Raw genomic sequence first — 72,089 nt, 5'->3', positions numbered from 1 at the left:
GAATCAAGCATTATCTTGAGAGCAATTTTGAGCAGGAATGCTCAAAACTGAGACTTGAGTGATTCTCAGTGAAGGTCCAGCTAAAGACAGTAAAGAAGCGCTTGCTGGGAGGCAACCCAGTCATTAGGAGGTTATATGATTAGTTCTTACAGAGGCAAGTATCAAAAATGAAGGAATTCACAGAGTTACAGAAGGATTCAGCTCAAAAAGCAGAGAAAATGAGCTTACTGGCGAAAAAACGCCAGTAAGGGGCATTTTGGGCGTTAAACGCCAGAATGGGTACCATTCTAGGCGTTTAACGCCAGGAATGGTGCCATTTTGGGCGTTAAACGCCAGAATGGGCACCATTCTGGGCGTTTAACGCCAGGTGTGCAGCATCCTGGGCGTTTTGGAAAAACGCCCAGTGATAAAGGATTTCTGGCGTTTAACGCCAGCCAGGGCACCTGGCTGGGCGTTAAACGCCCAAAAGGGGCAACAAATGGGCGTTAAACGCCAGAATGGGTGCCATTCTGGGCGTTTAACGCCAGCAAGGTGGGGGGACCACAATTTTGTTTTCAAATCAAATTTTTTCAAACTTTCCTTTTCTCACCCATACTTTTCTACAAAATCACACTTCAATCATTCATCATTCACTTTCAAATCTTCAAAAATCAAAACCATTCTTCAAATTTATTTCAAATCAATTACAAACATTGTTCAAAATTTTCACCCTTTTCTCAATTTCTTTCCAAATCTTCTCAAATCTCCTTTCAAATTTCTCTTTTTTTTTTGAAAACTCCCCTCCCCACCTTATAAATACACGTTTGGCTCCCTCTTTCCACCACACCATTCGAATTTCCTCTTCCTCCCCCTCTCTTCTCTCTTTTCTTTTGCTTGAGGACAAGCAAACCTCTAAGTTTGGTGTGCTTTTCCGTGATCACTAAGCCAAGATTCATCAAGATCATGGCTCCTAAGGAAAAACAAACCAATTTAAGAGCAAAGAAAGAGACTAATCCAAAGAATCTTTGGAATCAAGAGAAGTTCTTAACTAAAGAACATGAAGACCATTATCACAAAATAATGGGTCTGAGGTCAGTGATCCCGGAAGTAAAATTTGATCTGAAAGAAGATGAATATCCGGGGATCCAAGAGCAAATTCAAAACAGAGGATGGGAAGTTCTAACCAATCCTGAGACAAAGGTTGGAAGGAACATGGTTCAGGAATTCTACTCAAATCTGTGGCTGACAGATAAGCAGAGAATGACTGGAACCGCTTACCATACCTACAGAACCATGGTCAGAGGGAAAGTTATGTACTTCCATTTGGACAAAATAAGAGAAATCTTCAAGTTACCTCAACTGCAAGATGATCCTGACTCCTTTAATAGGAGAATGGTGAGAGTAGATAAAGGGTTGGATCAAGTTCTAGAGGACATATGCCTCCTTGGAACTAAGTGGATAACCAATTCTAAGGGTGTCCCAAACCAACTCAAGAGGGGAGACCTCAAACCAATTGCAAGAGGTTGGCTAGACTTTATTGGGTGTTCCATATTGCCCACTAGCAACCGTTCTGAGGTTACCATCAAGAGAGCAGTGATGATTCATTGCATTATGCTTGGAAAAGAAGTGGAGGTTCATCATGTGATTGCCTGTGAGATCTACACAATTGCAAATAAAAATTTCACTGAAGCCAAACTGGCTTACCCAAGCTTGATCTCCTTGCTCTGTAAAGAGGCTGCGGTGAAGATGGGAGTAGATGAATTCATACCCATTGAACATCCAATCACCAAGAAGTCAATGGAAGGACAAGTACAAGAAAACTCTATCAAAAGGAGGGCGCAGGAGTTCCTCCCTGAATTTCCTGAAATTGGCTACTGGGCCAGCCTAGAAGCATCTATCACCAAGTTGCAAGAAACTATGGAGCAACTTAAGGAAGAACAGCAGAACCAGAACTGCATGCTCTGCAAATTGCTGAAGGAGCAAGAGAAGCAGGGGCGTGAAATCCAAGAGATGAAACGCCAAAAGCTCTCCTCTCAAGCTGAGGGAGCATCCACTTCTCAAAATCAAGGTTGTTGAGTCCTAACTCTGTGAAAACCTCTATCATTAGGAGCCTATGTTTGCGTTTTTTTATATATTTATTTTTGAGTCTTTGTCTTAATTCATAATTAATAAAATTTAAAGTTTATGCCTTAAAGCTATGAATGTCCTATGAATCCATCACCTCTCTTAAATGAAAAATGCTTTAATCACAAAAGAACAAGAAGTACAGGATTTCGAAATTTATCTCTGAAACTAGTTGAATTAGTTTGATGTGGTGACAATACTCTTTGTTTTTCTGAATGAATGCTTGAACAGTGCATATGTCTTTTGAATTTGCTGTTTTAAGAATGTTAAAATTGTTGGCTCTTGAAAGAATGAGGAGAAAGAGAACTGTTATTGAGGATCTGAAAAATCATCAAATTGATTCTTGAAGCAAGAAAAAGCAGAAAAAAAATAACGAAAAAAAAAAGAAAAGAGAAGAAAAAGAAAAAGAAAGAAATAAAGTTGTGAACCAAGGCAAAAAGAGTGTGCTTAAGAACCTTGGACACCTCTAATTGGGGACTTTAGCAAAGCTGAGTCACAATCTAAAAAGGTTCACCCAATTATGTGTCTGTGGCATGTATGTATCTGGTGGTAATACTGGAAGACAGAGTGCTTTGGGCCACAGCCAAGACTCATACACTAGCTATGTTCAAGAATCATTATACTTAACTAGGAGAATCAATAACACTATTTGAGTTCTGAGTTCTCATAGATGCCAATCATTCTGAACTTCAAAAGATAGAGTGAGATGCCAAAACTGTTCGGAGGCAAAAAGCTACTAGTCCCGCTCATCTAATTGGAACTATGTTTCTTTGATATTTTGGAGTCTATAGTATATTCTCTTCTTTTTATCCTATTTTGATTTTCAGTTGCTTGGGGACAAGCAACAATTTAAGTTTGGTGTTGTGATGAGCGGATAATTTGTACGCTTTTTGGCATTGTTTTCAGTATGTTTTTAGTATAATTAGTTAAGTTTTTAGTATATTTTTATTAGTTTTTAGCTAAAATTCACTTTTCTGGACTTTACTATGAGTTTGTGTGTTTTTCTGTGATTTCAGGTATTTTCTGACTGAAATTGAAGGTTCTGAGCAAAAATCTGATTCAGAGACTGAAAAGGACTACAGATGCTGTTGGATTCTGACCTCCCTGCACTCGAAGTGGATTTTCTGGAGCTACAGAAGCCCAATTGGCGCGCTCTCAACGGCATTGGAAAGTAGACATCCTGGGCTTTCCAGCAATATATGATAGTCCATACTTTGCTTAAGATTTGATGGCCCAAACCGGCATAGCAATTCGGCCTCAGAAATTCCAGCGTTAAACGCCGGAACTGGCATAAAACTTGGAGTTAAACGCCCAAACTGGCATGAAAGCTGGCGTTTAACTCCAGAAAAGGTCTCTACACGAAAATGCTTCATTGCTCAGCCCAAGCACACACCAAGTGGGCCCGGAAGTGGATTTTTCTGTCATTTACTCATTTCTGTAAACCTTAGGATACTAGTTTACTATTAATAGGATCTTTTGACATTGTATCTGCACCTCATGACACTTTACACGTTTCTTTGTGTACCTTTCACGGCATGAGTCTCTAAACCCCATGGTTAGGGGTGAGGAGCTCTGCTGTGTCTTGATGGATTAATGCAATTACTACTGTTTCTTATTCAATCATGCTTGCTTCTATTCTAAGATATCACTTGCTCTTAACCCGGATGAATGTGATGATCCGTGACACTCATCATCATTCTCAACTATGAACATGTGCCTAACAACCACCTCTGTTCTACTTTAGATTGAGTAGATATCTCTTAGATTCCTTAACCAGAATCTTCGTGGTATAAGCTAGAACTGATGGCGGCATTCAAGAGAATCCGGAAGGTCTAAACCTTGTCTGTGGTATTCTGAGTAGGATTTAATGACTGAATGACTGTGACGTTCTTCAAACTCCTAGCAGGCGGGGCGTTAGTGACAGACGCAAAAGAATCACTGGATTCTATTCCGGCCTGACCGAGAACCGACAGCTGATTAGCCGTGCTGTGACAGAGCATAGGAACGTTTTCACTGAGAGGATGGGAGGTAGCCACTGACAACGGTGAAACCCTACATACAGCTTGCCATGGAAGGAGCCTTGCGTGTTTGATGAAGAAGACAGTAGGAAAGCAGAGATTCAGAAGATGGAGCATCTCCAAAACCTCAACCTATTCTCCATTACTGAAAAACAAGTAACCAATTCATGTTCTTTTGCTTTTCACAATCAATCCTGATAATTTCTGATATCCTGACTAAGATTTACAAGATAACCATAGCTTGCTTCAAGCCGACAATCTCCGTGGGATCGACCCTTGCTCACGCAAGGTATTACTTGGACGACCCAGTGCACTTGCTGGTTAGTTGTGCGGGATTGCAAAAGTGTGATTGCAATTTCGTGCACCAGAAGAGAGTGTGGGTAAGGAGAGATAATATAAATTCATGTCAATGCAAATGGAGTGCAAGTATCATAAAAGATTAGCATTGGCATACAATTAATATCATCCCACAGTGTAAAACAAGTTACCAAAATAAATTAAAGAAAAGAAGCAACAGTTGAATAAGAAAAATTTTTAACACCAATGGAAAGATAAAAATGTGCGCAAAATTAAAATGCAATGAATGAAAGTATGCAAATAAATAAAAATAAAATAAAAAGAAAAAGAAGAAAGAGAAGGGAAAGAAGGGAAGAGGAAGTAAATAAGAAAGGAGAAGAAAAATTAGGATTTGAAGGAGAGAAAGATAAGATATGTGGCAATTTTTAGGGTGAGCTGTGCGGCGTATGCGACGCGGCCGCGGAAGGCACGCGTTCGCGTGGGTGCGCGTCAGGTAAGACGACGTGATCGCGTCAGTCACGCGGTCACGTGGCCCGTGTTGCGCTGCTGGCGCGAGTGCAGCCCCGCTCCAGCACAACTCTCTGTTCGATTCAATTTAATTGCCAAAATTGGAGGACGCGATCGTGTGGGTCGCGCGATTGCGTGAGTGTGCGTCAGAAAATAATTGACGCGGCCGCATCGGCAACGCGGTCGCGTGACAAGGATTGTGCTTCCAGCACCACTCTCGCACAATATGGCATTGTGCACCCTTTTACGTCGAAAATGCACGGCACGCGGCCGCGTGGGGCACGCGGTCGCGTGGGAGGCCATACTTCCCATTCGACGCGGACGCGTCAGCAACGCGGTCGCGTGGGTCGATATGTGCCATTAGCACGCCTCCAGCCACGCTCCAGCGTGACTCTCTGTTCACTTTTATTTTTCTTTTCTCTCCAAGCGACGCGGACGCGTCGCAGATGCGATCGCGTCGCATAGTGAAAATTTTTTTTTTTAATAACTGAAAAATGCAGAATGCAGAATGCAATGCTTAATGTGAATGAGATGCAAAATTCTAGGTTCAATATAACAAAATAAAATAGAATTCACAAACAAATAAAACTAAATAAAAGTGAAAAAGGACGATCATACCATGGTGGGTTGTCTCCCACCTAGCACTTTTAGTTAAAGTCCTTAAGTTGGACATTTCATGAGCTTCCTGTCATGGTGGCTTATGCTTGTACTGATCCAGGAATTCCCACCAATGTTTGTATCTCCAGTAACCTCCGGGGTCCCAGACTAAGCACATAAAGCCCTTACGAAGCTTCAAATAGATTCTTAGGCTCCCGGGGTGACAAATGTCAGAACGGATTCCAGGATCCCAAACTTTACCTTTACACCCGTTTTTGTCTTGATCTGCATTTTTCCAGCCGGGTGAAAGGTGATCTGAATTCTCATTGTAGCGACCAAACAGCTTCCTAGACCCATTCAGTTGAGCTCTATACCAACCTTTGCGTTTAAACTTAAAGCTTCCAACCATAATGAACCTTGCAGGACAATTCTTACCACTGACCATCTTTCTTTTACTCTTAATGCCACAAAGAGCTCTAAGTTGACCATCCGTCTCCAGTAGCCCATATTCAAGTGGGATTAGAAAGCTATGAGATATGAATTTTACCCACTTGAATGTTGTGAAGGATGATGGCAACTTAGGGGGAGGCGTTTTTAATGAAATTGCAAGCTCCACTCCCTTGTACTCTTCTCTGATAATTACCATCTCTTTGCAAGCTTCTTCAATTTTAACCTCTTCCTCTTGGTAGCTTTCTTCCAATTCAATCATCTCTTCATTGCTTTTCAAGGGCATGGGAGGTTGTGCTTCTTCTTCTTGAATCTCCATCTCTTGATCAACCTCTTCCAAGTCTTCAACTATGATATGCTTTGGAGGTTGTACACCCTCCTCAGCATCAATTTCAACCATCTTGAAAGGAGGCTCTATGTCTTAACTTTCCCATGGAGGTTCTACATCTCCTAAGTCTTCAACCACTTCTTCTTCTTCAATAATTCCGGCTTCCTCTACTTGTTCCAGTACAAAGTCATGCTCCGTACTGTTCACTGGAGTTTCTAGTATCTCCTTCATACTACGTTCTTCATTAGATTGTCCACATGAAGCCATGGAGGTTCCTTGAGTGTCCGAATGTCGGGAGGCTAATTGACTCATTAGGAGTTGCCCCAATTGATGAAGGGTTGCCTGACATCGATCCACTGTTTCCTTGAGACGATCCTTTGCCTCTTGATGCACTCGGTTTTCATAAATAAGATCACAATGCTCTTGGATTGATGGATATGGAGATGGTGAATATTGAAGTGGTGGTTCTTGTGAGTAATTGGGTTGGAATGGGGTGGTTCTATATATGGTTCATATGGCTCATAAGGTGGTTGGTATGGTGGTTGAGGGTTAGGGTCATATGGAGGTGAATGGCAGAAAGGGGCTTGTGAGTGTGGTGGGTTGAGGTTGTGTTAAAAGGATGATCTCTGAGCATAGGGTGGGGCTTGTTGGTAGCTACAAGGTGGTCCACCATATCTATCAGCTTGGGATGCATTGTAGCCTGGTCTTTGTCCATGATATCTAGGATGGTGTTGTTGCCTAAAGGGTTGATTAGATCCTCTTGTCTCCATCCATCCTTGATTGGTCTGACCTTGATGTATATTCCTGCTGTGGTTTCTATTTCCTTCAACAAAGTTAGAACCAAACTCAAAGCGAGAGGGGTGAGAATTCATAGTAATTAATAAAAATTAAAAACAAAAATAAATAAACAAGAAAAATAAATTTTTTTTAATATTTACAATAACCAATAATAAGGCACACGTTTGCAATTCCCCGGCAACGGCGCCATTTTGACGTTAAGATTTTTGCCAGTAAAGAATTTCATAAAATTAGTCGCGTTGTAGATATAGTCTCTAAACCGACAGAAATCCCTTCGTACAAACGTTTTGGTTGTCACAAGTAACAAACCCCTTAAAAATTGATAACCGAGTATTTAAACCTCGGGTCGTCTTCTCAAGGAATTGCAGGGAGTTATGTTCTTATTATTGGTTATGAAAAAGTGTGTTTGGGGTTTTGGATCAAGGTAAAAGGTTAGTTGGGCAGTGGGCACAGGTATATTTTCAAAGCAATAAAAATAAATAAATAACTGTAAAATAAACTCTTGGCAAGATATGGGAACTGGAGGTCCTATCCTAGTTATCCTTATCAATTGTGATGAGAATTGGATTTGTCTCCCACTTTGTTAACCTCTAACTATGAAGGTAAGTTAAGTGGATGAATTAATTCCAATTTCCAATCAACAATGAGTTTGATAAATCAAGAGTTACCAATTATTTAACCAAAGCCAAAAGGGGAAAAACTAAATCTACTAGAATAATAATATCCTCAGATTGGGAATAATAAAAAGGAACAATCATAAACTGAAATGCTTCAAATATCATTAAATAAAATATTCAAATCTTAACATGGAAAAGTTTATAAGCCAATTAGGCAACATATCTAATACAAGCAATGAAGTATCTGAAAATAGGAAATAAATATAAAGTAAAAGAATATTGAACCTGGGATCCAGAGTTACTCTTAAAACAAGAAGAAATCCTAAATCCTAAATCCTAATCCTAAAGAGAGAGAGGAGAGAACCCCTCTCAAAACTAATCTAAATCATGAGGAGTGAATTACGAGTGCATGATTATGAATGGATGCATTCCCCCACTTTATAGCCTCTAATCTGTGTTCTCTGGGCCGAAAACTGGGTTAAAAACAGCTCAGAAATCACTTCCAGCACTTTCTGGTCCGTACAGGTCACGGAAAAGTGACGCGGCCGCGTCGTCCATGCGACCGCACAGATTGGGTGTTGGCCAGGTCACGCGTCTGCGTGACCCACGCGTTCGCGTCACCTGGCGTCGGGGCAACTATGGCAAATTATATATCAAATCGAAGCCTCGGACGTTAGCTTTCCAACGCAACTGGAACCACATCGTTTGGACCTCTGTAGCTAAAGTTATAGCCGTTTGAGTGCGAAGAGGTCAGGCTGGACAGCTTAGCAGTTTCTCCAACTTTTTGCATTCCTTCCATTTTTGCATGCTTCCTTTCCATCCTCTGAGCCATTCCTGCCTTGTAATCTCTGAAAACACTTAACACACATATCAAGGCATCTAATGGTATAAAAGGAGAATTAATATTAAACAAATATAAGTCCAAAGAAGCATGTTTTCAATCAAAGCACATAATTAGGAAGGGAAATGTAAAACATGCAAATAGTATGAATAAGTGGGTAAAGAGTTGATAAAATCCACTCAATTGAGCACAAGATAAACCATAAAATAGTGGTTTATCAATCATCCTCTTTCACTCTTATCTGATGGTAACCAGATCTCAAATCTATTTTGGAAAACACCCCAGCTCCTTGCAATTGATCCATCAAGTCATCTATCCTTGGCAGCGGGTACTTGTTCTTCACTGTCACTTTATTTAATTGTCAGTAATCCATGCACGAACGCATTCATCCATCTTTCTTCTTCACCAATAAAACTAGCGCTCCCCACGGTGATACACTCGGTCGAATGAACCTCTTGTTCAGAAGCTCTTCCAACTGAGTCTTTAATTCTGCCAGCTCTATCGGAGCCATTCGATACGGCACAATCGACACTGGTCCGGCTCCCGACACCAATTCAATCGTAAATTCAATTTCCCTTTGAGGTGGGAACTCTGGGATATCTTCTGGAAACACTTATGGAAAATCTCTAACCACCGGAATCTGATCTAAGTTCTGGGCATCACCCAACACATTAGCAGCCAATAGAATATAACCCTGACACTCCTCCCCACTACAATGCAGCATTACAGAGTTCAGGTAATACCCCATAGCTACCACTGCTCCCTTCTCTCCTTCCGGCATAAACCAAATAGTTTGTTGGTGCACAAAATTGCAATCACACTTTGCAATTCCGCACAACTAACCAGCAAGTGCACTGGGTCGTCCAAGTAATACCTTACGTGAGTAAGGGTCGATCCCACGGAGATTGTCGGCTTGAAGCAAGCTATGGTTATCTTGTAACTCTTAGTCAGGATATCAATAATTATCAGGTTTAATTATGAAAAGTAAAAGAACATGAAATAAGTACTTGTTTTGCAGTAATGGAGACCAGGTTGAGGTTTTGGAGATGCTCTATCTTCTGAATCTCTGCTTTCCTACTGTCTTCTTCTTCATGCACGCAAGACTCCTTCCATGGCAAGCTGTATGTAGGGTTTCACCGTTGTCAATGGCTACCTCCCATCCTCTCAGTGAAAATGTTCAACGCGCTCTATCACAGCACGGCTATTCATTTGTCGGTTCTCAATCAGGTCGGAATAGAATCCAGTGATTCTTTTGCGTCTGTCACTAACGCCCAGCCTTCAGGAGTTTGAAACTCGTCACAGTCATTCAATCCTTGAATCCTACTCAGAATACCACAGAGAAGGTTTAGACCTTCCGGATTCTCTTGAATGCCACCATCAATTCTAGCTTATACCACGAAGATTCTGATTAAGGAATTCAAGAGATATCTACTCAATCTAAGGTAGAACGGAGGTGGTTGTCAGGCACACGTTCATAGGTGAGAATGATTATGAGTGTCACGGATCATCACTTTCATCAGGTTTAGGAACAAGTGATATCTTAGAATAGACGCAAGCATGATTGAATGAAAAACAGTAGTAATTGCATTAATCCATCAAGACACAGCAGAGCTCCTCACCCCCAACCATGGGGTTTAGAGACTCATGCCGTAGAAGATACAATAAGAAACGTATAAAGTGTCATGATGTCCAGATACAATATCAAAAGGTCCTATTAATAGTGAACTAGTAACCTAAGGTATACAGAAATGAGTAAATAACGTAAAAATCCACTTCCGGGGTCCACTTGGTGTGTGCTTGGGCTGAGCATTGAAGCTTTCATGTGTATAGACTTTTTCTGGAGTTAAACGCCAGCTTTTGTGCCAGTTTGGGCGTTTAACTCCAATTTTTGTGCCAGTTTCGGCGTTAAACGCCGGGAATTCTGAAGCTGATTTGCAACGCCGGTTTGGGCCATCAAATCTCGGGCAAAGTATGGACTATTATACATTGCTGGAAAACCCAGGATGTCTACTTTCCAACGCAATTGAGAGCGCGCCAATTGGGCTTTTGTAGCTCCAGAAAATCCACTTCGAGTGCAGGGAGGTCAGAATCCAACAGCATCTGCAGTCCTTTTCAGCCTCTGAATCAGATTTTTGCTCAGGTCCCTCAATTTCAGCCAGAAAATACCTGAAATAACAAAAAAACACACAAACTCATAGTAAAGCCCAGAAAAGTGAATTTTAACTAAAAACTAATAAAAACATGCTAAAAACTAACTAAAATGTACTAAAAACATACTAAAAACAATGCCAAAAAGCGTATAAATTATCCGCTCATCATTTGTTCAAAGCAATCCAGCAAAACCCGATTCTTCGACAACTAATCAAACCCCAAAATCATTTCTAGCCCCACCATTGGTAAACAGATCAAGTCATGCACAAAGTCTCTACCCTCAAGCTTGAAACATACTTGTCTACAACCTGACCTAGTCGTAACTATTTTATGCGGGGTATGTACATGCAAATCAAAATGTAACTCTGACACTTTCAAGCCTAATGCCTCAACTTTAGCAAATAAAATAAATGAATGCAAATCTCCAGTATCATATAATGCAACTAAGGATTTATCACCAATTAGACATATACCTCTCATCAACAGATCCGTAGAAGCATCCTTGGCATTCACAACAAAGACTCAACCTTGATGCTGACTTTGGCCCGCATTCTGATTCCTCCCACGAGGGCAATCCCTCGCAATGTGGCCAGGCAACCCACAATTGAAGCAACTACCTAAACCAATTTTGCATGAGTCATAAGGATGGAAATGCCCACAACGATCACAAACTAAATCCAAAGAATTCTTACTCTGATTTCCTCTTCCCTTAGCATACTAAAATTGATTCTGATTCTTCTTTCTGAAGCCCCCCAGCCTTGAGGTGCATATCCTCCTCTCTTGAAGCTTTGTCCTCTCGGATGAAAATACTTGCCACATCCCCGACTAGAGCTCCCTCCATGAGTGTCCTTGGATGCCGCCACAGTCTTGGCATACTCTTCCACTACTCTAGCCTTGTTCACAACGTCAGAAAAAGTATGAATCTCCAATGCAGCCACAAGAGTCAGGATGTTGTCCTTCAACCCTCTCTGATACTTAATGCACTTCCAGCTCTCGTAAGTCTCTGGGGCACCTTGACACACCCTAGAAAACCTACAGAGCCCCTCAAACTTGTTGGTGTAGTCCGCCATAGATAGGGAACCTTGCTTCAGCTACATTAGTTCCATTTCCTTTGCTTCCCTTGTAGACTCAGGGAAGTATTTCTTGTAGAAAGCCGTCTGGAACACCTCCCATGGAATGTCGGTGTTCTGAAGTTGTAGCAAATGACACTCAGCTTGCCACCAAGGCTGGGCCTCTCCCGCTAGCTGATAAGCGGCAAATTCGACGTATTGATTGAGGGGAACATGCTGCGCTTGTAAAGCATGCTCCAAAGCTTGGAACCAGTGGTCAGCTTTAGTAGGATTTGTGGATCCGCGAAAAGTTGGCGGATTAACCTTGAGAAACGTCGCCAAGGTCATCAGAACTCCTCCCGTGTTATTGCCGTTACCCTCAACATTATCATTGGCATTCCCTTCGCCATTCCTGTTGCTATTTCCAGTCCCGGCCGGTTGGCCCGATCTCTGCACAGCTTACAGAGTCGCAACAGCAATAGCTTCCATGGTATTAGCGAGATTCACCATTGCCGCCATGAATTCGGCATGATTGTCAGCTGGTTGCTCATTTCTACTTCCTCGTGTTCGTGTTTGACCCCGTCCGCGAGTGGCCATTAGGGTTCCTGTCCACACCAAATAGCCGATATCAAGGTGATCAGTCTCAATATCAAGAGGCTAGTGCTTCAATTTTCCCAAACAGGCACTCACAAACAAGCATGCTATTCAATATCAAACAGATAACCTAATAGCATCAAAGAAAAGACACACAGAGTATGCAATGAAGCACAATCGGTCTATCCCTCAGGCTTACGAGGACGAACCACTCTGATACAACTAAATGTAACACCCTAATTAGCCTAAGCTTTACCTCGCGTCGTAAAGCAAAGGTTAACCAGAGATTACGACAGTTCTAAGCTCGTACATATAATATATAGAATGAATAGTATAATTCTAGATGCCTGATGAAGGATATAACTCAAAAACAGGATTTGAAAAACGCAAAGCGTACTAACGAAGCTACTAACTTAAGGCACAAGAAACAGTTAAGATATAACAAAAGATAAGTATATAGTATCATAAGAAACCAGTCACGACTCGCAGTGTTTAAGCCGGATAGCCATATACAGGTATACATGACCATACAGTGAAAACAGCTTATACAAGTTTTGTTCTCTCATATACATGCCTCTAGGCAAAACAAAGTGCAAAAGGAGAGATGTATAAACAAAATAAACCAAAAAGACTCCAAAAGAATCCAAGATCCTCCGCTTCTGTCACCATTCAAAGCAACTCACCGAGGTGGGTTGCGACCTGCATCTGAAAAACACAACAGAGATATGGTATGAGAACCGGAGGTTCTCAGTATGGTAACAGTGCCCAGTGATGTAGGATATAAGACTCCGGGATGCCAAAGGCAAGCCTAATCTCCATATCCAATCACAAGATTCAAACTTAAAGCATTCTAAAACAAATAAACATAAATTTGCCAATATTAACTTAAATAAACCAGGTCATCTATCTTAGGGGACTTCTACTCTAACCAAACACGCTGTCCCACAGCCTTCACCAACCGATCCTCCATGCGATCCCATTGCCACTGCCTTCCGAACTTCCTCAATCCCAGCAGAAAACAAAGGTAATATACAATGCAAGTAAAGCACAAGTAGAAGCATATAAGGCAAATAATTCAGATAGCAAGTAAGCATGTTATTCAATTTGGCAAGCCATTACAAGTAAACAAAGCATACAAACAGATAGAAAATGCATATGATGAATGCCTGCCCTACTGGCTGTAATATCACATTGATGGTTCAACTGCCAACTCGACACATCTCCATGGAGACGTCGCCCTTCGGATTGCACATATGGGAACCCCCGAGATATAGTGCCAGGATCACTGTCCAAGTACCAGCGCCTGCACGCCCTATAGATCTGAAGGGATGCGAGCGGGATACTCTTGCCTCAGACCTCACATCTCAACATAAGCAGGATTAACCACCGTCCTTACGCTACCGCCACTACCTCGACAGGCGGGATTAAACACCGTCCCTGTCGGGCGTGATAAACCACTATTTTATGATTCATATTGTATTTAATTGTGTGGTTTTATCAAGTCTTCACCCACTTATTCATATGATTTGCATGTATTTACAATTCCTTCCTAAATATATTCTATGATTGAAAACTTGCTTCCTAAAGACCTTTTAGTTGTATGTTTTTATTTTCCTTCGTACCATTCGATGCCGTGATCTGTGTGCTAAGTGTTTCAGGCTTCATAAGGCAGGAATGACGTAAAGAATGAAGACGAAGCGTGCAAAAGTGGAAGGAACACAAGGAATTAAGGAGATGACCAGCGAGAAGTCACGCGGTCGCATGGCTCACGCGACCGCGCGACATGGAAGAAATCACAGTGACGCGCTTGCGTGCCTGACGCGACCGCGCAGATTGGAAGCTGCACGAACGACGCGAATGCGTGGATGACGCACACGCGTGGTACGAAAAATGCTGAGTGACGCGAACGCGTGGATGGTGCATGAAATTGCAATCACACTTTTGCAACTCCGCACAACTAACCAGTAAGTGCACTGGGTCGTCCAAGTAATACCTTACGTGAGTAAGGGTCGATCCCACGGAGATTGTCGGCTTGAAGCAAGCTATGGTTATCTTGTAACTCTTAGTCAGGATATCAATAATTATCAGGTTTAATTGTGAAAAGTAAAAGAACATAAAATAAGTACTTGTTTTGCAGTAATGGAGAACAGGTTGACGTTTTGGAGATGCTCTATCTTCTGAATCTCTGCTTTCCTACTATCTTCTTCTTCATGCACACAAGGCTCCTTCCATGGCAAGCTGTATGTAGGGTTTCACCGTTGTCAATGGCTACCTCCCATCCTCTCAGTGAAAATGTTCAACGCGCTCTGTCACAGCACGGCTAATCATCTGTTGGTTCTCAATCAGGTTGGAATAGAATCCAGTGATTCTTTTGCGTCTATCACTAACGCCCAGCCTTCAGGAGTTTGAAGCTCGTCACAGTCATTCAATCATTGAATCCTACTCAGAATACCACAGACAAGGTTTAGACCTTCCAAATTCTCTTGAATGCTGCCATCAATTCTAGCTTATACCACGAAGATTCTGATTAAAGAATCCAAGAGATATCTACTCAATCTAAGGTAGAACGGAGGTGGTTGTCAGGAACACATTCATAGGTGAGAATGATGATGAGTGTCACGGATCATCACATTCATCAAGTTTAGGAGCAAGTGATATCTTAGAATAGAAGCAAGCGTGATTGAATGAAAAACAGTAGTAATTGCATTAATCCATCAAGACACAGCAGAGCTCCTCACCCCCAACCATGGGGTTTAGAGACTCTTGCCGTAGAAGATACAATGAGAAATGTGTAAAGTTTCATGAGGTAGAGATACAATATCAAAAGGTCCTATTAATAGTGAACTAGTAACCTAGGGTATACAGAAATGAGTAAATGACGTAAAAATCCACTTCCGAGGTCCACTTGGTGTGTGCTTGGGCTGAGCATTAAAGCTTTCATGTGTAGAGACTTTTTCTGGAGTTAAACACCAGCTTTTGTGCCAGTTTGGGCGTTTAACTCCAATTTTTGTGCCAGTTCCGGCGTTAAACGCCGGGAATTCTGAAGCTGATTTGCAACGCCGGTTTGGGCCATCAAATCTCGGGCAAAGTATAGACTATTAGATACTGCTGGAAATCCCAGTATGTCTACTTTTCAACTCAATTGAGAGCGCGCCAATTGGGCTTCTGTAGCTCCAGAAAATCCACTTCGAGTGCAGGGAGGTCAGAATCCAACAACATCTGCAGTCCTTTTCAGCCTCTGAATCAGATTTTTGCTCAGGTCCCTCAATTTCAGCCAAAAAATACCTGAAATCACAGAAAAAACACAAAAACTCATAGTAAAGCCCAGAAAAGTGAATTTTAACTAAAAATTAATAAAAACATGCTAAAAACTAACTAAAATGTACTGAAAACATACTAAAAACAATGCCAAAAAGCGTATAAATTATCCGCTCATCACAACACCAAACTTAAATTGTTGCTTGTCCCCAAGCAACTGAAAATCAAAATAGAATAAAAAGAAGAGAATATACTATAGACTCCAAAATATCAAAGAAACTTAGCTCCAATTAGATGAGCTGGACTAGTAGCTTTTTGCTTCTGAATAGTTTTGGCATCTCACTTTATCCTTTGAAGTTTAGAATGATTGGCATCTATAGGAACTCAGAACTCAGATGGTGTTATTGATTCTCCTAGTTAAGTATGATGATTCTTGAACATAGCTACTTTATGAGTCTTGGCTGTGGCCCAAAGCACTCTGTCTTCTAGTATTACCACCGGATACATACATGCCACAGACACATGACTGGGTGAACCTTTTTAGATTGTGACTCAGCTTTGCTATTGTCCCCAATCAGAGGTGTCCAGGGTTCTTAAGCACACTCTTTTTGCCTTGGATCACTTTAAATATATATATATATATTACTGCTTTTTCTTGCTTCAAGAATCAATTTGATGATTTTTCAGATCCTCAATAACATTTCTCCTTTTCCATCATTCTTTTAAGAGCCAACAAGTTTAACATTCTTTAATCAACAAATTCAAAAGACATATGCACTGTTCAAGCATTCATTCAGAAAATAAAATTATTGTCACCACATCAAACTAATTCAACTAGTTTCAGAGATGAATTCGAAATCCTGTACTTCTTGTTCTTTTGTGATTAAAGCATTTTTCATTTAAGAGAGGTGATGGATTCATAGGACATTTATAGCTTTAAGACATGAACCTTAAATTTTATTAATCATGAATTAAGAACAAGACTCAAAAATAGATATAAGATAAGACTAATAGTAATAGAAAACAAAATTTTTAAATGACTCTAAAATAGACTCCTAATGATAGAGATTATCACAGAGTTAGGACTCAACAACCTTGATCTTGAGAAGTGGATGCTCCCTCAACTTGTGGGGTATTTGACCCTTCAAGGGAGAGCTTCTGGCGCTTCAGCTCCTGTAGCTCACGCCCCTGCTTCTCTTGTTCCTTCAGCAATTTGCAGAGCATGCAGTTTTGATTCTGCTGTTCTTCCTTAATTTGTTCTATAGCTTCTTGCAGCTTGGCAACAGATGCTTCTAGGTGAGTCCAGTAGTCAATTTCAGGAAGTTCAGGGAGGAACTCCTGCGCCCTCCTTTTGATAGAGTTATCTTGCATTTGTCCTTCCATTGACTTCTTGGTGATTGGGTGCTCAATTGGGATGAATTCATCTACTCCCATCCTCACCCCAGCATCTTTACATAGCAAAGAGATTAAGGTTGGGTAAGCCAGTTTGGCTTCAGTGGAGTTCTTGTTTGCAATTGTGTAAATCTCACAAACAATCAGATGATGAATCTCCACTTCTTTTCCCAGCATAATGCAATGAATCATCACTGCTCTCTTGATAGTAACCTCAGAACGGTTACTAGTGGGCAAGATAGAACGCCCTATAAAGTCCAACCAGCCTCTTGCAACTGGTTTGAGATCTCCCCTCTTGAGTTGGTTTGGGACACCTTTTGAATTGGTCATCCACTTGGTTCCAGGGAGGCATATGTCCTCTAGAACTTGATCCAACCCCTTATCTACTCTCACCATTCTCATATTAAAGGATTCAGGATCATCTTGTAGTTAAGGCAATTTGAAGACCTCTCTTATTTTGTCCAGATGGAAGTAAATAATTCTCCCTCTGACCATGGTTCTATAGGTATGAAAAGCAGTTCCAGTCATTCTCTGCTTATCTGTCAGCCACAGATTTGAGTAGAATTCCTGAACAATGTTTCTTCCAACCTTTGTCTCAGGGTTGGTTAGAACTTCCCATCCTCAGTTTCGAATTTGCTCTTGGATCTCCGGATATTCATCTTCTTTCAAATCAAATTTAACTTCCGGGATCACTGACCTTAGACCCATTATTTTGTGGTAATGGTCTGCATATTCTTTGGTTAAGAACCTCTCTTGAATCCAAAGATCCTTTGGAGCATTCTCTTTCTTGCCTCTTGAATTGGTTTGTTTTCCTTTGGGAGCCATGATCTTGATGAGTCTTAGCTTAGTGATCACGGAAAAACACACCAAACTTAGAGGTTTGCTTGTCCTCAAGCAAAAGAAAGGAAAGAGGAGAGAGAGGAGGAGAGCAAATTCGAATGGTGGGGAAAGGGGGATGGCCGAACGTATATTTATAAGGGAGGGGGGAGAGATTTCAAAAATTTTGAAGGAGATTTGAGAAGATATGGAAAGAATTTGAGAGATATTTGAGTTTTTTTTTTTGAAGAAGAAGATTGGGAAAGGATTTGAGAGAGATTTGAATAATGATTTTAATTTTGAAAATTTGAAGGTGAATGATGAAAGTTTGAAATGTGTTTATGTAGAAAATTATCGATCAAAATAGGAAAGTTTGAAAAAATTTAAAGTGGAAAGCAAAATCTCTGTCCCCCACCTATCTGGCATTTAACGCCCAAATGTTGGCCATTATGGGCGTTTAACGCCCAGCCAGGTACCCTGGCTGGCGTTAAATGCCAGAAACCCCTTCATCACTGGGCGTTTTGCTAAACGCCCAGGATGCTGCACACCTAGCATTAAACGCCCAGAATGGTGCCCATTCTGGGGTTTAATGCCCAAAATGGTACCTTTACCGGCGTTAAACGCCAGAATGGTGCCCATTCTGGCGTTTAACGCCCAGAGTACCCCTTACTGGCATCTTTTCGCCAGCAAGCTCCTTTTCTCTGCTTTTTGCACTGAATCCTTCTGTAACTCCGTGAATTCCTTCAATTTTGATGATCGCCCTTTGAGAATATGTATCAAACTTTTATTAAACAAAACAGATGACCTGCTAATGACTGGGTTGCCTCCCAGCAAGTGCTTCTTTACTGTCTTTTGCTGGACCTTTTACTGAGATTCATTCAAGCCTCAGTTTTGAGCATTCTTGCTCAAAATTGCTTTCAAGATAATGTTTGATCCTCTGTCCATTAACAATGAACTTTTTGTCAGAATCAATATCCTGAAGCTCAATATATTCATATGGTGACACTCCTGTAATCACATACGGACCCCTCCACCGGGATTTAAGTTTTCCTGGGAATAGTTTGAGCCTAGAGTTGAAGAGCAGAACTTTTTGTCCTGGCTCAAAGACTCTGGATGACAACTTCTTGTCATGCCACTTCTTTGCCTTTTCCTTATAAATTTTTGCATTTTCAAAGGCACTGAGTCTAAATTCATCTAGCTCATTTAGCTGGAGTAAGCTTTTTTCACCAGCTAACTTAGCATCCAGGTTTAGGAATCTGGTTGCCCAGTAGGCTTTATGTTCCAGTTCCACGGGCAGATGACAGGCCTTGCCATACACAAGTTGGTATGGAGAGGTTCCTATAGGAGTCTTGAATGCTGTTCTGTATGCCCACAGAGCATCATCCAAGCTCTTTGCCCAATCCTTTCTACGGGCAATTACAGTCTGTTCTAGGATTCTTTTTAGCTCTCTGTTAGAGACTTCAGCTTGCCCATTTGTCTGTGGATGATATGGGGTTGCCACTTTGTGGCTAATTCCATATCGGACCATAGCAGAGTACAGCTGTTTATTGCAGAAATGAGTGCCCCCATCACTGATTAGTACTCTGGGAACACCAAACCTGCTGAAGATGTGTTTCTGGAGGAATTTCAGCACGGTCTTAGTATCATTAGTGGGTGTAGCAATTGCTTCTACCCATTTAGATACGTAGTCCACTGCCACCAGAATGTAAGTGTTTGAGTATGATGGTGGGAACGGACCCATGAAGTCAATACCCTATACATCAAACAATTCAATCTCTAGGATCCCTTGTTGAGGCATGGCGTATCTATGAGGCAAGTTACCAGCTCTTTGGCAACTATCACAGTTACGCACAAACTCTCGGGCATCTCTATAAAGAGTAGGTCAGTAGAAGCCACATTGGAGGACCTTAGTGGCTGTTCACTCACTTCCGAAATGTCCCCCGTACTGTGATCCATGGCAATGCCACAGGATCCTTTGTGCTTCCTTTCTAGGTACACATCTGCGGATCATTCCGTCTGCACATCTCTTAAAGAGATATGGCTCATCCCATAGGTAGTACTTGGCATCTGAAATTAATTTCTTTCTTTGCACCCTGCTGTACTCCTGGGGTATGAACCTCACAGCTTTATAATTTGCAATATCTGCAAACCATGGAGCTTCCTGAATGGCAAAGAGTTGCTCATCTGGGAAAGTCTCAGAGATCTCAGTAGAAGGGAGGGACGCCCCAGCTACTGGTTCTATTCGGGACAGATGATCAGCTACTTGGTTCTCTGTCCCTTTTCTGTCTCTTATTTCTATATCAAACTCTTGCAGAAGCAGCACCCACCTTATGAGCCTGGGTTTTGAATCCTGCTTTGTGAGTAAGTATTTAAGAGCAGCATGATCAGTGTACACAATCACTTTTAACCCTACCAAATAGGATCTAAACTTGTCAATGGCATAAACCACTGCAAGTAACTCTTTTTCTGTGGTTGTGTAATTCTTCTGTGCGTCATTTAGAACACGGCTAGCATAATAAATGACGTGCAGAAGTTTGTTATGCCTCTGTCCCAACACTGCACCAATGGCATGGTCTCTGGCATCACACATTAGTTCGAATGGCAATGTCCAGTCTGGTGCAGAGATGACTGGTGCTGTGACCAGCTTGGCTTTCAGGGTCTCAAATGCCTGCAGACACTGTGTGTCAAACACAAATGGTGTGTCAGCAGCTAGCAGGTTGCTTAGAGGTTTTGTAATTTTTGAAAAATCCTTTATAAACCTTCTGTAGAATCCTGCATGCCCCAAAAAGCTTCTGATTGCCTTAACATTAGCAGGTGGTGGTAATTTTTCAATTACCTCTACCTTTGCTTTATCCACCTCTATTCCCTTGCTTGAAATTTTGTGCCCAAGGACAATTCCTTTAGTCACCATAAAGTGACTTTTTTCCTAGTTTAAGACCAGGTTAGTCTCTTGGCACCTTTTCAGGACAAGTGCTAGGTGGTTAAGACAGGAGCTGAATGAGTCTCCATTTACTGAGAAGTCATCCATGAAGACTTCCAGGAACTTCTCCACCATATCAGAGAAGATGGATAGCATGCATCTCTGAAAAGTTGCAGGTGCATTACACAGACTAAAAGGTATTCTTCTGTAGGCAAACACGCCAGAAGGGCAAGTGAATGCTGTTTTCTCTTGGTCCTGAGGATCTACTGCAATTTGGTTGTAACCTGAATAGCCATCCAAAAAGCAGTAATAATCATGACCAGCTAGTCTTTCTAGCATTTGGTCTATGAATGGTAAAGAAAAATGATCCTTTCTGGTGGCTGTATTGAGCCTTCTGTAGTCAATACACATACACCACCCTGTAACTGTTCTTGTAGGAACCAGTTCATTCTTTTCATTATGAACCACTGTCATGCCTCCCTTTTTGGGGACAACTTGGACATGGCTCACCCAGAGGCTATCAGAAATAGGATAAATAATCCCAGCCTCTAGTAATTTAGTGACCTCTTTCTGCACCACCTCCTTCATGGCTGGATTTAGCCGCCTTTGTGGTTGAACCACTGGTTTGGCATTATCCTCCAATAGGATCTTGTGCATGCATCTTGCTTGGCTAATACCCTTAAGATCACTTATGGACCATCCAAGAGCTGTCTTGTGTGTCCTTAGCACTTGAATTAGTGCTTCCTCTTCCTGTGAATTTAAAGCAGAGCTTATGATCACTGGAAAAGTGTCACCCTCTCCCAGAAATACATACTTCAGAGATGGTGGTAGTGGTTTGAGATCAGGTTTGGGAGGCTTATCCTCTTCCTGAGGAATTTTCAAAAATTCTTTTATTTCCTCTGGTTCCTCCTGATCAGGCTGAACATCTTTAAAGATGTCCTCTAACTCTGATGCTAGACTTTCAGTCATATTGATCTCTTCCACCAAAGAGTCAATAATGTCAGCGCTCATGCAGTCATTTGATGTGTCTGAATGGCCCAAACTTGACAATCATGTCCTCAATTATGCCTGATGGATATTTAATGGAGCCATCAGCAAGTTGGAGACATATCCAGGTTGGTTTGACTTCTTCAGTCAACCCAAGCTTTCTGATAGTGGATGTAGGTATTAGATTGATACTTGCTCCAAGGTCACACAGGGCTGTCTTGGTGCAAGCACCTTCTAATGTGCATGGTATCATAAAGCTTCCTGAATCTTGAAGCTTTTCTGGTAAGCTTTTCAGAATGACTGCACTGCATTCTTCAGTGAGAAACACTTTTTCAGTTTCTCTCCAATCCTTCTTATGACTTAAGTTCTCTTTCATGAACTTAGCATAAGAAGGTATTTTGCTCAAGTGCCTCTGCAAACGGAATCTTTATTTCAAGAGTCCTTAGATAGTCTACAAAGCGGGCAAATTGCTTATCTTGTTCCGCTTGGCGGAGTTTCTGAGGATAAGGCATCTTGGCTTTATATTCTTCAACCTTAGTTGCTGCAGGTTTATTCCTTACAAAGGTGGTTGGAGAAGCCTTTTTAGAGGGGTTACTATCAGCACTCTCAGGTGTCTGATTTCTCATTGGCGCTTGAACGCCAGGATTGGGTGAGGAATGCGCGTTTAACGCCAACTTTTCCCCCTTTTCTGGCGTTTGAATGCCAGAACTGGGCAAGGAATGGGCGTTTAACGCCAGCTTTTCCCCTTTTTCTGGCGTTTGAACGCCAGGAGTATTCCTCTCTGGACTCTTACTGTCCTCAGAGGGATTTTGGGCAGTGGTTTGGTTATCCTCTGTCAATTGTTCCTTTCTTGGCTTTTTGCTACTTTGAGCAGTATTATTCAATGTCTTCCCACTCCTCAGTTGAACTGCTTGGCATCCTTCTGTTATCTGTTTAGATAACTGATGTTTTGTCTGATTCAACTGTGATTCTATGTTCTTGTTGGCAATTTTAGTTTCTTGGAGCATCTTTTTAAATTCTGCCAACTGTTTTGTCATCAGGAGTAATTGCTGATTAAGCTCAACAATCTGTTCTTGAGGATTAGGATCAGTAGCTACTGCCATAGCTTCTTCTTTTGTAGAGGGCTCACTGCTAGAGTACAAATGTTGATTTCTAGCAACAGTATCTATGAGTTCTTGAGCCTCTTCAATCGTCTTCCTCATATGTATAGATCCACCAGCTGAGTGGTCTAGAGACATCTGAGCTTTTTCTGTAAGCCCATAGTAGAAGATGTCTAACTGTACCCACTCTGAAAACATTTCAGAGGGGCATTTTCTTAGCATACCTCTATACCTCTCCCAGGCATTATAAAGGGATTCATTATCCTCTTGTTTAAAGCCTTGGATGTCCAGCCTTAGCTGTGTCATCCTTTTTGGAGGGTAAAATTGATTCAGGAATTTGTCTGATAACTGTCTCCATGTCTTTATGCTTGCTGTAGGTTGGTTACTCAACCACCTCTTAGCTTGATCTTTTACAGCAAATGGAAACAGTAATAGTCTGTAGACATCCTGATCCACCTCTTTATCACGTACTGTGTCAGTAATTTGTAAGAATTGTGCCAGAAACTCAGTAGGTTCTTCCTGTGAAAGACTGGAATACTGGCAATTTTGCTGCACCATGATAATGAGTTGAGGATTTAGCTCAAAGCTGCTTGCTTTGATGGGAGGTATACAGATGCTACTCCCATATGCAGCTGTAATGGGGTTAGCATATGAACCCAGAGTCCTTCTGGACTGCTCAATTCCACTTAGGTCCATGATGGAGAAAGGGAATATGATAATGATTCACAAGTAAAGTATAAATTTTTTTTATTTGACCGAAAATAATAAAATAAAACAAATGGGAAATAAAAGCAAATTTCGAAAACTAAAAGAAAATAAGATCAAAGCAAATTGAAAACTAAATCAATTAATTAATAAAAAAGATTTTGGAGTTAGCAATTGAAAAGATATGATTGAAAATTATTTTGAAAAAGATTTGATTTTTGAAATGAGGAAAGAGAAAAACAACAAAATGACACCAAACTTAAAATTCTTAGAAAATCAAACACAAATTTTCGAAAATTTTAAAGGAAAACATAAAGAAGACACCAAACTTAGAATTTTTAAAGATTAAGAAAGGGCTAAGAACATGCAAATTCGAAAAATTAAAAGAAAACAAAGGCATGCAATTGACACCAAACTTAAAATATGAAACTAAACTCAAATAAAAGACTCTAAACCAACAAAAATAAAACAGTCCTAATCTAAGCAACAAGATAAACCGTCAGTTATCCAAACTCGAACAATCCCCAGCAACGGCGCCAAAAACTTGGTGCACAAAATTGCAATCACACTTTTGCAACTCCGCACAACAAACCAGCAAGTGCACTAGGTCGTCCAAGTAATACCTTACGTGAGTAAAGGTCGATCCCACGGAGATTGTCGGCTTGAAGCAAGCTATGGTTATCTTGTAACTCTTAGTCAGGATATCAATAATTATCAAGTTTAATTGTGAAAAGTAAAAGAACATAAAATAAGTACTTGTTTTGCAGTAATGGAGAACAGGTTGAGGTTTTGGAGATGCTCTATCTTCTGAATCTCTGCTTTCCTACTGTCTTCTTCTTCATGCACGCAAGGCTCCTTCCATGGCAAGCTGTATGTAGGGTTTCACCATTGTCAATGGCTACCTCCCATCCTCTCAGTGAAAATGTTCAACGCGCTTTGTCACAGCACGGCTAATCATCTGTCGGTTCTCAATCAGGTTGGAATAGAATCCAGTGATTCTTTTTGCGTCTGTCACTAACGCCCAGCCTTCAGAAGTTTGAAGCTCGTCACAGTCATTCAATCATTGAATCCTACTCAGAATACCACAGACAAGGTTTAGACCTTCCGGATTCTCTTGAATGCCGCCATCAATTCTAGCTTATACCACGAAGATTCTGATTAAAGAATCCAAGAGATATCTACTCAATCTAAGATAGAACGGAGGTGGTTGTCAGGCACACGTTCATAGGTGAGAATGATGATGAGTGTCACGGATCATCACATTCATCAAGTTTAGGAGCAAGTGATATCTTAGAATAGAAGCAAGCGTGATTGAATGAAAAACAGTAGTAATTGCATTAATCCATCAAGACACAGTAGAGCTCCTCACCCCTAACCATGGGGTTTAGAGACTCATGCCGTAGAAGATACAATGAGAAACGTGTAAAGTGTCATGAGGTAGAGATACAATATCAAAAGGTCCTATTAATAGTGAACTAGTAACCTAGGGTATACAGAAATGAGTAAATGACGTAAAAATCCACTTCCGGGGTCCACTTGGTGTGTGCTTGGGCTGAGCATTGAAGCTTTCATGTGTAGATACTTTTTTTGGAGTTAAACGCCAGCTTTTGTGCCAGTTTGGGCGTTTAACTACAATTTTTGTGCCAGTTCCGGCATTAAACGCCGGGAATTCTGAAGCTGATTTGCAACGCCGGTTTGGGCCATCAAATCTCGAGCAAAGTATGGACTATTATACATTGCTGGAAAGCCCAGGATGTCTACTTTCAAACGCAATTAAGAGCGCACCAATTGGGTTTCTGTAGCTCCAAAAAATTTACTTCGAGTGCAGGGAGGTCAGAATCCAACAGCATCTGCAGTCCTTTTCAGCCTCTGAATCAGATTTTTGCTCAGGTCCCTCAATTTCAGCCAGAAAATACCTGAAATCACAGAAAAACACACAAACTCATAGTAAAGCCCAGAAAAGTAAATTTTAACTAAAAATTAATAAAAACATGCTAAAAACTAACTAAAATGTACTGAAAACATACTAAAAACAATGCCAAAAAGCGTATAAATTATCCGCTCATCGTGGACGACGCGGCCGCGTGACGTGCGCGATCTGCAAAATTATAGAAGTCACTGGCACAGATTCTGGGCCTCTTTCAACCCAGTTCTCGGTCCAGAAAACATAGATTAGAGGCTAGGAGTGGAGCAGAATCAGACATTCAATCATTACTCACAATTTTATGTTTTAGATGTAGTTTTTAGAGAGAGGTTCTCTCCTCTCTCTTAGGATTTAGGATTAGGATTCCTCTTAAAGGATTTAGGATTTTGACTCTTCATCAGGTTCAATATTTCTTTTACTTTATATTTCTCTTTTACTTTCAGATGCTTTAATGCTTGTATTACTTATGTTGCCTATTTGGCTTATGAACTTTTCCATGTTGGGATTGATTTTCTTAATTAATATAATTTGAAGTATTTCAGACTCATGATTGTTTTTCCTTATTATTTACTATTGGCTTTAGTTGATTAATTAGTAACTCTTGAGTTATCAAACTCGTCGTGATTGATAATTATTATTCTTGCTGATTAATTTAGATTCCTATAACTCTAGTCTTTCCTTAAGGAGTTGATTAGGACTTTAGGTATTAAATTAATTTGTCTACTTAACTGACCTTCATAGTTAGAGGTTGACTTAGTGGGAGCAACAGTATAATTCTCATCACCATTGATAAGGATAACTAGGATAGGACTTCCAGTTTTCATACCTTGCCAAGAGATTTCTTCATTATTAATTTATTAATTTCTGCAATCCATCTCTCTTGTTCAAAACCTTTTTAAACCCCAAAAACACTATTTTTCATAACCAATAATAAGAACACCTCCCTGCAATTCCTTGAGAAGACGACCTGAGGTTTGAATACTTCGGTTATCAATTTATTTAGGGGTTTGTTACTTGTGACAACCAAAACGTTTGTAAGAAAGGTTGATTGCTTGGTTTAGAAACTATACTTGCAACGAGAATTTATTATAACTTCTAAACCATCAATCTTCCATTCTTCAAAATGGCGCCGTTGCCGGAGAATTGCAAACGTGTGCCTTATTATTGGTTATTGTAAATATTTTTCTTTTACTTGTTTTTTTGTTTTTGTTCTCCCTTCTTATTTCTGATAACTACTATGAATTCTCACCCCTCTCACTTTGAGTTTGGTTCTACTTTTGTTGAAAGGAATGGAAGCTATCACAGGACTATGCATCACGGTCAAAGCAATCAAAGATGGATAGAGCCAAGAGGATCTGATCAACCCTTTAGGCAACAATACCCTTCTATATATCATGGACAAAGACCATTCTACAATGCATACCAAGCTGATAGATATGGTGGACCCCCTTGTAGCTACCAACAAGCCCCACCCTATGCTCAGAGACCATCCTCTCAACATAACTTCGAACCACCACATTCACAAGCTTCTTTTCACCATTCGCCACCATATGCAAGTTTATCTACCCCAACGCCAATCCAATTACTCCCAAGAAACACCACTCCTCTATGCACCATGTCCATATCCATCAAGCCAGGAATCACAGGTTCACTTCGAAGAATTAGTAGACCAATTTTATGCAACCCTTCATCAACTGGAGCAAGCAATAAATCAATTATCTTCCAGACGTTCAGACACTCAACAAACTCCCATGGCTTTATGTGGAGAATTTAATGAAGAACGTAGCATGAAGGAGACACTAGAAACTCCAGTGGACAGTATAGAGCATAACCCCGTACTAGAACAAGTAGAGGAAGCTGTCATTATAGAAAAAGAAGAGTTGGTTGAAGATTTAGGAGATGTAAACCTCCGCCAAAATCCAGAGTTGTGGAGAATTCCATCGAAGACGTTACAATTGATGCTACGGAGGATAGTGCACAACCCCCAAAGCAGGCATCCTATGAGGAATTGGACGGAATAACCCAAGACGCAAGTTTTCTTGAGAATGAAAATCCCAAGTCAAGTCCTCTTAGTAATGAACTTGCATCCGCAAGTGAATTCTTTGGGATACAAGAATCTTCCCCAAGTGAATACGAAGATGATGCAGAGGTAAACTTTTCTCAACCTCCCAATTATGACTCAAGTGATGAGGAAGATATCGATGACTTTGATCAAGACATGGTTAAAATGGAAGAAATTTGCAAAGAAGTGGAGGAACTCACAGATGACCACAAGGGAGTAGCGCTTGCAGAACCACTGGAAACACCTATCCCAAGGCCATTACCACCCAACACAAACTTCAAGTGGGTAAAATCCTTGACCTTTATCTTCAATTTTCCACTTGAATATGGTTTGCTTGAAATAGATGACCATCTTAGAGCTCTTTGCGGCTTTAAGAGAAAAAGGGGAATGACTCGCACTTAGCGCTGGTATGCAAGATTCAATGAGGTTTCACACTTCAATTTGAGGTGCAAGAATTGGTGTCAAGTTCAATTGAATGGATCTCAGAAGCTGTTTGGTCACTGCAGTGAGAATTCAGATTACTTACCACCCGGCTGGAAAAATGTAGATCAAAACAAAGACGGGTGTAGAAGAAAAGTTTGGGATCCTGGAGTCTGTTCTGACATTCAACACCCCGGGAGCCTTGAAGCCTGTTTGAACTCACCTAAGGGCTTTACATGCCTCGTTTGGGACCCCGGAGGCTGTTGGAATTCCAAACATTGGTGGAGATTCCTGGATCAGTACAAGCATAAGCCACCATGACAAGGAGCTCATCAAATGTCCAACTTAAGGACTTTAACTAAAAGTGTTAGGTGGGAGACAACCCACCATGGTATGATCGTCCCTTTTTCATTTTAGTCTGTTTTTGAATTTTGTTTGAACCTGAAATTTCTGCATAACATTCATTACATTTTGTATTATGCATACTGCATAAAAAATAAAATAAAATAAAATAAAAACAAAAAAAATTTTCGCACGCGACGCGCCAGCGTCGCAGACGCGTCCGCGTCATAGGTGCGTTGGGAAGAAAACAAAATTGAACAGAGAGTCACGCAAAAGCGCGGCTGGAGGTGTGCTTTTGGCACAAATTGGTCCACGTGACCGCGTCGATGACGCGTCCGCGTCATGTGGGAAAAACACCTCCCACGCGTCCGCGTCACCCACGCGAATGCGTGCCTCAAAATCGACGTAAAAAGGGTGTATGGCCGAAAGTTGAGCTAGAATTGGGCTAGACTCGTGCTAGAAGCACAAGCCCTGCCACGCGTACGCGTGCCCCACGTGTCCCCGCCGTTTTCAAATTTAGGCCATCCACGCGATCGCGTCAACCACGTGACCGCGTCACCCAAAGATTTGGCAATATGAGTTTCAAACAGAGAGTTGCGCGACTGCGAGGTTGTCCTCGCGCTAATAGCACAAATCAATCCACGTGACCGCGTGGATGACGCGTCCGTGTCATTTCATAGAAGCGCTATCCGCGCGAACGCGTCACTCACGCGTCCGCATCACCAGCGCCGCATAGCCTATCCAAATCAGCCAAATATCTTATCTTTTCTTCCTCAAATCTAAATCTTTTCTTTCCCTTCTTATTTCTTTCTTCCTTCCTTTCTTTTTCTTTCTTTTTCTTTTATTTGGTGTTGGAAGTTTATTTGGGTAATTATTTTCCATATTTTGCTTGTGAATTATTAAGGAATTGTTTGACAAATATATATTGCTTTTTATAGGGTTGCTTGCATGTTCAATTTAACACTTTATTTACCATGCATGCTAAGTGTTTGTGAAAAAGCCCGTATGGCATTATGCATTATTCATTATTCTATCCTTCTACTCTAATGCCTATTTTTCACAAAACCCTTTCCACTATTTTATTAATAGAATATCATTGTCAATACAAACATTATTGTTAGTTTCTTACGACTAATAATACATTATGGCTTTTAATGCTTGATGTATGCTATTCATGCCTTTGCCAGCATGCCAATAAACATCTTGCATCTAATTGCATCAATTTATCATGCCTTGTTTCCATTGTTGTCCTAATTTCATGGAGTCGCGACCATGTGTTAACGACATTCTTCTTTACTTTGGCATGATTATCACTCATATTGCCCTCCTCTCTGCTCTATCCCTTTGACTTCATGTCCCTTTCTCTTCTCCCTTTTCAGGATGGCCACCAGGAAGGGTAAAGAGAAAGACTCTACTAAGAGCACCAGCTGAGGAACCACAACCCCCGCCCACCTGTACAGCTTTGCATGCACCGAGGACGGTGCACTCTTTAAGTGTGGGAAGGTCGATACCGATCTCCGTGGGTTAGTACCTTCCTGTCTCAACACCAACGTTTAAATTAGTTGTTGCATTTGCATGTTTGTTTGATTTTGTGCATATATTACCATTACTTGGTTGAAGTAATATTTTCTTTTTCAAGAAACTTTTTATAGTATTTCACTAATTTAAATTAAAAACTTTTTGACAAACTTGTTTGAAGAAATATTATTTTGGAACATGATTTAGAGCTCGAACACACAAAACCAGTGAGATTTTGAGCCTACTTGATTGGTTGCATTTTACCAACCAATATTTTATTTTTGGTGTGTGTTTTTCTCTCTAAAATTGTGATCTTTGTCTTGCTTAATTCTATATTTCCATTATTTGATGTATGCATGCACTTATATGATTGAGGCCTTGTTTCACTGAGCTTACATACCCATATGGCCTTACCTTTTATTATCCTTTGCAAACCAATGTTGAGCCTATTTTACCCCTTGTTCTTTACTTTAGCTAATCACTAACTCTAAGCGGAAAACAAAATGTCCTTAATCTGAATCCTTGATTAGCTTAGACTAGTGAGAGTGCTCATGAATTATGTGTGGGAAAAGTGGGTTTGGAAACGTTTGGTTTGATTTGTTCAGTGCTTAATTCTATGTTCCCTGCTTTCATGAGCTATCTTCTTCTTGCAAGTTATTTGTACTTCATTTTTATGATTTGAATTGGTGAAATCCAGTTCATGGCTGTTCTTGAAAGATTTATTTACCTTGACCAAGTAGGTAGAAATATTTTGCATTTAGTTACATTCGTATAGATAGGTTGCATTTCATACATCCTACCATTCTGTCTTCACTCCTTTATAGCTTCTCTTGAGCTTAGCATGAGGACATGTGACGAATGGATTTTTGACGGTTTAGAATTTCACAAATGAATTCTCGTTGCAAGTATAGTCTCTAAACCAATCGCTAATCCTTTCGTGCAAAAATTTGTTTGTCACAAGTACAAACCCCTAAAATCTATAAACCGAAGTATTTAAACCTCGGGTCGTTCTCCCTAGGATTTACAATAAAGTGTCTTGTTATTGGTTGTGAGTTATTTTGGGGTTTTAGATGAGAAACATGAATAGTAAATGGTAAGAAAACTTTATTAACAAAATGGTCTTGGCAAGATTTGGTTGTCAAGGGTCTTCATCATTATCACTAGCCACAAGTATGGTAGTTGCAAGGATTAATCCCACTTAGTCATCCTTAAATCAATTAACAAAGGAAAGTCAAGTGAGTTATATCAATCCTAGTCCATAAGTCTTAGCTTTTCACTAATTGGATTAATGAAGGCTAGAGTTAATGGCTATCAACTAGCAATCAATTGGACACTAGTGACTCAAGAAATCCTAAGTTACCTTCTCAAGCCAAGAACATAAAATCCTACTCTAACATCCTCTCAAGCATTTCATCAAACACTTGGAGGGTAATGAAAGAAAGCATTTTTATTTGTAAGACTAGAAGGAATCAACAACTAACAATTGCAAAGAATTAACAAAACAACGATCAACAACATCACAATCACATGAATTATCTCAAATTGCATTATTGAAAGAAAATAAAAGAATAACACTAGATCCACAACAAAAATGAAGAATTGCAAGAATTAAAGTACATAACTAGAGAGAGAGAGAAGAGAAGAGTAAGAATTAACAAGGGAAAAGTAAATCTAAGCATGAATTAAACCTAGATCTAAGAAGAGAGATTAACCTAAACCTAATCCTAATTCTAGAGAGAAGTGAGAGCTTCTCTCTCTAGAAAACTAAACTAAAACTAATCCTAGTGTGGGTGTGAACATTATGATGTCAATCCCCTTCAATCCTTGGCTTTTATGTGCATTTTGGCGCCAAAATTGGTTGCTGAAAACCTTCCAAAATCGCCAGGCACGTGATACATAAATGAAGTCATGTGCCCTCATCGGCGCGCGCGCGCATGGTACGCGTGCGCGTCCTTGACCTATTTCGCAATGTGCGCGCGAGCGCCTTGTGCGCGTACGCGTGTATGGCCTGGATCAACTCTTTGGCTTTTTGTGCCTTTCTCCACTTGCATGCTTCCTTCCTTGCTTCCTTTGATCCATGCCTAGCCTATTTCAATCCTGGAATTACTAGCAAACACATCAAGGCATCTTATGGAATCAAAGAGAAATTAGAATTCATCAAGATAAGGCTTAAAAAGCATGTTTTTACACTTAAGTACAAATATGGGAGAGATAACAAAACCATGCTAATTTATAGGCTAAATGTGACAAAAGGTTATCAAAATACTCTAAATTCAATACAAGATAAACCCTCAAATTGGGGTTTGTCAACCTCCCCACACTTAAACCTTAGCATGTCCTCATGCTAAAATAAGAAGGAACTAAGGGTTATGACATTGAATGCAACTAAACTACATGAATCCTATCTAAATGCAACTACCTAAAGCAAATGCAAATGCTTAACTCAAACATATCAAATTGCCAAGAGAGCATGTGTAAGCACAGGGGCTAAGCAATAGGAATTAATTCCAAACCACAATTGTATTGAATTATCAAAAAGAATTTAAACTTGCAAGAATATAGATAATATGGGTGAACACATGTAATTGAACTTTTGAACCCTCACCGGATGTGTATCCGCTCTATTCACTCAAGTGTTTAAGGGTTAATTCACTCAATTCTCTTCTAATTATGCTTTCCAAAATTTGATTTCCTTCTAACAATCAACATTTATTCAATGCATGCATACATTCATCATGAGGTCTTTCATTTAGGTTGTAATGGGGTTAGGGTCAAGGTAGGATCATTTATGGTTAAGTGTACTAGAGTTTGAATCTTTGATTAGCATAGACTTCCCCACCTAACTATATAATGACCTATACAAATTCAAACTATTCTAACTACCCATTCTTCACTTTCTCTTACATATTCATGCATTCTTATTTGATTCATGACACCTATGCATTGATTCCTTTTTATTGACTTCACTTTGGGGCAATTTGTCCCCTTCTTTATTATTTTTTTTCTTTTGTCTTTCTTCTTTTTTTCCTTTTGTTTTTTTTTTTTCATTTTCACTTTTATTTCTTTTTTTTTTTTTTCGTCAACTATATACAAGAACATCAATGCACAAGGTCTATTCATTTAATCAATACATGAGTATGTACCCAATTCCTAAACATAAAGGTGTGCTACCCCTTTTTTTCCCCAATGTTCCCAAGCCTCACCAACTTTAGATAATGAACACTCTCACTAGCCTAGGCTAATCAAAGATCCAAACAAGGACTTTTCTTGGTTTTTCGCCTTGGGCTTGTAATGTGCTAAATTGAGAATAAGTTGGTTAAGCATAGGCTCAAAATTGGCTAACAAGGGAGAGTAAAAGGTTGGCCATTTGGGTAAGTAAGCTAATGAAGTAATGGCCTCAATCATATAAATGCATAAATACAAGAAATAAATGGACATATAGAATCAAGCAAATCAAGGATTACAATCATAGAAAGAGAATAAATTCACACAAGAATGGAAAATAAGCGGTTATAAAATGCAACCACATCAATAGGCTCAAGTCTCACAAGCTTGTGTTCTCAATTCAATACATGCTTCACAAAGTATGAAATTCAAGCAAGTTCACCAAAATTTTCCTTCAATCAATTGGGTAAATGCCCTATATTTAAGCTTCTTGGAAACTTTCAATGTTCAACTAAGCATTGTTGTGATTGAAAAATTCAAAAATTTCCTTAGTTCACCCTTTCCTTTTTCACTCAAAATTGACTTTTCATGCAACAAGGGTACTAAACAATTCAAGCATAATTTCTAATCACAACCGCAAACTAAAACAAAGATAAGCAAAATGCATAAAGAAAAAAAAATAAAGATCCAAAAAAAATAAAGATCCAACTAAAGATAAGAAATCTATCATCCAAAATATCTAAAATATCCAAAAGCATCAAAATGACTGAAATCCAAAATGAGCAATAAAAGTAATAAAAGTATCCAAAACAAACTAGAAGTGTATCAAAATATATACAGAATGTGCAAAATAAGATAACTAGGCTGAAAAGTTCACCGGTTCCCAAATAACGCTATCGGTGCCCTCCCCACACTTAAAACCAAGCATCGTCCTCGATGCTAAACCGGAGGATCGGTGGGAGGTACAGCGATAGGCTCAGGCTCGGACTGTGGGACCGGCTCCTCCTGAATCTCTAGTGGCTCTGTAGTGGCAGGAGAGTCCTGCTGAACTGGCGCCTCCGCAACCTCCTCCTGATGATCCTGATCATCGGAGGTCGGAGAATCGGGAAGCGGGGGTAACTCAAGGCCCTGGGCCACAAACATCTGGTCAATCCGATCCAGGCGACGCATGATCTGGCGCTTACTACGCTCCATGTACCGGAAAAGACACTGGACTAGGAGATATGTAGGCTCAGGTGCTGCTGGTGGAGCAGTGGATGAAGAAGGAGCTGCAGCTGTAGAGGATGATGGGGCAGCCGTAGGGGCAGAAGGTGAAGGCGTCCCCACGGGAGCTCTGGCCCGAGAACGGCGTCTAGCAACTGGTCTCTCGTGCACCCAACCACCCGAGGGAATGGTAACCTCCTTGTCATCATCATCAGGGGGCGGGGGTCGCACATCATCATCCAACCAAGGAACCTCAGCTAGGGCCGCCATACTCGTGACCAAAGTAGGAAATGGGAGTAGGCCACGAATATGCGCCCGCCACATACACTGTCTGATCAACCTAGGGAAGGAGACTTCCTTTCCCTCCATCACACACCCGATCAGTAGAAGCATCTCCATAGGAATCTCAGAAAAATGGGTGGTGGGAAGGACATAGCATGCAAAGATCATCTGCCAAGTCTTGGCCTCCCGAGTCAGATGAGTGAAAAGCATCCCTTTCGGCTTGGTATTGTTGGCATCCATAACCCAAGTAGCCTCTGGTATCCCAATAACAGTCCTGAGTGCCTCATAATCGAAGGTCATAGTGTGTATGGCTAACTCAGCCTGCTGGTGGGCACACAACTCATCCGGGACATGCCGGCACTGTAATGCCTCCTCAATGGCAGTCTCTGTGATCATAATCTCCCTACCCCTCACCCGAACCGAATCTAATGTCGGACGGAAGAAATTGCAGTAAAATTCCTTTACCCAAGAAACATTAACATCTCCCAAATCCCGGTCTACAAAGTCCATACCCAAATCAATGATCCGATCGGAGATAGAACGTCTCACATCCATCGGGAGAAGTAGCTTCTTCTCAATATTGAGCTTTGTTGTCCGATATTTAGAAAACCGGAGCTCACAGTAGAGATTAGGGAACTTGTCCGGATTGGTGGAAGGCAACTGTTGATTCTCTATGTCCACATCATTCAAAGGGTTCTTGGCATAATTCTTATAGGTAGAAGGAATAGCAGGGGTAGAGCGTTTTCTCTTTTTGGAGGTAGTAGCTATGGATTTGCCTTTGTCAGACATCCTGAAGAATATGATAGGATATAGAAGACATTTAGCATTTAACAAATAAAGCATATTCAGGAGCCAATTGGCAAAAAGAAACAAACTTTGGTGTTGTAATGAATATGCAATAGTGAACGAATGACCCAAGAAAGCAAGTGTCATTAAAAGGAACAACTCATATTCAATATGCAAAACTATCATCATAATTTTGAAAGAATTGTTAAAGAGAATTGAAGTGAGCGGAAGTGAGAAAGTTTAAGAAATTAGTAGGTTAAAGAAAATGGGTTAATAATATGATGAGGTTTAAGCACATTGAACGGAAAAGTTGTGGTCATGTTCACAAAGAATATGCAAATCCGGGAAGTCAAAGAAAAACGGGATGTTGCCCCAAAATTGAATTAAAGACCAGAATGAACTAATTTTCTTGAAAATTGGGCAGCATTCCGGCTTAAAATAGGACGTTCCCAGATAACAATTGATCACAAATAGCATATAAAACAACATCAAGTAAGTACAGCACCATGGAAATGGGAATCGGTCAGCAAGAATTACACAAAAACAGTTCAACAGCATCATACCACGTTCAAACAAACAGACAGCAAGTAAGCACATACGGAGCACTTATCAGGCCTAGAATCCTCTATCCAGCCCTAGCTACCTAACCGCAGTTATTTCTAACTATCCTAACATGCAAAATTCGAATTTAAACTAACTAACATTCAATATACTAACTAACAGAAATTGAAAACTAACAGAAAAACAGAACAAAATTGAGTGAAACCTGGGAGCAGAGGAATCAGTAACGGAAGGGAGAATAGGGAAGAAATAATGCTAAGCACTGCGCCGCCGTGAACGGTGGCCGGAAAGATAAGCAGCGGCGGTGAATGGTGGTTCTGCCGGAGGAGTGAGGAACCGAAGGGAGGAATGAGAGAGAGAAAGAGTGAGAGGGAGGGCAGAGCGGGAGGGGAGAGAGTGAGATGAGCTGCCGGCGGCGAAGATGAGGTGGTGGCGGTGGGTGTTCGGCGGTGAGACAGAGGAAGAGAGAGATGAGACTGAGTTGGTGAAGAGGAGGGAGGGAGTGAGAGAATGGGAGAAAGAGGGCTGTGGGTGAACAGTGGTAGTCACGGTGGTGGTTAATGGCGCTGCTGTGGCGGGCGTTGGAGATTGAGAGAAGGAAGAAGATGATGGGGGTTGAGGGGGTGAGTGCGCGACTGCGCAGGATGCGTCGCGCATTAGGGTTATACCAAATTTTGAATCGACGCGCGCGCGCACCTTGCGCGTCCGCGTCTATGAAGAAAACTTGCGACCTGCGCGTGCGCGTACACTGCGCTTAGACGTGGATGAGAAATATAGGACGGTACGCGTGCGCGTACAGTGCGCGCACGCATTCATGAGATTGGGCTAGAGGCATAGAGTTGGCCCAAAGTAGGCCTAACTCTCTGGAGAATGGCCCGGAAGTTGCGCCATCAGATCGGCGCGCACGCGGCACGTGTGCGTCCGCGTACATTGTTGATGTATGAATCGGCGCGTTGGCGCGATGTGCGCGCTAGCACATACCGAGTTGGGCCTGGGGCTTAAAGCTAGCCCAGAGCTGGCTCAACTCTCTGAAATTTGGCTCGAAATCTTGCGGCAGCGAATCGGCGCGGACGCGGCATGTGCGCGTCCGCGTAAACGTCCATGTTTTTTAAGAACGGCGCGCACGCACGGCGTGCGCGTCCGCGTGGGTCGAGTTGGGCTCAAGGCATGATGTTCGCCTAAGGGAGGCCCAACTCTCGGGTGTGTTGGCTCGTGGTGCATCCACTCAAGGGCGCGTGCGCGTGCATGGTGCGCTCGCGTCCACCCCCCCTCTCTCTTTTTTTTTTTTTATATATCAGAAAACAATCTGCTGGGTGTTCCCCTCAGTGTTCACAACTCTTATTCACTCAACCATCATACATTTCACAAAAAATGCAATTTGATATTATTCATCTACCACTAAACACAACATGCATATGACTAAGCTAACAATTAAGTTGTACAAACAAATTTGTATGAAACATCTACCTTATTAAGTAAAATTAAAAAGAATGGAAAGAGTTTACCATGGTGGGGTGTCTCCCACCTAGCACTTTTAGTTTAAGTCCTTAAGTTGGACATTTTGGGAAGCTCCTTGTCATGGTGGCTTATGCTTGTACTCATCCTTGAATCTCCAAGGATCCTTACTTCGCAATTGGTTGACAGAATTTCCAACCATTTTCAGTAGGCTTGGGCAAAGTTCTACCCAAGATATGAGTTCCCAAAATTGGTCTTCATATTGTGATCCGGGATCCCATATCTTATTTTCACATCCATCCGTTAGTTGAGTTTCATGGTTTTGACATATAGAATTCTCTTTATTCCACCAGTGCTTCCTTCTAGATCCATACAAGGTGATCCTTGTCCCAACATCATCCTTATACCTTGGGGTCTTGATATTGATAAGCTTAACACCTACTTTCCAACCACTACACAACTCATTCTTACTTTTAATTCCACAAAGAGATCTAAGTTGACCATCATTTTCAATCAAACCATATTCAAGCGAGAAATTAAAGCTTAGGGATAGAGATTTTACCCACTTAAATGTCGTATTGGATGGTAACTTGGGAAGGAAGGCTTCCCCACACTTGGGCAATGCAAGGTCCACTTCCTTGTGCTCTTCTTTGTGTATTTCCACCTCTTTGCGAGCTTCCTCGATTTCAACCTTTCCCCTTTTGTCACATGGCTTGGTGTTGTCTTCAAGAACTTTGATTTCTTGCCTAATGGGAGGTGACTCAATTTTGGATAGAAATTCATTGATGAATAAATCCATCTTTTGATCAACCTCTTCATATTCTTCAATCTCAACATACACCATGCCAACGTTTTCCTCTTGGTAGCTCTCTTTCTCATTGCTCCCCAAGGGTATGGAAGGTTGTGCACACTCTTCTATAACTTCAACTTCATGTCCAATGGGAGAGGATTCCATTGTAGAGAGAAATTCATCCATGATTGAATCCATCTCTTGATAAGCTTCTTCCAAGTCTCCAACGATGACATGCCTTGGAGGTTGCGCACCCTCCTCAACATCAATATTAAGCTTCTTGGAAGAGTTCTCCATGATGCTACATTCCCATGGGCTTTCAACATCTCCTAAATCTTCAACCACTTCTTCCTTTTCTTCAATGATCATAGGCTCCTCCAATTGTTCCAACACAAAATTTGACTCCTCCTTCTTCACCGGATTTTCCAATTTCTCCTTCATGCTTTGCTCTTCTTTTGACCTTTCACATGTGGTCACGGAAGTACCTTGAGTATTCAAACATTGGTGGGCTAGGGTGTGCACCACCTTGGTCAAATTGGTCACAAACTCAAGTGTATCCCGCTTCATAGCTTCTTGTCCTTGAAGTAACAAAGTGAGAGAATCGTCTATTGGGGCTTGGGGTGGGTAGGAAGGTTCATCATTTTGGAGAGAGGGTTCATGGTGGGAAGGTGGTTCTTCTTGGTAAAATTGTGGAGATTGTGTGCATCGAGGTGGTTCTTGGTAGTAATCTTGATAGGGTTGTGGTGGTTCTAAAGATTCTTGCTCACAATGGTCATAAGAGTATGATATGGATGGTTGGTTGTATGATGAGTATGGGTCATGAAAAGGTGCTTGGTGTGGAAAGGCTTGTGAGTATGGTTGGGGGTTATGTTGTGGGTATGGTTCATAGGCATATGATGGTGATTGTTGAGTGTCGCAAAAAGAATCATCATAGCCATTAAATTGGCATGCATTAGGATGGAAGTTATACCTATAAGTGTCCGGAGGTTGTTGCCAATAGGAGTGATCAATTCCTTGAGGCTCCTCCCATCTTTGTTGGTTCCATCCTTGGTACATGTTATCATTGAAGCACATATTTCCTACAACACAATTAGAACCAAACTCATAGCCAAAGTGAGAATTCATGGTGAGGGAACAAAATAAAACTAACAAAAATTAAGAAACAAACAAAAGACAAACCTATTCACAATATTCACATATGTACAATAACCAATAACACAACACCATTGCAAATCCCCGGCAACGGCGCCATTTTGACGAATGGATTTTTGACGGTTTAGAATTTCACAAATGAATTCTCGTTGCAAGTATAGTCTCTAAACCAATCGCTAATCCTTTCGTGCAAAAATTTGTTTGTCACAAGTACAAACCCCTAAAATCTATAAACCGAAGTATTTAAATCTCGGGTCGTTCTCCCTAGGATTTACAATAAAGTGTCTTGTTATTGGTTGTGAGTTATTTTGGGGTTTTAGATGAGAAACATGAATAGTAAATGGTAAGAAAACTTTATTAACAAAATGGTCTTGGCAAGATTTGGTTGTCAAGGGTCTTCATCATTATCACTAGCCACAAGTATGGTAGTTGCAAGGATTAATCCCACTTAGTCATCCTTAAATCAATTAACAAAGGAAAGTCAAGTGAGTTATATCAATCCTAGTCCATAAGTCCTAGCTTTTCACTAATTGGATTAATGAAGGCTAGAGTTAATGGCTATCAACTAGCAATCAATTGGACACTAGTGACTCAAGAAATCCTAAGTTACCTTCTCAAGCCAAGAACATAAAATCCTACTCTAACATCCTCTCAAGCATTTCATCAAACACTTGGAGGGTAATGAAAGAAAGCATTTTTATTTGTAAGACTAGAAGGAATCAACAACTAACAATTGCAAAGAATTAACAAAACAACGATCAACAACATCACAATCACATGAATTATCTCAAATTGCATTATTGAAAGAAAATAAAAGAATAACACTAGATCCACAACAAAATGAAGAATTGCAAGAATTAAAGTACATAACTAGAGAGAGAGAGAAGAGAAGAGTAAGAATTAACAAGGGAAAAGTAAATCTAAGCATGAATTAAACCTAGATCTAAGAAGAGAGATTAACCTAAACCTAATCCTAATTCTAGAGAGAAGTGAGAGCTTCTCTCTCTAGAAAACTAAACTAAAACTAATCCTAGTGTGGGTGTGAACATTATGATGTCAATCCCCTTCAATCCTTGGCTTTTATGTGCATTTTGGCGCCAAAATTGGTTGCTGAAAACCTTCCAAAATCGCCAGGCACGTGATACATAAATGAAGTCATGTGCCATCATCGGCGCGCGCGCGCATGGTACGCGTGCGCGTCCTTGACCTATTTCGCAATGTGCGCGCGAGCGCCTTGTGCGCGTACGCGTGTATGGCCTGGATCAACTCTTTGGCTTTTTGTGCCTTTCTCCACTTGCATGCTTCCTTCCTTGCTTCCTTTGATCCATGCCTAGCCTATTTCAATCCTGGAATTACTAGCAAACACATCAAGGCATCTTATGGAATCAAAGAGAAATTAGAATTCATCAAGATAAGGCTTAAAAAGCATGTTTTTACGCTTAAGTACAAATATGGGAGAGATAACAAAACCATGCTAATTTATAGGCTAAATGTGACAAAAGGTTATCAAAATACTCTAAATTCAATACAAGATAAACCCTCAAATTGGGGTTTGTCAACATGCTAATGTTTAAGTGTGGGGAGGTTGATAAACCACTATTTTATGATTCATATTGTATTTAATTGTGTGGTTTTATTAAGTCTTCGCCCACTTATTGATATGATTTGCATGTATTTACAATTCCTTCCTAAAAATATTCTATGATTGAAAACTTGCTTCCTAAAGACCTTTTAGTTGTATGTTTTTATTTTCCTTCGTACCATTCGATGCCGTGATCTATGTGCTAATTGTTTCAGGCTTCATAGGGCATGAATGGCGTAAGGAATGAAGAGGAAGCGTGCAAAAGTGGAAGGAACACAAGGAATTGAGGAGATGACCAGCGAGAAGTCACGCGGTCGCATGGCTCACGCAACTGCGCGAAATGGAAGAAATCACAGTGACGCACTCGCATGCCTGACACGACCGCGCGGATTGGAAGCTGCACGAACGACGCGAATGCATGGACGACGCGCACGCGTGGTACGAAAAATGCTGAGTGACACGAACGCATGGATGACACGGCCGCGTGACGTGCGTGATCTGCAGAATTACAGAAGTCGCTGGCACAGATTCTAGGCCGCATTTCAACCCAGTTCTCGGCCCAGAAAACACAGATTAGAGGCTAGGAGTGGAGCAGAATCAGACATTTAATCATTACTCATAATTTTAGGTTTTAGATGTAGTTTTTAGAGAGAGAGGTTCTCTCCTCTCTCTTAAGATTTAGGATTAGGATTCCTCTTAAAGGATTTAGGATTTCGACTCTTCATCAGGTTCAATATTCCTTTTACTTTATATTTCTCTTTTACTTTCAGATGCTTTAATGCTTGTATTACTTATGTTGCCTATTTGGCTTATGAACTTTTCCATGTTGGGATTGATTTTCTTAATTAATATAATTTGAGGTATTTCAGACTCATGATTGTTTTTTCATATTTTTAATTTGGATTATTTACTACTGGCTTTGGTTGATTAATTGGTAACTTTTGAGTTATCAAACTCATCGTGATTGATAATCATTATTCTTGTTGATTAATTTAGATTCCTATAACTCTAGTCTTTCCTTAAGGAGTTGACTAGGACTTTAGGTATTAAATTAATTTGTCCACTTAACTGACCTTCATAGTTAGAGGTTGACTTAGTAGGAGCAACAGTATAATTCTCATCACCATTAATAAGGATAACTAGGTTAAGACTTTCAGTTTTCATACCTTGCCAAGAGATTTCTTTATTATTAATTTATTAATTTCTGCAATCCATCTCTCTTGTTCAAAACCTTTTTAAACCCCCAAAACACTGTTTTCCATAACCAATAATAAGAATACCTCCCTGCAATTCCTTGAGAAGACGATCCGAGATTTGAATACTTCAGTTATCAATTTATTTAGGGGTTTGTTACTTGTGACAACCAAAACGTTTGTAGAAAGGTTGATTGCTTGGTTTAGAAACTATACTTGCAACGAGAATTTATTATAACTTCTAAACCATCAATCTTCCGTTCTTCAGGGCGCATAGCGTCTCTTAATCTCAGTAAAAACATTATTTCAGTGGTTTTCAAAAAGCATTTTCAGTATACAGAGATCCATCATCTCAATCCAAGTCCCCGACTTATCTCAACCACTGTCCATTCACAATTTAGTTTCCGAACATCAACAAATCATAATTTCTCATCTCTTATATCCAACACCCTTCATATGACATCAAACCATCCTCAACCCCCAAAAACCTAGGCCTCCATTTGCTAAGACTCAAAACCAAGCCCAAAAGTCTTAAAATGGTGTCATAAAAGCTTACAACTTTGTTGGGAAGGTAAACTAGTTGAAAAACGAGTAAATTTGAGAAACAAGACGTGTGCGGCCACACAGGGGTCTGTGCGTGCGCACCTGGAAATTTTAAAATGTGTGCGTACGCATAGGAGTGTGCGTACACACAGGTGGCAAAACTTACATAATTTGTTCACTCGCACAACCTATGCCAGCGCCCCTAACAGAATGGCCTTCCCAACGTGTGCGTCTGCACAGGCCTGTGCGTCCGCACAGGTTGAAATTTTCCCTTAGATATGTGCGCGCACAACTATGCTAGCGCGGCAACTAGAACGCACACAGATCAAAATTTCTGCAGGGTGTGCACCCGCACAAGGGTGTGTGTCCGCACATATCAGAAATCATGAAATTCTGCAACTTTACAAAATTTCAGATTTTTAACACCAACTTTGAATGATCATAACTTCCTCTATAAAATTCCAAATTTTGCAAACTTTATATCGATTTAAAGGGTTTTCAAAGATCTTTATTTCTAAATAAATTTCAATCAATTTCGAAAGTGGAGGCAAAAGTTATGATCGAACAAAGTTTACCAAAAAGCCAATATTACCAAACTTCACAATTTCCTCATTCTCTTACCATACACCTTCCAAAACCATACCAAACCATTCAAAACCCCACTTTTCATCAAGATTGACCTTTGTATCATATTACATTCAATCATACCACATTTTCTTTCACATGTCATTATCCAAAATCTCAATCATAACATATACAACATATCCACCAATCATTATTGATGAGCGGATAATTTGTATGCTTTTTGGCATTGTTTTTAGTATGTTTTTAGTATAATCTAGTTAGTTCTTAGTATATTTTTATTAGTTTTTAATTAAAATTCACTTTTCTGGACTCTACTATGAGTTTGTGTGTTCTTCTGTGATTTCAGGTATTTTCTGGCTGAAATTGAGGGACCTGAGCAAAAATCTGATTCAGAGATTGAAAAGGACTGCAGATGCTGTTGGATTCTGACCTCCCTGCACTCGAAGTGGATATTCTGGAGCTACAGAAGCCCAATTGGCGCGCTCTCAACGGCGTTGGAAAGTAGACATCCTGGGCTTTCCAGCAATATATGATAGTCCATACTTTGCCCAAGCTTTGATGGCCCAAACCGGCGTTCAAAGTCACCTACAGAAATTCCAGCGTTAAACGCCGGAACTGGCACCTAAATGGGAGTTAAACGCCCAAACTGGCACCAAAGCTGGCGTTTAACTCCAAGAGGAGTCTCTACACGAAAATGCTTCATTTGCTCAGCCCAAGCACACACCAAGTGGGCCCGGAAGTGGATTTCTATGTCATTTACTCATCTTTGTACACCTTAGGCTACTAGTTTTCTATAAGTAGGACCTTTTACTATTGTATTTTCATCTTTGGATTATTTTTAGATCCTTTGATCATCTTTGGACATCTAGTTCTTAGATCATTTGGGAGGCTGGCCATTCGGCCATGCCTAGACTTTGTTCTTATGTATTTTCAACGGTGGAGTTTCTACACACCATAGATTAAGGTGTGGAGCTCTGCTGTACCTCGAGTATTAATGCAATTACTATTGTTCTTCTATTCAATACCGCTTGTTCTTTGTCCAAGATATCACTTGTTCTTCAACTTGATGAAGGTGATGATTGACACTCATCATCATTCTCACCTATGAACAAGGTGACTGACAACCACTTTTGTTCTACAAGTAACCAAGGCTCTAGTGAATATCTCTTGGATTCTTTAATCGGAATCTTCGTGGTATAGGCAAGAACTGATGGCGGCATTCAAGAGAATCCGGAAGGTCTAACCTTGTCTGTGGTATTCTGAGTAGGATTCAATGATTGAATGACTGTGACGCGCTTCAAACCTGTAACCTACTGGGCGTTAGTGACAGACGCAAAAGAGGGATTCTATTCCGGTAGGGGAGGGAACCACACCGGTGATTGGCAGTACTGTGACAGAGTGCGTGCATTAGCTTTTACTGCGAGGATGGGAGGTAGCCATTGACAACGGTGAAACCCTATACGAGCTTGCCATGGAAAGGAGTAAGAAGGATTGGATGAAGACAGTAGGAAAGCAGAGAGACGGAAGGGAAGGCATCTTCATACGCTTGTCTGAAGCTCTTACACCAATGATATGCATAAGTATCTCTATCCTTATCTTTTATGTTATTTTCGTTCATCACCATTATACATTTGAGTCTGTCTGACTGAGATTTACAAGATGACCATAGCTTGCTTCATACCACCAATCTCCGTGGGATCGACCCTTACTCGCGTAAGGTTTATTACTTGGACGACCCAGTGCACTTGCTGGTTAGTTGTGCGAAGTTGTGTTTATGCCATGGTATTGAGCACCAAGTCTTTGGAGCCATTACTAGGGATTGTTTATGTTTTGAAAAGTATTGATCACAATTTCGTGCACCAAGTTTTTGGCACCGTTGCCGGGGATTGTTCTTGTGTATGGACAACTGACGGTTCATCTTGTTGCTTAGATTAGGCATTTATTTTTTTCGAAATTCTTGAAGATGAATTCTAGAGTTTCATGATGATTTGCTGAAATCTGGCTGGCTGTAAAGCCATGTCTAATTTCATTGGACCGAGGTTTCAACTTATCATCACAAGAGCTTGTTGATCTTGCTTTTGGAGCAGTGATCTGCTAAGGCTTGGCTGGCCTTTGGCCATGTCTAGTGTTTTGGACCGAAGCTTTCTTTGAAAGCTTGGCTGGCTGTGAAGCCATGTCTAATTCCTGGACCGGAGTCTTAGACTAGCATTGCACTGATTCCTGGAATTCTCATTAAGAATTTTGATATCTTTTTCCACTTAATTTTCGAAAATCAGAAAAAAATTTAGAAAACCATAAAAACCAAAAATATTTGATGTTTCTTGCTTGAGTCTAGTGTCTCATCTTAAGTTTGGTGTCAATTGTATGCATTCATTCATGTGTCTTAAGGATCTTCAAGTAATTCTTGATGATTTCTTACTCTGATCTTTGAATTCTTTTGACTTGAGTGTTTATGTGTCTCATATAGTGTCAATAGTATACAAACTGCTAAGTTTGGTGTCTTGCATGCATTGTTATTTGATTCTTGTTGCATTTTGATTATTAAAAATCCAAAAATATTTTTTATTTGTGTCTTTTCAAGTCAATAATACAGAGAATTGAAGATTCAGGACATACTGCAGAGGAATTATACAGAAAAAGCTGGGCATTCAAAAATGCCCAGTGAAGAAGGCAGACTGGCGTTTAAACGCCAGCCAGGGTACCTGGTTGGGCGTTTAACGCCCAAAAAGGGTGCATTTTGGGCGTTAAACGCCAGAATGGATACCATTATGGGCGTTTAACGCCAGGATGGTGCTAGGGGGAAGATTTTGTTTTCAAAATCAATTTTTTTTTAAGTTTTCAAAGTTTTTCAAAATCAAATCTTTTTCAAATCATATCTTTTCAATCAAATGTTTTCAAAATCAATTTCTTTCCTTTTTCAAAGATACTTACTAACAATTAATGATTTGATTGAACATTTTTTGCCTTTTCTGTTGAGGAAGGTTTTATGTTTGAATCATATCTTTTCTTGTTAGGCAAGTCATTAATTTTTAAAATCAAATCTTTTCAAAATTGTTTTCAAATTATATCTTTTAAAATTGTTTTCAAATCATATCTTCTCAATCACATCTTTTTAAAATCAATCATATCTTCTCAGCCACATCTTTTTCAAAATAGTTTTCAATCAAATCTTTTTGATTTCTAATTTAAAAATCTTTTTCAAAAATCACTTGGTTTCTTTCCCACTTTTATTTTCGAAAATCAATTAGTGGTTTTCAAAAATGTTTTCAAAATATTTTAATTAATTTTCGAAAATCTTCTTCCCTCCTTCTCACATCCTTCTATTTATGGAGTACCACTCCTTCTCAATGCACAATTCGAACCTTATCCAAGTAAAGTTCGAATTCTTCTTCTCCTTCTTCTTTCTATTTCTCTTTTCCTCTGACACCTTAAGGAATCTCTATACTGTGACATAGAGGATTCCACATTTTCTTGTTCTCTTCTCTTTCATATGAGCAGGAGCAGAGACAAAGGCATTCTTGTTGAAGCTGACCCTGAACCCGAAAGGACATTGAAGAGAAAGCTAAGAGAAGCCAAAGCACAAATCTCTTTAGAGGACCTGACCGAATTCTTCAAAGAAGAAGAAGACATGGCAGCCGAAAACAACAATAATGCAAACAATGCAAGGAAGGTGCTGGGTGACTTTACTGCACCTACTCCTGATTTTTATGGGAGAAGCATCTCTATCCCTGCCATTGGAGCAAACAACTTTGAGCTTAAGCCTCAATTAGTTTCTCTAATGCAACAGAATTGCAAGTTCCATGGACTTCCAATGGAAGATCCTCATCAGTTTTTAGCTGAATTCTTGCAAATCTGTGACACAGTCAAGACTAATGGGGTTGACCCTGAGGTCTATAGACTGATGCTATTCCCTTTTGCTGTAAGAGACAGAGCTAGGATATGGTTGGACTCTCAACCTAAAGAAAGCCTGGACTCTTGGGAAAAGCTAGTCAATGCCTTCTTGGCAAAGTTCTTTCCACCACAAAGATGGAGTAAGCTTAGAGTGGAAGTCCAAACCTTCAGACAGAAGGATGGAGAATCCCTCTATGAAGCTTGGGAAAGATACAAACAATTAATCAGAAAATGTCCTTCTGACATGCTTTCTGAATGGAGCATCATAGGTATTTTCTATGATGGTCTCTCTGAACTATCCAAGATGTCTTTGGATAGCTCTGCTGGAGGATCTCTTCATCTGAAGAAGACGCCTACAGAAGCTCAAGAGCTAATTGAGATGGTTGCAAATAACCAATTCATGTACACTTCTGAAAGGAATCCTGTGAACAATGGGACAAGTCAGAAGAAAGGAGTTCTTGAGATTGATGCTCTGAATGCCATATTGGCTCAGAACAAGATATTGACTCAACAAGTCAATTTGATTTCTCAAAGTCTGTCTGGAATGCAAAATGCACCAAGCAGTACTAAGGAGGCTTCATCTGAGGAAGAAGCTTATGATCTTGAGAACCCTTCAATGGAAGAGGTGAATTACCTAGGAGAACCCTATGGTAACACCTATAATTCTTCATGGAGAAATCACCCAAATCTCTCACGGAAGAATCAAGAGAGACCTCAACAAGGTTTCAATAATAATGGTGGAAGAAACAGGTTTAACAATGGCAAACCTTTTCCATCATCTTCTCAGCAACAGACAGAGAATCCTAAGCAGAACCCCTCTGACTTAGCAACCATGGTCTCTGATCTAATTAAAACCACTCAAAGTTTCATGAATGAAACAAGGTCCTCCATTAGAAATTTGGAAGGACAAGTGGGACAGCTGAGCAAGAAAGTTACTGAACTCCCTCCAAGTACTCTTCCAAGCAACACAGAAGAAAATCCAAAAGGAGAGTGCAAAGCCATCAATATGGCCGAATTTGGAGAGGAAGGGGAGGAAGTGAACGCCACTGAGGAAGACCTCAGTGGGCGTGCACTAGCCTCCAATGAGTTCCCCAATGAGGAACCATGGGAATCTGAGACTCAACATGAGACCATAGAGATTCCATTGGACTTACTTCTGCCTTTCATGAGCTCTGATGAGTATTCTTCCTCTGAAGAGGATGAGTATGTCACTGAAGAGCAAGTTGCTAAGTACCTTGGAGCAATCATGAAGCTAAATGACAAGTTATTTGGAAATGAGACTTGGGAGGATGAACCTCCTTTGCTCACCAAAGAACTGGATGACTTGTCTAGGCAGAAATTACCTCAAAAGAGACAAGATCCTGGGAAGTTTTCCATACCTTGTACCATAGGCACCATGACCTTCAAGAAGGCTCTGTGTGACTTAGGGTCAAGTGTAAACCTCATGCCTCTCTCAGTAATGGAGAAGCTAGGGATCTTTGAGGTACAAGCTGCCAAAATCTCACTAGAGATGGCAGACAACTCAAGAAAACAAGCTTATGGACTTGTAGAGAATGTTTTGGTTAAGATTGAAGATCATTACATCCCTACTGATTTCATAGTCCTAGAGACTGGGAAGTGCATGGATGAAACCATCATCCTTGGCAGACCTTTCCTAGCCACAGCAAAGGCTGTGATTGATGTTGATGGAGGTGAACTGATCATTCAAGTGAATGAAGAATCCTTTGTGTTTAAGGCTCAAGGATATCCCTCTGTCACCATGGAGAGGAAGCATGAAGAGCTTCTCTCAATTCAGAGACAAACAGAGCCCCCACAGTCAAACTCTAAGTTTGGTGTTGGGAGGCCACAACCAAACTCTAAGTTTGGTGTTGAACCCCCACACTCAAACTCTAAGTTTGGTGTTGGGAGGTTCCAACATTGCTCTGAGTATCTGTGAGGCTCCATGAGAGCCCTCTGTCAAGCTACTGACATTAAAGAAGCGCTTGTTGGGAGGCAACCCAATGATTATAATTTATATAGTTTCTTTTGTTATTTTATGTTTTTTGTAGGTTGATGATCATAAGAAGTCACAAAATCCATTGTAAAAGCAAAAACAGAATGAAAAACAGGAAGAAAAACAGCACACCCTGGAGGAAGATGCTGCTGGCGTTCAAACGCCAGTAAGCTTAGCAGTTGGGCGTTTAACGCCCAGTCTGGCACCATTCTGGGCGTTTAACGCCAGAAAGGGGCACCAGACTGGCGTTAAACGCCAGAAAAGGGCAAGAACCTGGCGTTAAACGCCAGGAATGGGCACCAGCCCGGCGTTTAACGCCAGAAATGGCTCAAAACGTGATTTTGAGCAACATTTGGTGCAGGGATGACTTTTCCTTGACACCACAGGATCTGTGGGCCCCACAGGACCCCCACCAACCCCACCACCACTCTCTCTCTTCTTCCCCCATTCACCAATCAACTCAATACCTCTTCCCCAAAACCCCTTCACCTATCAAATCCCATCTTTCTCTTCACCACTCACATCCATCCTTCATTAATCCCCACCAACCTCACCCTTCAAATTCAAACCACTTTCCCTCCCATACCCACCCAATATGGCCGAACCCCATCTCCCCTCTCTCCTATAAATACCCTTCTTCACTCCTTCATTCTCACACAACCAAAACACCACCATCTCACTCTTCCTCATTTCTTCTTCTTCTACTCTCTTCTTTCTTCTTTTGCTCGAGGACGAGCACACATTTTAAGTTTGGTGTGGTAAAAGCATTGCTTTTTCATAACCATTATGGCATCCAAGGCCGGAGAAACTTCTAAAAAGAGGAAAGGGAAGGCAAAAGCTTCCACCTCCGAGTCATGGGAGATGGATAGGTTCATCTCAAGGGTGCATCAAGACCACTTCTATGAAGTTGTGGCCTTGAAGAAGGTGATCCCCGAGGTCCCCTTTTCACTCAAAAAGGGTGAATATCCGGAGATCCGCCATGAGATCCAAAGAAGAGGTTGGGAAGTACTTACCAACCCCATTCAACAAGTTGGAATCTTGATGGTTCAAGAGTTCTATGCCAATGCATGGATCACCAAGAGCCATGATCAAAGTATGAACCCGAATCCAAAGAATTACCTTACTATGGTACGGGGGAAATACTTGGATTTTAGTCCGGAAAGTGTGAGGGTGGCGTTCAACTTGCCTATGATGCAAGGAGATGAACATCTTTACACAAGAAGGGTCAACTTTGATCAAAGGTTGGACCAAGTCCTCACAACCATATGTGAAGAGGGCGCACAATGGAAGAGAGATTCAAGAGGCAAGCCGGTTCAATTGAGAAGGCATGACCTCAAACCCGTGGCTAGAGGATGGTTGGAGTTCATCCAACGCTCAATCATTCCCACTAGCAACCGGTCCGAAGTTACTTTAGACCGGGCCATCATGATCCATAGCATCATGATTGGAGAAGAAGTGGAAGTTCATGAGGTCATAGCCCAAGAACTCTACAAGGTGGCGGATAAGTCCTCTACCTTAGCAAGGTTAGCCTTTCCTCACCTCATTTGTCACCTCTGTTATTCAGTTGGAGTTGACATAGAGGGAGACATCACCATTGATGAGGACAAGCCCATTACCAAGAAAAGGATGGAGCACACAAGAGACCCCTCTCATCATGAGATCCCTGAGATGCCTCAAGGGATGCACTTTCCTCCACAAGACTATTGGGAGCAACTAAACACCTCCCTAGGAGAATTAAGTTCCAACATGGGACAACTAAGGGTGGAGCACCAAGAACACTTCATTCTCCTCCATGAAATAAGAGAAGATCAAAGAATCATGAGAGAGGAGCAACAAAGGCAAGGAAGAGACATTGAGGAGCTCAAGCACTCCATAGGACCTTCAAGAGGAAGGAAGAGCCGCCATCACTAAGGTGGACCCGTTCCTTGATTTCCTTGTTCTTTATTCTTCTGTTTTTTCGAATTTTTATGCTTATGTTATCTATGTTTGTGTCTTATGATCATTATTGTCTTAGTGTCTATGCCTTAAAGTTATGAATGTCCTATGAATCCATCACCTTTCTTAAATAAAAACGTGCTTAATTGAAAAGGAAAAGAATTGCATGAATTCTGAATTTTATAACAGTTTACTTATTTTGATGTGGTGGCAACACTTTTGTTCTCTGAATGTATGCTTGAACAGTGCATATGTCTTTTGAATTTGTGGTTCATGAATGTTGGCTCTTGAAAGAATGATGAAAAAGGAGACATGTTACTGAGGATCTGAAAAATCATAAAAATGATTCTTGAAGCAAGAAAAAGCAGTGAATACAAAAAAAAAAAGAAGAAGAAGCAAACGAAAAAAAAAACCGAAAAAAAAAGAAAAGAGAAAGAAAAAGAAAGAAAAAGAGTTGTGATCCAAGGCAATAAGAGTGTGCTTAAGAACCCTGGACACCTCTAATTGGGGACTTTAGCAAAGCTGAGTCACAATCTGAAAAGGTTCACCCAATTATGTGTCTGTGGCATGTATGTATCCGGTGGTAATACTGGAAGACAGAGTGCTTTGGGTCACAGCCAAGACTCAATAAGTAGCTGTGTTCAAGAATCATCATACTTAACTAGGAGAATCAATAACACTATCTGGATTCTGAGTTCCTAAAGAAGCCAATCATTCTGAGTTCCAAAGGATAAAGTGAGATGCCAAAACTATTCAGAGGCAAAAAGCTAAAAGCCCCGCTCATCTAATTAATACTGATCTTCATAGATGTTTTTGGAGTTCATTGCATATTCTCTTCTTTTTATCTTATTTGATCTTCAGTTGCTTGGGGACAAGCAACAATTTAAGTTTGGTGTTGTGATGAGCGGATAATTTGTATGCTTTTTGGCATTGTTTTTAGTATGTTTTTAGTATAATCTAGTTAGTTCTTAGTATATTTTTATTAGTTTTTAATTAAAATTCACTTTTCTGGACTCTACTATGAGTTTGTGTGTTTTTCTGTGATTTCAGGTATTTTCTGGCTGAAATTGAGGGACCTGAGCAAAAATCTGATTCAGAGACTGAAAAGGACTGCAGATGCTGTTGGATTCTGACCTCCCTGCACTCGAAGTAGATTTTCTGGAGCTACAGAAGCCCAATTGGCGCGCTCTCAACGGCGTTGGAAAGTAGACATCCTGGGCTTTCCAGCAATATATGATACTCTATACTTTGCCCAAGATTTGATGGCCCAAACCGGCGTTCAAAGTCACCTACAGAAATTCCAGCGTTAAACGCCGGAACTGGCACCTAAATGGGAGTTAAACGCCCAAACTGGCACCAAAGCTGGCGTTTAACTCCAAGAGGAGTCTCTACACGAAAATGCTTCATTTGCTCAGCCCAAGCACACACCAAGTGGGCCCGGAAGTGGATTTCTATGTCATTTACTCATCTTTGTACACCTTAGGCTACTAGTTTTCTATAAGTAGGACCTTTTACTATTGTATTTTCATCTTTGGATTATTTTTAGATCCTTTGATCATCTTTGGACATCTAGTTCTTAGATCATTTGGGAGGCTGGCCATTCGGCCATGCCTAGACTTTGTTCTTATGTATTTTCAACGGTGGAGTTTCTACACACCATAGATTAAGGTGTGGAGCTCTGCTGTACCTCGAGTATTAATGCAATTACTATTGTTCTTCTATTCAATACCGCTTGTTCTTTGTCCAAGATATCACTTGTTCTTCAACTTGATGAAGGTGATGATTGACACTCATCATCATTCTCACCTATGAACAAGGTGACTGACAACCACTTTTGTTCTACAAGTAACCAAGGCTCTAGTGAATATCTCTTGGATTCTTTAATCGGAATCTTCGTGGTATAGGCAAGAACTGATGGCGGCATTCAAGAGAATCCGGAAGGTCTAACCTTGTCTGTGGTATTCTGAGTAGGATTCAATGATTGAATGACTGTGACGCGCTTCAAACCTGTAACCTACTGGGCGTTAGTGACAGACGCAAAAGAGGGATTCTATTCCGGTAAGGGAGGGAACCACACCGGTGATTGGCAGTACTGTGACAGAGTGCATGCATTAGCTTTCACTGCGAGGATGGGAGGTAGCCATTGACAACGGTGAAACCCTATACGAGCTTGCCATGGAAAGGAGTAAGAAGGATTGGATGAAGACAGTAGGAAAGCAGAGAGACGGAAGGGAAGGCATCTTCATACGCTTGTCTGAAGCTCTTACACCAATGATATGCATAAGTATCTCTATCCTTATCTTTTATGTTATTTTCGTTCATCACCATTATACATTTGAGTCTGCCTGACTGAGATTTACAAGATGACCATAGCTTGCTTCATACCACCAATCTCCGTGGGATCGACCCTTACTCGCGTAAGGTTTATTACTTGGACGACCCAGTGCACTTGCTGGTTAGTTGTGCGAAGTTGTGTTTATGCCATGGTATTGAGCACCAAGTCTTTGGAGCCATTACTAGGGATTGTTTATGTTTTGAAAAGTATTGATCACAATTTCGTGCACCAATTATCATATCATCATTAATGCTCATCATCAACCCAACCATGATTTCAATTCAATACTTAACAATACTTATTCATAAACATCCATCATATCTCTACTTCATCATTTAACCACAACAACAACATCAATTTGTTATACCTCATCAACACAAACAATCATCAACAACATAAAATTTTCAAACCTATCCTATGGGTCACTAGCCTAAGTGTCCATGAATATTATATACTACATAGAGAAAACCGAAACCATACCTTGGCCAATTCCCTATATGCACCAAATCTCCAAATTAGCACAAACAAGCTTCCAACCACAATCCAAGCTTTCAATTCCACTCCACTAAGAACAATTAAGTTCCAAAAGCTCCTAAAGCCACAGTAATCAAACTAGATACATGTAAATCACCTCAAATCAACCTAGGGTTTTAATTAAACATAAATTCACAAGGGTTTAGTGGTTCTTACCTTCTCCCATAGATTTAATAGCAAGAATCCAAAGCTAAGCAAGGATTAGAGCAAACCTAAACATCCAAAATCACAAAAACTCATTTAATCAAAAACCCTATAAACCCAAAATTTTGAGGAGAAAAACTGAGAGGGATTCAAGATTTTCTTACCAATTTCTTATATGGATTTTGTAGAGTTCTTCACAAGGAACGCGTAGCCACTGACGGCACGCAAATCGGAGCACCGTAGCTCAAGATATTGCAAGTTGAAGTGGAGAGTGAATAGTATTTTCTCTTCTCCTCTCCCTCTTTTCTTTTCTGATGTGTGTGTGTGTTTAATGGAGTTGTGGCTGGTTTGGTTCAATTAATGAGCCTTTTATATGTTGGGCTTGGGCCCAACTTGGGTCTGCTCCAAACCGTTAGCGTTTTTAGCCCGTTTAGCCCAACTTTGGGCCAAACTTTTAAAATTAACACCCGTTTTTCAACTTCTAATATTTTTCTAAGGTTTTTGACGGTTTTCACTTTTCTCGTGCGGTACCGGACAGACTTGAACCGGTTTAATTGCCGGTTTGCGATTTTTTACGATTTTTCGCAAAAAGCACATTTCTAACTCAGAAAGACCCAATGAGTCCAAAAATCACCTTTAAATCTTCAGATTCTCTCTCTAACTTTTTGGAATCTACTTTGGGCAATTAATCACTTAATTAACCGGGTGATTAGTTACGATTTTTATAGTACCAACTCCAAAGAAGACTCCAAGAATAAGTGGAAGATGATGACGATGCTGAGATAACTAATAATGTTTAAATTGTGAAGCAGGCCCAAATAAGTGGTGAGACCCAGCCCATGGAAGAGGCCTATCAAGAGAACAACCCAGCTGATGTTGTTGCCCAAAATGAAGACAGTTTGACAGTGCCCCAACAGATACCAAAAATAGCACCTTCAGCAACACATGAAGCAAATAAGATTTCCCAACCTCCTCTAACACCAGTCCAAACGGATGAACCACCATCAACTCAGTCCCAACCTTTTCAGCCACCTCTTGAGTATGATCAGCAACCATCCCAAACTCATGGGACAGATCCAATCCCTCCCCCTGAAGCAAATGTCTCTGAAGCTTCCCATCCTATTGAGCATGACCAGCAACCTTCCCACACTGATGGTTCAGACCAAGTCACTCCCTCTGATGCCAATGTCTCTGAACCTATTGTTGACTCTGGCAACTGACTAGGCTACCTTGTAGACATGCATGTGCTGCTTTAGCTTACCGAAATAGAAGACCTGAAGAGTATGCACATAACTAGCTCACGATGGGTGCTTATAATGCAGCATATCAGACTTTAATACGTCCAGTTCCAAGCCAAGAGTTCTGGGAGCACCTTGACACCCTACCCATTCTGCCACCATGGTACAAAAAACTAATCGGAAGACCTTCAACCAAGAGAGACAAAAGAAATGATGCCCCTAAAGACAAGAGTGGCCCTCATAGAACAAAGAGAAGGATTAGCACCATTGTATGCAAATATTGGCTCCAGGTGTGTTTAGTAAATTATTACAGCTCTATAAATTCATGTGACACATTTTAATTAGTACCTATTTTTCATAGGCTGGTCACAACAAGAGAAGCTGTAAGAAGAGAAAGGAAGCAATGGGTGAAGGGAGTGCTGCACCCCAAGTCCTTGCAAGTGATGAGGATGAGGATATGCTGGCTGAAATGTACTGGGAGGAGACATTAGAAGCTGCAGAGGCTGAAGCAGCAACAACTGAAGTAGGAAACGGTTCCACAACACCCCAACCTGCACAGGTTAGTTTCATTGCTTTATTTAATTCCTTAATTACACTTGTTTAATCACTCATACATTAGATTTGGTTGTTCTTTGGAATCCAGCAACCGCCCCCAATGCCACCACCAGCAAGCACACAGCCCCAGACTCTAACAACCAATGGAGCAGCCAAAAGACAACCTAAAAGGAGAAGTGTTAAACGACCCCCCCGACTGCACATACACCACAAGCATCTACACCATCTCCCAAGAATCCATCCACAACTTCGTCCACACACAACTCTCAAACAACTCCTCATCCACTGCAAGGTGCTAGTGCAGGGATAACCATACGGTTCGTGAAGTTCATGCCGACACCTGGTGTGGCTGCAAATTCTAGAGGGCGAGGCACAACTATTAGAGGCAGAGGTGAAGGAAGAGGTCGAGGCAGGAGAGGTGCATCAGGCGGAGCAAAATATGGTGTCTCGAGCGGGAGCAGTAACTTGACACCAATGTCATAGGCTCTGTTTTGACTGTGTCTTGATATTTTGATGTAATCAACATTACTTATAGACTACTTATGGTTGGTTTTTGATTGGTTTAGTTTACTATTTTAGTGTAATCAACAGTGCTATTTCGGTTTTTCTGATGTGTTTTGCTATTTTTGATGTAATCAACTATGTTTTTTGGTTATGCATTTTCATGGTCAGTCCATTTGTTGAGTTAGTTATGCTGGTTTTCAGGTTATACTTTAAGTTGCAACATCTATGTATAAGTGTTCCCAACTCTTTTATGGTTAACATTAACATTATCATTATTCTAACAGCACCTTCTTCTGATTTTATAATTCATAACCACAACCATCAGGTTTCTAAGTCACAGATTCAGCTTAATTATGATTCTTTAAGTAGAAAACAGAGATTCATGTGCATATCCAAGTATCTGGCAATAAACTTTATCAAAAGGAACTTACATGGCAGCAACAGATTCAAACTGTTTATGTCAAAATCAGGAAATACGTTCACCCTCTCATGATTAACAAAAGACCCCAACTCCATACAAATTTTATATTTTCATTACGAAATACATAAAAGCAACACTCTAATTCCCCTAATTTCACCTCTAATTTCACCCCTAAATTTATCTATCTTTCTCGCCAAAATTGATGGTGCTTGCTGTTTTTCCCTAGCTTCAGTGACAGTGAACCCATCATCATACCTTGCATAAGAAGTCTCCGAATGTCTTTTGGCCAAACATCTTACTATGCCCTCCCATCCTTCTTCGATTTCATCAACCCATACAAAGTATTTGCAGTCTCTTGTCTGACAAAACAAAAAACGCACCCATTGGTCAACTTAAATTCAAAGAAAACTTTCTCACTTTAATTCCAACAGTGTCTGGCCATTACCGCCCATAGAGAACATTTGATAAACCATCTATTAGGGTTCGTCATCGTGCCAGACTCCATCAACGTAACCTCTCTGCCACAGAAGCATCTGTCGTCCAGCTTCTTCGCCTTCATCTTCTTCGAACTTGAAGAACTACTGCGACTGCCATCATTTGCAGCAGAGTTAAATCTGCGGAAAGACATTGCGGGAGTTACAAGCTAATTCTTTATGACCGCGGGTGCACTTCACACTCAATGAGATTCAACAAGCATCGATTTTCTGGGGTATGGTTTGTATTGGAGGATGAAGCTACCTAGGGTTTCGATTTGATGCGTTCAACCTTCCCCCCTTCTCATATATTAACGTTTAAATCCACTTAAGATATGGGTTTGGGGGGTGGAAATGCCATCTAAGATCGGATTCTCACGAACCAAGCTCAGATCCAAGTCAGAATATTTTTGTCAGGGATATAAGTTTAGTTTCAAACTATCATAGATACAAATGTCAGCATTTTCATCTTTCATGAGTATAAATGATCATTTATTCGCCCAACTAATAAGTAATGACATAACTTCTAATTAATTTAATCAAATCCTCTTAATCTCAAAAATCACGCTACCATCCACTAGCTCCTGATGACAATAGTGCCACTGCTACTAAATGATCCTCAAACTTTAAACGAACACTTGTTAATCAGATATTTCTCTAATACAAATCTACATTTGCAGATTTTTCCCTCCATCTGTACTAAAAGAAATAAAGAATTGGTCTATATATTCATCAAATAAGAACTTGAAAGGAACCATTAGGTTAACACTTGACGGGGCAGTTTAGGAACTTGGCCGGTACGGTATTTCACTATTTCTCGGTTGACTAAACACAGGAAAACAAAAATTATTATAGTAAATAATAAACAATAAAAAAAAATCCTGTAAGCACATCGAAAACGGAAAGGACGGTGCAACTGGTGGAGAGAGAGAGAGAGAGAGAGAGAGAGAGCGCCTTCTTTTGTAGCTGCAAGGATTGAACTTGAAGCGAAGTGCAAGTTGATTCGCAGTGTGTGAAGCGAAATTTGATGCGTGCAAATACCATTTGAAGAAGAAATAGAAAATAAAAGAAAACGTGAGTTCCTGTTTTCCCTTTAATTGTCATTTTTCATATGCAAAAATGGAGCTTTCCCTTTGGTCCCTAGTTGAATCGTAGCTTCAGCTTTCGAATTGGAGCATTTAGGTAAGAAAGTTTTGTCCTTTTTCTTGTTTTCCTCTTATTGAGTAGCGTCTAGCTAAGATTCAGTTTCATATTATGTCCCTTTTTAGGTTCTTTCATTATATGTTTGATAAAATATTATTATTTTCTTTCCTTATATTGTTTTGGGTTTTGTTCTTTTGTATACTTTATTGTGAGGTTCGGATATTTAAGTTACAACCCCAGATTTTTAATCTTGTGGCGTTGAATGGATTCTTCTGTTTAAGGATTAATCTTGATTATGACCAAATCTAATAAATTAAGTTCGTTCTTAGTTTATTTTGTAAGTTTGGATTTGATATTGTGTTTTGTAATGGTCTATGCTTGGATGTTACTAGCAATTCTGACTTTGAATCTACGATAGCTAGTTCATTGAGCCCTAGCGCAATTGGCTTTCTAAGTTTATTGTTCTTATGATAAAAACGAAATTCAAAACATTCGAATTTGAACTTCAGAGGCTAAATGAATGCAGAGCTTGCAAGTATTCAGAAGTTGATACAGTATTTTATAGCTTCAGAACTAGACGTGTTACTTGCTTAGTTTACTGGAGGACTTAACAAGGTTTTCACGGGCTCTGCAGATCTCAGTGATGCCTGGTTATTCCAGCCAGAAGCCTTTAGCACCATGGAAGGGCATTAGAAACACCGTCGGATGTGATTTGATCTGTGTGTTTGGAATGCTATAATTTACTTGTATCCTCTCATGGATCGGGTTGCTTTTGTTTGACAAATCCTATACATTAATGAACTAATTTTGACATACTTAATTGCCTATTTATAAAATAAAACCTACTTAATTCCATTTTAATGAGCTCTAACCACTTGATTTAATTGTTAAAATAATTTATATCCCAATTTTAATGAGCAGGTCAAAACAATAGGCAGGTCAAAACAATAGTTTTAGTTTCAAATTTAATAATTTACTGATAAGAGTTTTATACCGAATAGTATGAGTTCACTGCTCCAAATCCATCATTTATATCTTTTAGCTAAAGCTGCAGGGTGCTATTATATATGGCTTTGCCGCTGTTCTTTATCTAGCTTGACAAATATTAAACTTCTTCTCTTAAATGCTGTGGTGTTTACTGGTTGTTGCTTCTACATTTAAATTTGCATTTTGGGGGGAAGGGAGTATATGGTCGATGTTGCCGTTGCAGATAATACTTCTTAAATTTCTATATGACAAAGAGTGGTCAATGTTACTAAAATTTCTAAACATTTTTGTTGTTGTTGTTGTTGTTTTTTTTTTTTTTTATGTATAGAGGAAGATGCTGTGATGGAACCGTCAGGATTCCAGAGAACTCTTATGAGCAATAGCATGGAACCTAGAACTGAATTCCACCATGGATCACACTCAGTAACACATGACCGTATGGATGGCAGTAATACTAACAGAAGACCACCTGACCTCAATAAATCAGAAGTTAAACCTGTACTTAATTACTCCATTCAGACGGGTGAGGAATTTGCACTTGAATTTATGAGAGATAGGGTGAATCTTGGGAAACCTGTATTTTCAAATGTTGGTGATTCCAATTATACAACGGGATATATGGAGCTGCAAGGCATGTTAGGCATTGGTCATGCTGGATCTGGAAGTGGATCAGACATCTCTATGCTCTCAGTGGTTGACAAATATCCAAAAGAGTTTGATAAAATAAACACATCAATATATGGGGACAGAAGTAATTATGGGTCCATTCGATCAATACCAACTACTTCATTGAATCAAGACAATAGACAATTTGTGCATAGATATGGCTCTTCTCGAGGTTATGATAGCTCATTGTTGATGATGAAGTTTCTTTGCAGCTTTGGTGGTAGAATATTACCACGACCTAGTGATGGAAAGCTAAGGTATGTTGGAGGTGATACACGTATTCTTCGCATAAGAAAGGACATTACTTGGCAGGAGCTTATGCATAAAGCATTGTTAATCTATAGTCAGGTTCAAGTAATCAAGTATCAGCTTCCTGGGGAAGATCTTGATGCTCTGGTATCGGTATCATCTGATGAGGATTTGCAGAATATGATGGAGGAATGCACTCATCTACAAGATAGAGAAGGAACGCAGAAGCTTAGGATGTTTTTGTTCTCAATCAGTGATTTGGAGGATGCTCAGTTTGGTCTTGGTAGCATGGGGGATGATTCTGAGGTCCAGTATGTTGTTGCTGTTAATGGAATGGACTTGGGATCGAGGAGAAACTCAACCCTGATTGGTGTCGGCTTTTCAGCAGATGTTGTGCATGAATTGGATGGACAAACTATTGAGAGGGAGACCAATAGAGTTGCTGTAGAATCTGAAGGTGTTAGCAATGTTCCCTTGACTAACAAATTTGACTTGTCTTTGAATAGTCAGTCTTCGCAACCAGTGCTATCCACGGCCCCAAATTCCTATGAAACCTATCCTCTGTTTCACAGTGACCAAATGATGCACCATGAGGAGGTGAGAGGTCAATATGGCCTTAATCCTGCTTATATGCCGGTTGTTGGAGAGACTCCTATTACAATGCCCACTACCCAGGTGGTTATTAATCCACAAGGGGTTTTGAATGACATCTATCCACCTAGTGGATTACAAGTCCAAAGTCCAGAAATACCTACAACTCTGATGGCAAATACTTCAATTCAACAAGGAAGCGACCCTGGGAAAGCTTTCTCATTAGAAACACCACTTCCAGCTCCTGTGCAACTGTTTGATGGTTACCCAAAAAATAATCTTCCTGAAGCATCAGTTGCAGTTAATGTGCCAGAGGGGTATTCATTGCCTCCAACTAAAAAGGACCAGCTTCAGGATGATGAAGTGGCTTCGTCTACTTCTAGGAGCACCTTTGGTCCAACTTACGTTGATTCTCACTCCAATGCAGTTGACTTGAGTTGTCTTCACCCTCCTCCTCTTCCCAAAAGAGTTTACTATTCAGAAAGAATTCCAAGGGAGCAAATAGAGTTGCTGAATCGGTCTTCAAAGTCAGATGATGCACATGGTTCTCAGTTTAATGTGTCAGAATTACTTTCTGAAGTTAACCCGGCAGAATCACTGACAGAATCTGGTGAAAACTTGCATGATGGAAATCTGTCTAATGTAACCGAGTATTCGAAGGTCGTAGCAAAGCCCTTGCAATCAGACGGCATTACAATTGATAATGGGGCTGTTAAACATCAAAAGCAATTGCCTGATGCAAGCGGACAGCTAAAGTCAAAGTTGAGTGAGCATGTAAAGCCCGAGTTGAAGCAGGTGTTGGCAAATAGTGAAGGAAGCATAGATGCAATAAATAAGGATAACGTTCTTAAGTTGGAAAGTGAAATTAACAGTAAGGATAACCATAACAAAGCCCTGCTTGGTGAGAAGCAGGGCAGTAAGTCAGACTTAACTACTTTGCAACAGGTTCCTTCTGTTAAGCAGCTTGAGGATCCAGCATCAAATCTTCCAGATATCGATTGGGGTGGTGTTTCTGTGAAGGACTCTAAGGATGATTCTGTTGTGCAAGGATTGCCTGTTTCTGTAAATGGGAATGCTACGACCAATGGTGATTCACAGCATTATCCTTCAAATGTTTCCAAAGAAGGACAAGGTGACATTCTTATTGATATTGATGATCGATTTCCCCGTGAATTGCTTACAGATATGTATTCTAAAGCTTTACTGGAAGAAAGTTCCTCTGGTCGGCATCCTTTAACCTCAGATGGAGTGGGTCTAAGCATAAACATGGAAAATCATGAACCTAAACATTGGTCATATTTTCATAAACTGGCACAAGAAGGGTTAGATAATGTGTCCCTTATTGACCAGGATCATGGTTTTTCAGGTGAGATGGGAAAGGTGGAAGAAGATAATAGAACTCAACATGTTACGCCTCTAGCAGCTGAAGAAAAATATCAGAATGATTTAGATGGAAGAATTGGAACAGAAACGGCTGTTCCTGAGTCAAACTATGATCATTCCCAATTGAATGACGCTGAAAGTATGCAGTTTGATGCTATGATGGAAAATGCAAGGGCACAAGAATCAGAATTTGAGGTGTGGTTTTAATTATTTTGGTTTTCCAAATCTTTTTAAGTATACTTATCTGCTGACAGAAGTCCTTGTTGCTTTAACTTAGGATGCATTGGTTGAAGCAAGAAAGAGTGCTCTGCCTCCGCTTGATCCTTCTTTAGGGGATATTGATATGAGTGGCGTGCAGGTAAGATGCTGATTCTTGAATGTGAAATGTTTCTTTTCTGCTGTGACATTTCTCTTGGGGGTCTGGCCGGACAGTAATTAAAAATGGTTTTGTTAAAGAATTTCCATAAGGCCAGTCTTTACATGGATCAAAATGATGCTATACTACTCTATTGTGAACCAAAATCATGTTCAAACCATTTATATTTAAATTTCTTTTTGTTGATTTCCTGTATAATTTTATTAGGTTTCCTTTTACTGTTACCTTTACCTATGGGATTTCCCTCCCTCTGATCCTCATTTAGAAGTTGATTCAAAATAAATTTTCTGATATTTGGTTGTTTGTATATAATCAACGTTGTGAGTGTAGTAATCATGAAAATTAGTTGCGATAGGCATGGTTATTAAGTTGCAGTAAACATATTTTGACATGTGGATAAGGATAATTCTACAGATAATTCAATCAAAATCTTCACTGGTCCTTTTCTGCCTCATTTGAATTTGAAGTATAGTTCTCTGATTATTTAGATCTTTCGTTATCTTTGCAATATTCAAAGGCCTCGGATATATGATTTCATTGCCTTGGTTGAACACTGGCTGGGACGGTGGGACCCATTCCCAGTTCATATATTTTATTGTTCATTTGTTCTTATGCAATTTGTAGGTAATAATGAATGAAGATCTTGAAGAGCTTAAGGAACTGGGTTCTGGTACCTTCGGGACTGTGTATCATGGAAAATGGCGAGGAACTGATGTCGCAATTAAAAGAATAAAGAAAAGCTGTTTCACTGGTCGTTCATCTGAGCAAGAGAGACTGGTAACTAAATAAATTTATGTTGGATTTGATGCACTATTTCTGGTTCCTTTCTCTTCTTCTTAATCTCTCTCTCTCTCTCTCTCTCTCTCTCTCTCTCTATATATATATATATATATATATATTAACAATGTAGTAGTTGATTACCGTTGTTTTTTCTCTGTCTGCTAGACTTATTTGAAATTGCTTCAGTCATAAATGATAGATATTTAGGAACATTTGAAATGATATTTGGTTTGTTTCTCAGACTGTAGAATTCTGGCGGGAAGCTGACATTCTTTCCAAGCTTCATCATCCAAATGTGGTAGCATTTTATGGTGTAGTCCAGGATGGACCAGGTGGAACGATGGCCACTGTTACAGAGTTCATGGTGGATGGTTCCCTTAGGCATGTATTACTTCGTAAGGATAGGTAATCAAATGATGGAGAGTTTTGGTATTTCTAATTTTTTTTCTTTTATTTTTATTTTAAAAGATATACAGTGGCTGGGATGCATTGGCTTTATTCGTTGTATTAATTTTAGTTAAAGTATTATGCAGTGTTATTGCAGTTAACGTTTATACAGCATTTTTGTTTATTTTATATAAATGTCATGTTCTAATAACAACTCCTGTCACATTGTGAAGGCATCTATTTACATTTCCATTAATGTTGCTTTATAGTTTTGTATCTTCTAAAATTAGTTGAGTTTATGGTATCATACAATGTATGGTCATGAATCCATATTTTCCTAATGGAGTTAGCTCTAAGGATCCGAGCATGATTTTTCATTGTAGGTATCTTGATCGTCGCAAGAGACTGATTATTGCAATGGATGCAGCTTTTGGAATGGAATATTTGCACTCAAAGAATATTGTGCATTTTGACTTAAAATGTGATAATTTGCTTGTTAACTTAAAAGATCCTTTAAGGCCAATATGCAAGGTATCGATGCTGGGAATTTTGTCCAACTTTCTATGAACTTAAAATATTCATTGTTCATTATTTGGTAGAAATGCTGAGAAGACTCGTAAATTTTCTTTCCCAGGTTGGTGATTTTGGCTTGTCAAAAATCAAACGAAACACATTGGTGTCTGGTGGGGTACGGGGGACTCTACCCTGGATGGCACCGGAGCTCCTGAACGGTAGCAGCAACAAGGTCTCAGAAAAGGTTCGATTTTAACTTGTTTCTAATTACTAATTAGCTACTTTTTCTACAAAAAACATGATGAATTAATGAAATCGTCATCATCTCACTTAGCAAAGGTCTCTTCCGTTTGGTATGTTTATGCATGAGAGTTGTCCTATTTATTCATTATTATTATAATTTTGAAAATCTTGCCTTCTTAATGGGTTGGATTTTTCCCCCTCAATAATTTTGGAAATCAGTGTCTTGAAATTAAAATTTTCATTTCTTTATGCATCTCTGTTTTTCTTTAACACTTTGTTGGAGTAATTTGCAGTCTATATTAATTTTGTTTTGCAGGTTGACGTGTTTTCATTTGGCATTGTATTATGGGAGATTCTAACGGGCGAGGAGCCATATGCAAATATGCACTATGGTGCAATTATAGGTACGGTCTATTCCTATGCTCCTTCTATCTTGTCTGTGTTGGAAGCTGAACGAGAGTCTTGTTGCACCCTCTTGAAATATGTTTCAATTTGAGTAACAACACGATGTTTTAGTTGTATGGTAAAACTGCAGGGGAAATTACCCAAATAACACATGGAACTTATCATGAAAGTTTCACCCTAAGGGTGTCTGTCTTTGGATCACATATGGAGCTAATCTATGAAAAATTCCTGCCTCATTTTTACACCTGACCGAACACACCCTTAGGGTTAATTTAGGCGAGGTTTAGAAAATAAGTAGCATATACCTTATGAAAAAGAAAAGTATGCCGACAATGGTTTTAACAGCAAATTTGCCAAAAGATATATGATTAGTTGTAGATACAGAGGATTAGGAACAAGATAAGAACTTTCTTAGTATTGGGTCAAGTTGTTTGTACCTACCTTTTCACATTGATGATATTCCTGTGGTTATTTAAAGTTCTTCTAGATTTTACCCCTTTTGCCACCTATTATGTATGTAATCTTCTTTTCATATTGGCAAATAATGTTCTACCTTTCAATGCAGGTGGAATTGTGAATAACACATTGAGGCCAACAATTCCAAGTTATTGTGATAATGAATGGAGAACACTGATGGAGCAATGTTGGGCGCCTAACCCTGCAGCTCGGCCTTCCTTCACTGAAATTGCGAGTCGGCTGCGTGTAATGTCGGCAGCAGCTAGCCAAACCAAAACACAGGGCCACAAGGCTTCTAAGTGATTCATGTTGATACTGATGCTGACTTTGATCCCCACTCTTACACCAAAATATTGTCTTTGATAATGTTAAAATTGTATTCATTGTATTATATTGTACTGTACTCCAAGGAAGCATATTACACTAGCGGCAATCCTCTCTCTATATTTTAAGGGAGGAAGGATTACAGTGTAAGAGTATTAAAAAACAGCTACAAACTTCGACCAAGGTTCTTGGCAGATGCTAGCATAATTTAACATGTACAATGAATTTTTCATTTACATCTTCCCCCTCTCCATACCCTTGAGTTCATTCCCAGACTAAAAGAATTTCAGTCATTGAAACATCAATACCAGAAGTTAAGGCTTCTCTGACAACGAGTTTTTTTTTTAATAATTAGAAATTTATTTATTATATAACAAAGTCTTGTCTCACTAAGTGGGGTTGACTACATGAATCAAACGACGCCATTGTGCTCTGTTATGTATTATGTCTACAGAGAGACCGTTTACATGTAGATCTCGTTTGACCATCTCATGGATGATATTCTTAGATCTTCCTTTGCCTTTTGTCCCTTGTCCATCTTCCATCTCATCCATTCTCCTGACTGGATGTTCTATCGGTCTTCTTCTCACATGTCCAAATCACCTGAGACGCGATTCAACTATTTTTTTCACATTAGGTGCTATTCCAACTCTTTCCATTATATTTTCGTTCCTTATTTTATCTAATCGCGTATGACCACTCATCTATCTCAACATCTTCATCTCTGCCACACTCGGCTTATGTTCGTGCTCTCCGTTAGCCATCCAACACTCCGTACCATAAAACATAGCTGGTCTTATAACGATGCGATAGAATTTACCTTTTAGTTTTAAAGGCACTTTTTTGTCGCATATAAAACTAGATGTACTTCGCCATTTTGACCAACATGCTTGGATCCTATGATTTACATTTTGTTCAATCCCATTATCCTGTATGATGCACCCAAAATACTTAAAACTATTAACTTTTCGTAGGATGTTTTCTCCCATCTTCACCTCTATATTAGGGTTTTCCCTTCTCAGACTAAACTTACATTCCATATATTCCGTCTTGCTACGGCTTATGCGCAGACCATACACTTCTAGAGCTTTTCTCCATAACTCAAACTTCTTATTTAGGTCTTCTCTTGACTCCCATAAGAACGATATCATCGGCAAAAAGCATGCACCATGGCACAGGCTCTTAGATGTGGTCTGTGAGTACTTCTAAGACTAATGTAAAAAGATATGGACTTAAGGTACATAGCCGGTCCCAAACCCGGATAAAGAAAGAGGGTTGTGTTAGGTCTTTGACAACCAACATGAAAATATAGTCGAATTCCCATGACATGAATCAAAGAAATTTATGTATTATATATTACTAATTCTAAAATCAAAATATGTCATATGTTATTTTTTTATTGCAATTAAAATGAAATTTTTTATTCCAAAATTAACTTCTTTCCTTTTTTCCTCTTTCTTTTTCTCTCTCTTTCATCTATTTTTGTCTCTTAGACATTATTGCTAATGACTAATTATAAATTTAAATTTAACAATCAATGTGCGATACGATATTTTTTAATTGCAATTAAAATGAAATAAAAAATATAATTCAAATTCAAATATATTTATATTTTTATATTATTTATATTATTGCTTTGACAATTAACATGACATTTTTTACAATACAATTGAGATGAATTTTTCTTTTTAAAATTAATGGACTCTCTTCCTTTCTTCTTCTCTACTTTTTCTACTCTATTTATAACTTGTTATTTTTAGTATTAGTTTGACAACTAAAATATATCTAAGAAAATTATTAATTGGCTCTCTCTTGCTCTTCTTATCTACATCTATCTCTCTCTCTCTCTCTTTCTCTCTCTCTCTCTCTTCAAAAAATAATATTAATAAAATAATATAGCTTCAAATAAATTCATAAAATTATAAGGTACATATTAAATTTATAATAAAATATAATTAAAATAGGTGATCATGTAATATTATTCATATAGAAAAATATAATTATTATATCATATGTTTTTTAGTTTCTTTTTTTATTTAGTTTCAGATTTTCATCGCTTATCTTTTCAACCTATATTTTTTCTTCTCTTTTCTTCAAATATGTTTTACATATAATTTGGAGAGAATACCAATACTATAATTGAAATTAAAATTTAATTACTGTTAAAAAATTAGTTTTGAGTTAATTTTATAACTATCAATATAAATTTTTTTAAACTAATAAATAATTATATTTACATATAAAGAAAAAATATTAATTTTAAATAATGAGTTTGAAATTAATTATTTTTATTTGTACAATAAACCTAGCACTTAATTAAATATAAGAGTATGCATGTTAAACTCTTTTTTTAGACAATAAATATTAAAATTAATTATTAGTAAAAATTAAATTTTTCACATGACAATTCTCTAAATCTCCTATTCTTCTATTCTTCTTGCTACCCTCCTTGATTATTAAACTTCTTCCTCCCATTCCAGGGTCCTTAATTGATGCTCGATGTAGATGAGATGCAACTCACTTATGCACCTTGATTCTTTTATTACTTCATTTGTTGATATTACATAATCAAATACTCTTGTTAGTTTATTGTTCCATTACACTTTGTTGTTATTTTTCATACATAATTGGATATATACTTCTATATGTGAATTTTTCTACTACAACACCCTTTCACTATTGTATAGTTGGTGACTTTGGCACTCAAATCATAATCTTAACGAGTTTAACCATTACCCTAATGAATTGGAGAGCTAATTCCACATTTATGACTACCTGTATGAAGCAAATAAATACAAATTAAATAGGGAAAAAAGACTACTTAGGTGCTCTTTTTTAATACGAGGATTTCTACACAATAAAAAAGGAAAAACATCAAGAAATTTTTGTATAAAATTTCGGGATTTATCAGTATTGTTACTTAATGCAACTGTTGATGACATGTAAAGATGATCAATATATATATATATATGGGTCATCCTATGGTGCTGAAAACAAATTTTTTCTGCCGGTGCTGAAATTGCATGGCATGGTGAAGAAGGGGATGTGTGGTACTGCTGCCTCTAAAGAACCGACAATTTCTGCGCCAAAGTTGATAGTGATGTATGCTGAAAAATGGAGTTAGAGGATAATAATCTTTTGTTAATGATATCAGTTATGTTATTGGGCCTATTTTTGAAGACCCAGTATGTGTTTGATCTCATTTGTTTTTTGTTATGGTATGGAACAAAAATAATGTAAACGTCGCCTTTTTTCAATCACCGAACCTGCAATCCCTGATCTTACTCAATCACGCAAGCCCTAGGTATTCATCGATCTCCTCTCCATCTCTCACACATATAGTCTAGGGAGGAGGACTGTGGTGCACGAAATTGCAATCACACTTTTGCAATCCGCACAACTAACCAGCAAGTGCACTGGGTCGTCCAAGTAATACCTTACGTGAGTAAGGGTCGATCCCACGGAGATTATTGGTTTGAAGCAATCTATGTTTATTTTGTTATTCTTAGTCAGGATATCAATTAAAATTATCAGTAGGAATTATTAGAAAAATAAAAGAGCGTGAAATAAATAATTGTTACTTTAATTATGGAGAATATGTTGGAGTTTTGGAAATGCTTTGTCCTCTGAATTTCAACTCTTCCTTGAAATCCTTTTTCCACACGCAAGGCTCCTTCCATGGCAAGCTATATGTAGGGTGTCACCGTTGTCAATGGCTACTTCCCATCCTCTCAGTGAAAACGTTCCAAATACTCTGTCACAGCACGGCTAATCATCTGTCAGTTCTCAATCAGGTTGGAATAGAATCCAGTGATTCTTTTGCGTCTGTCACTAACGCCCAGCCTTCAGGAGTTTGAAGCTCGTCACAGTCATTCAATCCTCGAATCCTACTCGGAATACCACAGACAAGGTTTAGACTTTCCGGATTCTCTTGAATGCCGCCATCAATTCCAGCTTATACCACGAAGATTCTGATTAAGGAATCTAAGAGATACTCATTCAATCTGATATAGAATGGAGGTGGTTGTCAGGCACACGTTCATGGATTGAGGAAGGTGATGAGTGTCACGGATCATCACCTTCTCCAAAATTAAGCGCGAATGAACATCTTAGATAGGAACACGCGTGTTTGAATGGAAAACGAAAATAATTGCATTAATTCATCGAGACGCTGCAGAGCTCCTCACCCCCAACAATGGAGTTTAGAGACTCATGCCGTCAAAGTATATAAAATCCAGTTCTATAGACGTCATGAGATACAAAACAAGTCTCTAAAAGTTGTTTAAATAGTAAACTAGTAACCTCGGTTTACAGAATATGAGTAAACTAAGCTAATTGGTGCAGAAATCCACTTCTGGGGCCCACTTGGTGTGTGCTGGGGCTGAGACTTAAGCCTCTCACGTGCTTGGGCTGTTTCTGGAGTTGAACTCCAGGTTGTAACGTGTTTTGGGCGTTGAACTCCAACTTGTAACCTGTTTCTGGCGCTGGACGCCAGACTGCAACATGGAACTGGCGTTGAACGCCAGTTTACGTCGTCTATCTTTGCATAAAGTATGGACTATTATATATTGCTGGAAAGCCCTGGATGTCTACTTTCCAACCCGATTGAGAGCGCGTCAATTGAACTCTTGTAGCTCCAAAAAATCCATTCCGAGTGCAGGGAGGTTAGGATCCAACAGCATCAGCAGTCCTTTTTCAGCCTAACTCAGATTTTTGCTCAGCTCCCTCAATTTCAGCCAGAAAATACCTGAAATCACAGAAAAATACACAAACTCATAGTAAAGTTTAGAAATATGATTTTTAATTAAAAACTAATAAAAATATACTAAAAACCAACTAAATCATACTAAAAACTAAGTAAAAACAATGCCAAAAAGCGTATAAATTATACGCTCATCAGGCTGCATCTCAAGTCTCAATCTCATCGAGCTCAATCTGAAGCCATCGCCTGGTGCCACCGCCGTCGGCGTCCCTTCCGACAGCCACCGCCTCATGCTCGCTCACTTTGCCTTCATCGCGCAGCAGTCGTCGCAGCCTTCGATGCATCTGTCGCGCCACCAACGAAGCCTCCATTGCGTAGCAGGCATCACAACTTTCGAAGCCACCTTTCGTGGAAGTCACTCACCATTGCAAGTTTCCGGAGCCAGCTTGGAGATTCGAGCAGCCCTTTCCGTCTCAAAGTCATTCATGGAAATTGCAGCCACCACCACCACTCCTTGCTGTTGCGCCTTGTGTTCCTGCCGGCGCCAGTCCTGTTCGACCCTTCCACCCCAGCCACTGGCTCTGTCACCACCAGGTCTGCATTCTTCCCTGTCTTCCATTGACCCTAGGTATAAATGTAATTTGTTGGAATAATAATTGTTGAAGCATGATTAGTTGTTAGTGTTGAACGCTGCTATTGGTTGTTTGAAGCATGAATCCAAGCACAGGCTGTGATAGCTGTAGATAGTTGGACTGCAGAGTTTTTTGTGGATCTCAGGAATCAGTATTTGTCTCCCCAGTATTGCTGTGGTAGAGAACGATGTGGTAGACTTTGTTAATCTGTTCAATATAGATAAATTTAGTATATTTAAGCAAATATTTGTTCAAGAGCGTTGATTAATTCTTTGGTGCTGGTTGTAGAATAATTCTTTGCTGCCGATTGCTTAAAGCATTATTAACTATTAAGTGATGAATTGTTGAAACTGGTTTCTTGAAGCATGATTAAAGGATTAAATTTTTAGTTCTGACTGCTTGAAGCATTGTTAAATGATTAATTATTGAATCTGATTGCTTGAAGCATGATTAATTGTTATAGTAGTGCCTTAATATGTATATAATTTAGATAGTTTCTTGTGTTGCACTTAGCAGAGGATGAGTTTGTTCTATCAGAAAAATGCATGCCTGGTGACGAAAGATGGGGTATCCATAAAAGTTAAAAAATAGGCCTTTCATACAATAAGTTAGTTTTTGCATCTGAAATTATATATATTAATGTAGTAAGATATATCTTTAAGTGATGAATTTTTTGGTGCTGATTGCTTGAAGCATTGTTAAACGATTAATTGTTGAAGCTGATTGCTTGAAGCATGATTAATTCTTATAGTTTATTGTTGAAACCTTGATAATTGACTAGTTGTTGGGAGCTAAAAGTTGCTGTTGAGGCATTGATTAGTCGTTGGATTGTATTATAATTGGATTGCTGGTAATTTTTAGGTATGGATGATAGTATCAATCAAGAATTACCTAAGAATAATAATTATATTAGGCTATAATTATGTTTTAATGTGTGTATTTTTATTTGATATTATTTTATTATAAAACGGTTTTTTCGGTTTTATATTATTTTTAATTTGTTCCTAACTCTTGATATACTTTCAGGTCTCTAGAGCTTATGCCGATGTTCCATGGGAGAGGAAGCTAAACTTAAGGTAATTAGACATTGTTCGTGTTAGAATTTCTTAATACATTTCACGCTGATGTAGAAGAAATCGTG

General features: G+C 39.7%; 2 protein-coding genes and 1 non-coding gene across 5 annotated transcripts; 1 reads left to right on the top strand and 2 right to left on the bottom strand.

Moving 5' to 3' along the window:
• Positions 1-11,795: 11,795 nt before the first annotated feature.
• On the bottom strand, positions 11,796-12,350 carry LOC130939743 (uncharacterized). Its single transcript, XM_057867829.1, has 2 exons — positions 12,261-12,350; positions 11,796-12,203 (listed from the first exon to the last, which is right to left on the bottom strand). Exons 1-2 carry the CDS (start codon positions 12,348-12,350, stop codon positions 11,796-11,798), a joined length of 498 nt encoding a protein of 165 aa, XP_057723812.1.
• Positions 12,351-47,121: 34,771 nt separating this feature from the next.
• LOC130942825 (small nucleolar RNA R71) lies at positions 47,122-47,229 on the bottom strand. Its single transcript, XR_009071374.1, has one exon. It is a non-coding gene; the product is annotated as a small nucleolar RNA R71 (small nucleolar RNA).
• A 10,723-nt stretch (positions 47,230-57,952) lies between these two features.
• LOC130940310 (uncharacterized) lies at positions 57,953-65,850 on the top strand. 3 transcript variants are annotated; one of them, XM_057868420.1, is made up of 10 exons: positions 57,959-58,293; positions 59,570-61,879; positions 62,114-62,325; positions 62,408-62,488; positions 63,131-63,283; positions 63,528-63,691; positions 64,057-64,204; positions 64,308-64,430; positions 64,746-64,833; positions 65,400-65,850. In XM_057868420.1, the coding sequence occupies exons 2-10, from the start codon at positions 59,584-59,586 to the stop codon at positions 65,591-65,593; spliced, it is 3,459 nt and encodes a 1,152-aa protein (XP_057724403.1). In that variant the 5' UTR covers positions 57,959-58,293; positions 59,570-59,583; the 3' UTR covers positions 65,594-65,850. The 3 variants fall into 3 exon arrangements, with proteins under 3 accessions (XP_057724402.1, XP_057724401.1, XP_057724403.1); XM_057868419.1 differs by having other exon boundaries at positions 57,953-58,185; positions 59,570-62,325; XM_057868418.1 differs by having other exon boundaries at positions 57,955-58,293; positions 59,570-62,325.
• The last annotated feature ends 6,239 nt before the right edge of the window (positions 65,851-72,089 follow it).

Source organism: Arachis stenosperma, chromosome 7 (assembly GCF_014773155.1).
Source record: "Arachis stenosperma cultivar V10309 chromosome 7, arast.V10309.gnm1.PFL2, whole genome shotgun sequence".
Lineage (NCBI taxonomy): Eukaryota > Viridiplantae > Streptophyta > Magnoliopsida > Fabales > Fabaceae > Arachis > Arachis stenosperma.
The sequence above is the reverse complement of the archived record's forward strand: the minus strand, read 5'-3'. Positions and strand labels throughout refer to the sequence as shown.

Excerpts from the sequence above, each read along its gene's own strand:
- LOC130939743 (XM_057867829.1), bottom strand. The coding sequence starts at position 12,350 with ATGGCCACTCGCGGACGGGGTCAAACACGAACACGAGGAAGTAGAAAT. Across the intron at positions 12,204-12,260 it reads CCGAATTCATGGCGGCAATG|AGATCGGGCCAACCGGCCGG; the intron begins GTGAATCTCGCT and ends TAAGCTGTGCAG.
- LOC130940310 (XM_057868419.1), top strand. The coding sequence starts at position 59,584 with ATGGAACCGTCAGGATTCCAGAGAACTCTTATGAGCAATAGCATGGAA. Across the intron at positions 63,692-64,056 it reads GTATTACTTCGTAAGGATAG|GTATCTTGATCGTCGCAAGA; the intron begins GTAATCAAATGA and ends TTTTCATTGTAG. Across the intron at positions 64,205-64,307 it reads CTTTAAGGCCAATATGCAAG|GTTGGTGATTTTGGCTTGTC; the intron begins GTATCGATGCTG and ends TTTCTTTCCCAG.